At 31.6% G+C, this 60,715-nt stretch overlaps 5 protein-coding genes across 6 annotated transcripts; 3 read left to right on the forward strand and 2 right to left on the reverse strand.

Moving 5' to 3' along the window:
* The first annotated feature begins 17,309 nt into the window (after nucleotides 1–17,309).
* LOC108481984 (uncharacterized) lies at nucleotides 17,310–21,088 on the forward strand. 2 transcript variants are annotated; one of them, XM_017785091.2, is made up of 9 exons: nucleotides 17,310–17,474; nucleotides 17,609–17,670; nucleotides 17,784–17,844; nucleotides 18,732–18,771; nucleotides 19,328–19,518; nucleotides 19,620–19,683; nucleotides 19,870–19,958; nucleotides 20,048–20,284; nucleotides 20,804–21,088. In XM_017785091.2, the coding sequence occupies exons 1-9, from the start codon at nucleotides 17,439–17,441 to the stop codon at nucleotides 20,930–20,932; spliced, it is 909 nt and encodes a 302-aa protein (XP_017640580.1). In that variant the 5' UTR covers nucleotides 17,310–17,438; the 3' UTR covers nucleotides 20,933–21,088. The 2 variants fall into 2 exon arrangements, with proteins under 2 accessions (XP_017640580.1, XP_017640588.1); XM_017785099.2 differs by having other exon boundaries at nucleotides 20,051–20,284.
* Nucleotides 21,089–22,340: 1,252 nt separating this feature from the next.
* Nucleotides 22,341–24,549, forward strand: LOC108480024 (60S ribosomal protein L15-1-like). The gene is made up of 4 exons (XM_017782938.2): nucleotides 22,341–22,488; nucleotides 22,844–23,010; nucleotides 23,605–23,802; nucleotides 24,067–24,549. The coding sequence occupies exons 1-4, from the start codon at nucleotides 22,485–22,487 to the stop codon at nucleotides 24,310–24,312; spliced, it is 615 nt and encodes a 204-aa protein (XP_017638427.1). The 5' UTR covers nucleotides 22,341–22,484; the 3' UTR covers nucleotides 24,313–24,549.
* A 19,978-nt stretch (nucleotides 24,550–44,527) lies between these two features.
* On the forward strand, nucleotides 44,528–48,867 carry LOC108472180 (leucine-rich repeat receptor-like protein kinase TDR). The gene is made up of 2 exons (XM_017773689.2): nucleotides 44,528–47,457; nucleotides 48,203–48,867. Exons 1-2 carry the CDS (start codon nucleotides 44,766–44,768, stop codon nucleotides 48,628–48,630), a joined length of 3,120 nt encoding a protein of 1,039 aa, XP_017629178.1. The 5' UTR covers nucleotides 44,528–44,765; the 3' UTR covers nucleotides 48,631–48,867.
* A 1,800-nt stretch (nucleotides 48,868–50,667) lies between these two features.
* Nucleotides 50,668–52,683, reverse strand: LOC108476211 (QWRF motif-containing protein 7). The gene is made up of 4 exons (XM_053031042.1): nucleotides 52,096–52,683; nucleotides 51,465–51,701; nucleotides 50,800–50,893; nucleotides 50,668–50,699 (listed from the first exon to the last, which is right to left on the reverse strand). The coding sequence occupies exons 1-4, from the start codon at nucleotides 52,681–52,683 to the stop codon at nucleotides 50,668–50,670; spliced, it is 951 nt and encodes a 316-aa protein (XP_052887002.1).
* Nucleotides 52,684–58,398: 5,715 nt separating this feature from the next.
* LOC108476203 (zinc finger protein ZAT9-like) lies at nucleotides 58,399–59,370 on the reverse strand. The gene has a single exon (XM_017778343.2). The coding sequence runs from the start codon at nucleotides 59,239–59,241 to the stop codon at nucleotides 58,399–58,401; it is 843 nt and encodes a 280-aa protein (XP_017633832.1). The 5' UTR covers nucleotides 59,242–59,370.
* Between the last annotated feature and the right edge of the window lie 1,345 nt (nucleotides 59,371–60,715).

Raw genomic sequence — 60,715 nt, forward strand, 5'->3', positions numbered from 1 at the left:
TATAAAATAAATATTAAAAATTAAAATTATCATTATACCTTCAACTTGCTAGAAGTGTACAGTACATATATACAAATATATGCATTTGTCACCATCAAATTTGAAGGACCATAAAAGTCTAAAACAAATGCATGCAAACCTGCAATAATTTAATGCTTGCTTGGGCCAAATAATACACTGACTACCCTACCCTTAATTGTTTTTTGTTTTCATTTTAAGGGGATGTAGCTGAGGTCAGTCATGCCTCATGCACATGTTAATGCAATTTAGTATACTCTTCACAAATTAAGATTTTAATCTACATATTTTTATTTTTAAAAATTTAATTTTTTATTTTTATATTTTAAAATTTTAATCCAGTTATTGATATTGTTAATTTTTTTTTAAATTTATTAATGTGAAATTTTGAAATAATTAAAAAAATTATTATGTAGTTATGTAATTAAAAATAACGTTGTAATAAATTATAATTTAATAAAATAGTTTTTAATAATTAGAATTGAATTTTAAAATTTAAAAAGTAAAAAATAAATTTTAAAAATAAAAATATAAAGACTAAAATCTAAATTTATGAAAAATATGGGGATTTATGAGATATTTTAAGCAAAAACTAAAGTCGGCAGTATTATGAAGCCATGAGATGAGGCAACCAATGTCGCATGCTGACGTATATATGTAATATTAACTTTATTGTACTTTGATTTTGGTTCATTCGTGCATGCATGGCCCCGAATCGTTATCCTTTTTCAGCTCAATTTGGCAGATCAATGAAGGCTCGAGTTAGAGCTACCCGATGAAGAACCAGTACGTGATGCAAAAAAGTGGATTGAACCCAAAAATTCATGCAAAAGAGCATAAGGCGAACTCAAAACCTTTAAGATGTAGAAGTTACATGAGTAAGTTAATTGAATCGAGTTATTCAATTAAATAATTCGAGTTTTAAATTTAAATTGAGTTGAACTTTATAATTATTTGAATAATAACTGATTGGTGTAGGTACACCTTTGGTGCTTGCTCAATTTTGAAAATAAGTAAATTTGTCTCTCTCAAAAAAAAAAATTCCAAAACAAAAAAATAAAAAAAAGTTCAAAATAATTTTTAAAAATCAAATATTTATAAAATTCCAAATTTTATATATTTTTAAAAATAAAAATCTAAAAATATACAAAAAAAGTTTAAAAACTTTTAAAATAATAATTTCGAGTATCTAAATAAGTAAATTAACGATTTAATTCATTATACTAAACTATCTTCTTTTTTAATCTTATTTTACTTTGAAAGAGTTTTTAAATGTATATGCTTTAAAATAGAATTAGTTATATGATAACAAGATGCTAATTTAACATGTTTATTTTTTTTAATTTAACTCGAATAATTTTACTCGATTTAACTTGACTTGAACTTCTTTTCACTTGACCTGATTTAAAAATTTTCAAATCGAGCTAGAATGATAAAATAAAACTCCTCAACTCAATTAACTCAAAATGTTTTCACTCGATTCAATTGAATGCTCATCCTTAGTCCATGTTGTATCTTGGTTGCCCAAAATACCTCTATCAAGATACCATAGACCTTTTACGTTCAATTTGATCGAACTTTCACTCTCCACACGCTTTTACTCTCAAACAACCATGAACCTTTTACTCGCTTTCGCTCTTCAACAACTTTAAAAGATGCTTCTAAACTCTCTTCAAAACTGAAAAGACAAATCCTTCAAAAATATAAAACTTACATACCATCACTATATACATTTTCGTATCATAGGCCTAAGGCACAAAACTTAGCATTATAAAGTATATACACAACCAAAACTAAAATGGCCTATGTGGCCTCGAATACATCTAAACATGTAGTAATGTATGCATTAACATAATTGATGATATACATGACACAACTATGAACCAAAATTAAAATATGCACATTAAAATTGTAGATGTTTTCTTGATTTGACGCAACTCGAAGTACAACTCTTTCTTTTTGTCGAGATCAATTACCTACGTACAAAAACATCAAATTTTGTGTGTTGAACTTTCCTCAAAACTCATACAAACTCTAACATAGGCATATAATATACTTTATAACTATTAAAAGCAAATTTAAATAGTATCTTATGCATTTGATCATTGTGATGTTCTAGGTAGGCTCCTATGTATGCCAACACGTACTCTATTCTAATATTAATACGTGTTCTTTAGACGTGGGTTCGCTTGCATGATAATACGAACACCCCACGTGCCAACTCATACGGAGATGCAAACCCTCTACGCACAGGCCTACACAAGCGAACTATACAGGTTATCACTGTTAGAGTAAAGAGGATCGAGTCGATCTCAGTCGGGTAGTTGAGTAACGAGTCGGTAATAGCGAACACCATAACAATGTATCTTTCCAATCTTTTAATTTTTGTTATTAAGCTTTAATCCTTGTATCTCTTGAAATACTATATGTCACCTTTATGAGTCTACTAGAAAAATTTAACAATCTTTTCTCTTTTTATGCTCAAAGTATACCATTAAAGACTTTGACTATACTATTGGCTATCATAACTATCTTTATACTCTCTTATTAGCTTTTAGTACTTTGTAAACTTCTTGCCATTTTATAGTATTTATTTTCATAACAATTTTTATACACTTATCTTTTAGCTTTGAGAACTCTGTTTGTACTTTATAAAGCTTTAGAGAATTTTCCTTGGTCTTGGATCTTTATCTATGTATGTTCTTACCAAAATTTTGGTAAACCTTACTATGCTATGATCTTTCCCTAAGTAATACTATAATGCACTATATTTTCATCTATCATATACACAACAATATACATATATATATATATATATATATATATAAATAACATTTAAACAACAATAGTATCATAGAGACTCATGTATTAGGAAGTAGATTACATCTTACTCCCTCTACTCAAAAAATGAACAAATTAACCTCCCAACATATATCAAATAGTAAACTGATCCTTTATGTTAAAATTTTTATCTATTTGTACTGTTAAAAACTAGTGTGGCTATTAAAATCATAAGATAGTAACACGTGGCGTGTCACATGTACCTCATGCTGATCAAATTTTAATAGTAGAAATAGATGGAATTTTTAATAGAAAAATTAATTTGTTCTTCGATCTAACGTACAAGAACTATTTTTCCTATATTTTGAGTAAGAGGGAAAAAATGCAATCTAAATTTTAATGTGAGCAACATTTGGCCTTAGGAGGAATTTTAACAAACAACCATATGGGATTACATCGATTTTACCACACGGGTATTTGGTTCACGAGGCTGGCCTATGTTTTACAATTTTGCTGCTCCTTCTACAAGGTCATTGGCTGCAAATCTTTACTGTCCATAAGCCTATTCGGCTGGTGAGCAATCCAATATTTAATCGATTTTCTATTGGCATGCAAATTATAACCAAAACTAATTCCTACTAGTTTACCAAGTTTCTTCTAGTGTTAAATAATATTTTTAGATTTTATATATTTTAAATTTTAAAATAATAATATAAAATTTTAATATTTTATTAAAAAATTAAAAAAATACTAAAATACTAAAAAAAATATGCCTAGAATGAACCGCACAAATGGACCTGAATATAGGTTTATTCCCTATGTACAAATTTTATATATTTTAAAAGTTTTTTTTTTATCATATCTCAAAATGTGAGGTTTTCGCATGTTGCTATTGATATTGGTCATTAGTGTCACATCAAATATTTTCAAATATTTAAAAAAAATTCGATTGGCTTATAGTTTTCAAGTTCAAATACCAATTATGTCAAATAAAAATGTTTAGGTACCAAATATGTACAAATTACCAAATTTAGGTACCTCAACCCAAAGTTGCTTTAGCTAGTGAAATAGATTTTTTTTAAGAAAGACCTCCTTCGATTAGACATTTGTAACACCCCTAACCCTTATCCGTCGTCGAAATAGGATTACGGAGCATTACCAAACTTTACAGACTAATTACGATTATTTCATTACCTTTATTATACAAATCAAGAATCAATCATAAAACATTCATATTGTCCCTTAGAAGGGCCCTCGAGGTCCAATATAAACTTTTCAAGTGAATTGGGACTAAACCGAACACTAAAGAAAATTTTCCCAAAATTTCAAAATTCATCTTAGGAGCAGGGGACACACGCCCATCAATTGAGATATTTTTTCTCAATTAACACTTTACTGAAGTATTATAGGCTATTTCACAGCATTTGGCATTCATAATTTCATGCCAAACCCTAAGATTTAATCTTTTTCACAATTAGGTCTTAAAATCAATTTCTATCAAAATTACTTAATAAAATCATCATATAACAAGATAAAAGCTTCAAATCCATGTTAATTCATCATAAACTTCCAACACTCAATAATGGTAACTTTCAAAATTACTCATGAAATAAAAAAACTAATGAATTAAATAGTTGAACCTAATTGTAAAAGTCACAAAAACATAAAAATTACAAAGAAAAAGCAAGAATTGAACTCACTTAAAGTAAAAATATGAAAAACCAGCTTCAATGTTCTGCTATGGCCTTTTTTGGACTGAAATTTGATGAATAATTCTCTAGATTTCAATTTGGTCACTTGTTTTATTTTTAATTTCACTAATTTACCATTTTACCCTTAGTTCACACAAATTTTGCTATTTCTTTTACCCTTATGCTGTCCCAGCCAAATCACTTAGGCTAAATTACTCTTTAAGTCCTCCCTTATTTACTTTTCAAGTTATTAATCACTTTAACAAATTTTGCACTTTTTTCAATTTAGTCTTTTTTAATTAATTAACTATCAAAACGTTAAAATTTTCTAACGAAACTTTAATACTAACGAAACTAACACTCTGTAAATATTTATAAAAATATTTATGGTTCGATTTATAAAATAGAGGTTCGGTACTTCGTTTTCGACCCAATTTACCTAATAAATTCTTTTAAATCACAAATTTTACTAATTCAAAAATATATCTAAAATAACAGTTGACTCATAAATATTAATTTATTAAATTTTTGAACTTACTTGTTGGATTTAGTGATCTTGAATCACTGTTTCCGAGACAACTAAAAATTGGGTTGTTACAACATTAACTTTGATATGATTTTATAAGCAAAATTATAACAACCAATGGGTCAAAATTGATTGATGGCATTAGGGCATCTACTAATTTTTTGTGTATCAAAACATTACAGAAGAAATTTAGAGATAAAAGAGGAGAAGCAAGGGAAAGAAAGAAATAAGAACACAAGATAGAAGGGAAAGTGATGTCCACAAAACCAACTAAAAACTTGACTAAGGTAAGCGCACCTACCAATTAATAGTATAGTTACGGTGAGTAAAGATATCATTCCCAAGAAGACTAAAAGTACTAGTAATTATCGTCTTTCTATTATTTAATCGATAAATTTGAGTGATTGATTAAAACTAAAATTAACTAAATTAATTAACTACGAACGAGATAAAGATCAAATAAGGAAAATAATTGAGTAAACAACCAAGAAGCGAAACAATACTTATAACAGCTTAATTTTCAGTGGTATCGGGAATAGAGATTTGAGATCACTAAATCCGACGGGTGAGTTGAAAATTTAATAAATTAATACCTATGAGTCAAATGTGAATATAAAAGCATTTTTGAATTAGTGAATTTGGTGATTTAAAAGAATTAATTAGGTAAATTGGGTCGAGAAGGAGGTATCGAGACCTCGACTTCATAAATCGAGCCATAAATATTTTTAGAAATATTTATGGAGTGTTGGTGAGGTAGTAATAAAATTTAGTCAGAAAATTTTGACGTTTGGGTGGTTAATTAAATAAAAAGGACTAAATTGAAAAGGGTGTAAAAGTTGCCAAAAGGATTAAATAGCTCAATTATCAAATGAGGAAGGACCTAAAGTGAAAATAAGCCCAAAGGAGATATTTTGGGCGGCAATAGCTGAGAAAAATCAGGAAATGGTTGAAATAAGGGCAAAATTGGAAAATTGACAAAATTGGCTAAATAAAAATGGGACTAAATTGGAATATCTAGAATTCTCTTCATTTCTCTTCATATTCATCAGCTGAAAAATAGCCATGGAGGAGGGTTCAAGCTGGTTTTCATACACTAGCTTCATGTAAGTTTAATTCTTTCTTTCTCCTTGAAATTTTTATGTTTTTGGACTTTTACAATAGGGTCCAACTTACTATTTCATTAGTTTTTGATTCCATATCTAATTTTTGAAGATTGTTATGGATGAGTGCTGGAACTATATGATGATTTGGCATGGAATTAGAGCTTTAAATTGTTTATATTCTGATTTTATTGAAAGAATTGAATAGAAAGTGAATGTTTGGGACCTAATTGTAAAAGAGTTTGAAGTTAGAGTTTTATGTGGAAATTCTAAATTTCAATAGTTATGAAATAACTTATAATGTCTACAAAATATTATTAATTGAGAAAATTATCTTAATTGAGGGGTTAATTGAGCAAGGACTGAATTGTATGAATTGTAAAATTTGGGGTAAAATGGAAATCAACATTTTGCACTAAAACTGTTTTGGGCAGCAGCAGTAGTTTAACTTTGAAAAATCACCAAAAATTTTAGAAATCGAATTAGAGGATGAATAAAATATTAAATTAAAGCTTATTGAGTCTAGTTTCTTATAAAAGAAATTATGTAAGCAATGGAATTTTAAATCATAAGATACAATAACTTTTGTGAGACAAGATCAGAATGATTTCGGGTTCCTCTGTTATGAATTTGGAAAATCATAAAAAATTGGATAAAAATAATTAGAGGCTTAAATTTATATGTTTAGAATCCTGAATGAGTCTATTTTCAAGAAAAACAAACGAGGACATCATTAGAATCTTGTACGAGAAGATAATTAATTTTTAGTGAAGAAGGGTTGGAACTGTCAGACAGCAGAACAGGGGAGACTTCAATGAATAAATTTTATTAATTTGCTAAACCAAAAATTATGAAATTTTTATGGTAATAATACATGTGAGTCTAGTTTCTGGGAAATTTTATGGATCTCAATTTGGAGTTCTGTAGCTCAAGATAAAAATAATTTAGTGACTATAACACAGATGGACAGCTTGAATATTCACATAAGTAGATAGTGAAAATTATGGATAATGTTACCTACAAGTGTGTTGTTTATACTAAGGATGTGGATGGAGAGGAGGAGGAGGAAAATATACAAAAATATATGAATGACTCGTGTATAAATTGATCACATGCCCGATTGTAATCGATAAGTGTTGGATTAGAAATGATATAATGTTTTATTTGGTATATTTATTATGAAATTATGATTATCGTTATAATACAAAAATTGAACTTGTGAGTTTATATGGCTAAATTTTAGTGATTATTTGTTAATTTTATGAATTTCATGATGTGTTATTTCATATGTATTGATGATAAAATCGTGAATAATGTAAAAGCATGAAATTTGAATAAATGATCAAATTGAGCATTTCAGTTCAGTGACAAGATGAATTGAAGGAAAAGACCATGGTTGGACCATGGCAACAAGTGATAAGCAATAGCTTTGGCTACACTTATCTGATCAATGACAAATGACAAGTGAAAAGTGGTAGCTTCAGCTACCTGATCAGTGAAAAGTGGTAACTTCTGCTACCTGATCAGTGAAAAGTGGTAGTTTCGGCTACTTGATCAGTGAAAAGTGGTAGCTTCGGCTACCTGATCAGTGAAAAATAGTAGCTCCGGCTACCTGATCAGTGAATAGTGGTAGCTTCGACTACAAGTGACAAGTGACAAGTGATTTCTGTATAAGACCATGTCTGGGATATGGCATCGATGTGATATATGCTACTGTATAAGACCATATCTGGGATATGGCATCAGTGAGATATGTGATTCGTGTAAGACCATAGCTGGGCTATGGCATCGATATATGAATATGTGTAAGACCATAGCTGGGCTATGGCATCATTATGTGAAGATGTGTAAGACCATAGTTGAACTATGGCATCGAGAAAACGAAGTACTCAATTCCGTAAGACGTTCACTAATTTGACAAAGTTTGGTAAGTATTACATGGAATTATGTGATACAAGGAAGTACGAGTTGATAAGATACGAGTATAGAACTTGGTTGATAAATGAATTCATTTGTGATTATATAATTGTTCATCTTTAATGTATTGTCCATATGTATTGATAATTCAAATGTTTTAATGAATAAAATTTCGATATGGAATAAATTGAACACGAGACAAATAATTATGAAATTGAACTCGGAATTCATGAAAATGACGGTTATTGATATATGGAGACATGAGACATTGATATATGAATATGGAAAATGTTTGATAAATGTGTTTATTCATAATTATAGAATTATATACCTCATGTGTACTATTTGCATAAAGATGATATTTCAAATACTTTGGTTATTTAAGCTTAAATATGAAATAGTCTGAAATCAAGATAAGTTGTTATGAAAATATATTTAGATTACAGAGATATGGCTGATATATGTTGTATGATTACATAACGTGAAATTTTGTATATATATGAGAAATTGAATGAGAATTAAGCCCATACATGTTTCTTGTTATTTATATGAAGTGTACGACTGACAAGGGTGATGAAGTTATAAACAGAGAGTTACACGGGTTGAAAACACGAGCGTGTGACTCTCCAAAGTGTGAAAATTTTCTAAGTGTTGCAAAAGCTTCATATGTTTACGGTTTGGTCCCGAACCACCCTGAATGTATGTTTTGTTTTGGGCCCCATAGGCCCATATAAGGGACGTTAAACATATGTATGAAAGTTTTTAATTTAGAAAAAATTTTATGGCTGATTTTTTTACATGATTGATCATTTTAAGTTTGGTAATGCCTCGTACCCTATTTTAGGCTCGAAATACGGGTAGGGGGTGTTACAATACCGAGGAAAGAATTCACTTAGATTTCATTTGTCACTATTCATCTAAATTACCCAATTTCTTCACTTAGTATCTTAATCTGTAAAAATCCCTAAATTATACTAATATCTCTGTTCAAGAATAAAAGCAACTGACTGTAAGTTGATTAATTGAAATTTCTTTCTAATTAAAACTCCTATTATCGCATTAACTCGATCTATGGATTCCCCTATTAGATTTGACTTTAATCCGTTAGATTTATGTCGTCCTATTTTTAGGATTGCATGCAACTCCACTCAATCACACAAGATCTGCCCTTAAACAGGGTCTATTCCTCCTCTGATTTAAGCATATCAAACATAGATTAATAGTCTAGAAATATTACACAAAGAATTAAGCACACATAATTGAAAACAATATCTAAGTATTTATTGTGTAAAATAGAAATCAAATAACAAAATCCATTATAGGGTTCATCTCCCTAGTTATTTATAAAATTAGTTCATGCTAGCAAATAAAAATATCCAAAATAGAATATAACCACAAGAAACAAAGAAATTGATAATAATCTTCAAAGAAATCAAAAGGGAATCTTTAAGCTTAATGGAAATCTACTTTAGAATCGGCTTCAATGGTGTTTTTCGAGTTGTTTTCTTGAGTATTTTATGACGGCTCTATAATAGCCTAAATTTTAGTGGTGTTGGGAATAGTGATTCGAGATCACTAAATCCGACGAGTAAGTTTGAAAATTGAGTAGATTGATATTAATGAGTCAAGTGTGAATTTAGAAATATTTTTGAATTAGAGATTTGTGTGAATTTAAAAGAATTTATTAGGTCAAATGGGTCCAACACGAGGTATCGAGACCTTCAATTTATAAAACGAGCCATAAATATTTTTAGAAATATTTATGGAGTTTTATTGAGTTAGTATTAAAGTTTCGTCAAAAAAATTTAACGTTTTGATAGTTAATTAATTAAAAAAGACTAAATTGTAAAAGGTGAAAAACTTGCAAAAGTGATTAAATAGCTTAAGTGTCTAATGAGGAAGGATTTAAAAGGTAATTAGATCCAAATCATTTGGGCTGGACGGTATGGGTATAGAAATGGACAAGAAAACAATGTGAACTAAGGATAAAATGGTAATTTGGTTAAAATTAAATATAAAATAAGTGACTAAATTGAAAAATCTAGAAATCTCTTCATAATTCATCAGCCAAAATGCCATAGGAGGATTTAAAAAGCTGGTTTTTCATATTTTTGCATCATTTGAGTTCAATTCTTTCTTTTTCTTTGAAATTTTTTTGTTTTTGGGACTTTTACAATTAGGTCCAATTATTGAATTCATTAGTTTTTGATTTTATGAGTGAAATTGAAAGTTGACATGGATAAGTTCTGTATATTTATGATGAATTATCATGGATTTGAAGCTTTAAATTCATTATATGATGAATTTATTAAGAGATTTTAGTAGGAATTGAATTTTAGGACCTAATTATGAAAAAGTTTATAATTAGGGTTTGATGTTGAGATTATGATTACCAAATAATATATAGTAGTTTAGAATGATGGAATAAATGTTAATTTATAAAAATTAGCTCAATAGGTGGGTTAATTGAGTAGGGACTAAATTGTAAAAACTATAAAATTTAGGATAAAAGTGTAATTTTGAAAATTGAAGGGCATAAATTGTAAAGTGAATTAAAATTAAAATGAATGCTAATAAATGGAAAAATTTTATATTATAGATCAAGAATCCAAAGATGAACGTGAAAAGGAGAAAATCGTTGATTAGTCCCTGAATTGCTATAACTTCAACGATATTAGCCAGGTAAGTTCATATGGTTGAACTCTTATGATTAATTGTTAATGTATAAATGATATAATGTCTTATTTATATAAATTTGCTATTGGATTATGAAAATTGTGATAATGTGAAAGTCGAAGTGGAAATTCGAATTAAGGGAAACGCAGAATTGAGTACGTTCAATCAGAGTGATCAGTGACAAATTGACGGATAAGACCATGATGTTAAATCATGGCAAAGTGTGACATGTAAGACCAAAATGGAGCTATGGCATAGTGAGAAAGACCATAACTGAGTTATGGCACAGTGAAAGTGAATGTAAAACCATGATTAAATCATGGCAATTATATAAGTGTCTGCAAGTGTAAGATCATAGCTAAGCTATGGCAAAGTGATAAAGTGTGCAATCATGGCGATACCATGATAGAAAGTGTACAAGATCAAAGTAAAATGAAGCATTAAGTGAACAATGTACTTAATTCCGTAAGACGTTTCCTAAATTTGATAAGAAATGGTAAGTGATAAATGAATTAAAATGATAGAAATTAATTAGTTCTAATATTGAGCTCAATCAAGTGAATTAATCATTTGAGACTGTGATTGGCAAGAAATATTAATGAATGTTCTATTATTTCTTTGAAAATGTATCATGTTTGGTAAGATTTACTTTAAACCTATGAACTTACTAAGCTTCTACAAGCTTACCTGTGTGTGTTAATGTCTTTTGTAGATTGAAGTGAATTTGGAAGATCGGATCATCACAACGAGGCACACTATCCAGATCATCACCAATAGATCTTCTTATGTATTTAGAGGTTTATATGGTATGTATAGGAATTAAAAGAGTTAAATTTTGAAACAAGGTTATGAATTATACATAAGTATATGTTTTATGTATATAAGAACTAGTAGTTTATAATAATTAATGAATAAAGTTAAAATAGTGAATTTATGCAAATTGAATTTTATGATTGCTTATGATAGATATAAAACTTGATTTTGGCTTGAATTGGTTGTTTGGTTGAGATATATTATTGTATGAATGTGTTTAGTACAGGTTGGTTGTGTAAGGGTGAGAAAAGTGGCCTTAAAATGGCCTATTTTCGTCCACACAGGTTGACACATAGGCATGTGTCTAACACACGGCCTGTCCTATGGGCATGTGTTTTGGCTGTGTGTCCCTTGTGTAACACCCCTAACCCGTATCCGCTGCCAGAACAAGGTTTCGGAGCATTACTACCATTTGCAGATCACTTAAAAAAAATTAAAATTCTTACCAATTCAATGCATCATATAAAATAAATATATTACCATTCAATCAACAGTTTGACACTTGTATAAGCATCAAACAGCAACATTGTTATATACTTGCACATATCTCATATAAATTCAACATTGATATATCTATTTTCTCGACATGTCGCACTTGAGTTTAATAATAGTCTCAATTACATAATTTCCTTGTATCAACATATCAAAGATAATCATATATGTACATGTCATGAAACATATCATGCTCTTACCGTTTCTTCACAAGCATATATCGTTCATTTCATTATATCAATATTTTATGCTCAATCATTTCCATATATTTTATGTATATTTATTCTGGTAATAGCTTATATCAAACTTAACATAAATTATATTCCATGTACTTATACTTATTTTGTTTATCCATTTTCATAATTATTTCATACAACGCTTTTGTACATATATTTCCATATGACCAGTTCTTGTAAACATTTCACACAACCATTTCATATAACCATTCGTCATCTGATACATTTTACCTGAATATCAATTGTTCAACAGATGTTATAGCGTCTCCCATCCACGGTCTTATTTATCTTTGACGTGATGCCATAGTGTCTTTCAACTATAGTCTTACTCATTTTCTGTCATGTTGCCATGGTATCTTTCAACCATGGTCTTATTCTTTTCATGTCACGTTGCCATGGTATCTTTCAACCATGGTCTTACACATCTCATATTAGGTTGCCATGGTATCTTTCAACCATGGTCTTACACATTTCATATCAGGTTGCCATGGTATCTTTCAACCATGGTCTTACACACAGGTTGCCATGGTATCTTTCAACCATGGTCTTACACATTTCATATCGAGAGCACACTCATGAACCTCATCTTTACAATGGATTACCAGTCCAAAGCTAAATCCTCAGTAATATAAACTCATAGAGTATTGTCGGGATTACTAGTCCAAAGCTAAATCCTCGCGACAATTACTCTAATGAGCTTGGATCTGAATTATCATCCGAGCTAAATTCAGACCCTAATTAGGATTACCCGTCCGGCTAAATCCGTTTTACACATATTCTTCGGGAGGGCTATATTAGGATAGGATCACCCGTCCGGCTAGATCCTTTTACCGTCAATTCCTTTTCGAGATCCATCGAATTTTCCTTTCATTCAACCGGGATTTCTTCTCCTTTTATCAAATTTATCAATGCTTCATAAATTTTCATACAATGAACATTCAAATCATATTCACATAAATAACATACAATCTCAAGCATTTAAGAATATAATTCAAGTTACACGAACTTACCTCATTGCTTGTTTGTGTTTATAATTTCATTAATCTGATATCTTTTCTTTTCCACGATCAAGTCTCATATTTGAGTCGTCCGGATCTTTATAAATAAATTTTGATAATCATTTTCATTCATTTCATATTTAATGCATTTAATTAATGCTCTAGACAAAATTACCATTTGCCCCTAAACTTTTAATTAATGACGATTTCATCCTTAGGGTCAGGAAAATAAAATTCTTGCAATTTAATCCTTATTTCCAGCTATTATTCTCATATATATTGATAACAATCCATGAATTCTATAAAATATCGAATTTTTCATAATTTCAACACTTTTCAATTTAATCCCTAAAACATTTTTCCCCCGATCTTGAACTAAATTAATAATTTCATTCAATTTTGTAATTTAAATAATAAAATAATCCAATTCATGCAATTTGGTCATTTCTGACATGTTTACAAAATTGCCCATAAAGTTTTACTTTTATTCAATTTAGTCCCTGAGCCTAAAATATGCAAATTAGCCATGCTAGATGAATATTCATACATATTTTCCTCCTCCTCCTCTCCATTCCACATCCTTAATGTAGATAACACACTTGTAAGTAACATTATCCATAATTTTTATTATTTACTTTTATGAATATTCAAGTCGTCTATCGCATCATAGTCACTAAATTATTTATATCTTGATCTATAGAACTCAAAATTAATATCTGATAATTTTACCTAAATCTAGACTCATATATATTCTTACCATAAAATTTTAGAATTTTTGGTTTAGCCAATAAGTACAGTTTATTCTTTAAAGTTACCCCATTCTCTTTGTTTGACAGTTCGACCCTTCTTCACCAAAATTAATTATCTCCTCATAAAGGATTAAAATTATGTTCTTGTTTGTTTATATTAAAAATATACTCATTCAGGATTTTATAAATATAAATTTAAGCCCCTAATTATTTTTCTTCAATTTTTTATGATTTTTCAAAGTCAGAATAGGGGAACCCGAATTCATTTTGACCTTATCTCACGAAATTCATTATATCTCAAAATTTAAAAATCCATTGCTTACAATATTTCTTCTATGAGAAACTATACTCAATAATATTTGATTCCATATTTTTTTCATCTTCTAATTCGATTTTTACAATTTATGGTGATTTTTCAAAGTTAGTCTACTGCTGCTGTCCAAACTGTTTTTGTGCAAGCTATTAATTACCATGTTATAACACCCTTATTTTCTTTTTCTACACCATTTCTCATCACTTTCTCTTATTTTCTCTTCACTAACATATCAAAAACATAGGACCTTATGTAAGAAAACTCTACTATAACATTATTTCCATGCTTTGTCAATAATAACAAACTTAAAAACATATTGAAACCTTGATATACTTACCTTGTTCTATTGATACTAATCTTTAACTTGATTTTCTCTCTCCTCCAACTTCTATTTCTTGAATCCAACTTGATATTCTAACTCCCCATGCTCTCCTTAACATTTTTGTCTCTTGGTAGCTATGGAAATTCATTTGATTTTTGGGTGAAAATGGTAAATTTTTGGTAAAAGGACCAAATTGTAAAGAAAGCAAAACTTTCTTTCTTCCTCTCTTTCTCTCACATTAGTGCATGGGAAAATATGGATGAGAATTTCTCATCTTTCTTTCTTTATATACTAATAAAATAATAATAAAATATCTTATTAAAGTATTAATAAAATAATATTTATCTAATTAAATAATTATAAAATATCAAAATATCTCTAGCATGATTATTACTTTCTAGATTTCTCTCTCTTCCAATTGACCATTTTGCCCTTTATTATCTTTTAAAATTCCATCCTTGAGTCATCATTAGTTTGGGAAAATTGCAATTTAGTCCCTCATAGTTCTTCATCTATTCAATTTGGTCCTAATTCATCCATTTTCCTTAGTTTCTAGATCATTCCACTCTTAAATTATTTACACTATTGGTCCTTCAACTTTTTCATCTCTACACTTTAACCCCTCACATTATGAATATTTACTCTTGTGCAACAAAACTTTTCTCACTTTTACAATTTAGTCCTTTCTTGAATTAATATATCATAATATACTTCTCAATATTGACATAACTCAAAATTTCCATTTTTGTCACTTTATTTCCTTATTTTACTATATCAAGGATAATATCTTACTGTAAAAATTTTCAGGGTATTACACCTTGTACCTTAAAAATGAGAAACAGGATGCTCAGAATTTAGCACATGAGCAGAGACATGGGCGTGTGTCTCAGCCGTGTGGATGAAACGGCCTCAAACACGGGCATGTGCCTTGGCTGTGTGAAAACTGCACTTAATTTATGAAAATCAAATTTTCCACACGGCCTAGCACACGGGCGTGTAACTTGCCCGTGTGATTTTTATTTGTTCACGGGTTGCAAGTCAGAGAGTTACACGAGGTTGGGACACGGGCGTGTGAAATCACACGGCCTGCCCACACAGGCGTGTTCCAAATCCACACGGGCATGTGGACCCTGTATAGTGGAGAATTTTACTAAATTTTCTAAAAGTTTCTAAAGTTCTCAGTTTAGTCCCGAATTACTTCCGGTGTATGTTTTTGGGCCTTATAAGCTCATGTTAAGGACATTATAATTGAGCGTGAATTATTTTAATTCGAATGGAAACTTATGACTCGAAATGTAGAATTATTTGTGTTATATGTCTGGTAATGCCTCAAACCTTGTTCCAGCGTTGAATATGGGTGAAGGGTGTTACAGACTCACTCATATCTTCTTATTTTTGACATATATAGGTCTTAGAATGGCTAAAAAACCTAAAAATTGCATTTTTCCAGTGTTCGGAGTGCAATTCGTGAAACCAACACAGTCGTGTGGAATGGTCCAAACCATGTGGCTCCTGTAACTCGCTCTGATTTTCAATTTTTACTCCTTTTACTCTCAAATGCTCTCTTAAGTATAAAAACATGAATTTAAAGGATTAAGAGCATAAAATTCACCATTTACATTGAATAGTCATCCAAAAACACATTAAGAACGAGGATAAAATATGTTACTTTTAACACTTACCAAAAAGAGAGAAATAAAGAGTTAAGAAGAAGACATTTCTATTTCATGAATGACTACCTCTTTATAACTAGCTTACCTATGGTGTTATTCTTAATATTACCCATTAGTGACTTATACAATTACTATTTAACCTATACAAATATTAATGCTGTAGCACTATTTGGTATCAAGACAGTATTGGTAGGAAGTTCATCTGTGTTTGAAGAAATCTTTTACCATGAAAATGACATCTTCCTTGATTTTATCCTAGAAAGTATGGTAAAAAAGATTGGAAAAGCCACCCAATCCTAGGGATTGCACTACATTAAGATTGAAAATTATGGCTTTGATTTCCTCTCCTAAGATTTCTTGCTTCAATTTCTCATTAATTTTTCTGGATATAACATGATCAATCACGTGTTGCTTAGATAAAAGATTCCGAAAATGTGCTATGAGAAAACCTTTTATCTCATATTCACCACTAATGCACTTTTTAATGTAGGTCTTGATCCTATTCATTTTGTTGTTCATTATAGTACCATAAAAATCACTAATATTTAGTATTACTCTAATAATATCCTTTTTAACATTCTTAAAAAAATTAAATTTGAAATTAAATAGTTTGAGTTAATCGAGTTATTCGGATCAACTCGAATAAAAAATTAATTCTTTCGGTTTAACTAAAATCTGAATTATACAATTTGAGTCATCTGAAAATCTGAATAAGAAAAGACAAAACTCTATACTTCGTCTACTAGTTAAATAATCAGTTTATGTAAAAGCAACATTGAGCATAAATAATAAGATTCATTAACTTGACTTGAATTTTTTTTGACTCGATTCAATTTGAAAAAATTTCAATTTAAGTTTGGTTGCTAGAATAGGATTTGTCAACTTGACTAACTCCAAGTTTTTGGACTTGATCGAATGCTCACCCGTAAATAAATTAATATACAATTAATGTACAAAAATTAGAATAGATAAAATAAAAGTACAGAGGTGACATAAAGTTTGTTAGATCCTAGTGGTAAAGTCATTATTTCTTCGTCGAGGTCTGGGGTTCGAAACTTTCCTTTTCACGTTTTTGATAAATTTTTTTGTCTTCCCTGCTTCGTCTTCTTTCTACCGGAAACTCTGAAACCGCCATGGATGTTGACGGGCCTTCTTCTGGCCGGCGAAAGGTAAAAAAACATCATAATAATTTTCTCAGTTTTCTTCCACGATTTTTTTATTCCGTCGATTATCGAGATCTCGAGATGTAACGGTTTGATCTAGTTAAGTTTGTCGTGGTTTAACCTTGCTGTTCTTTTTCCAGGTCCGATTCGCTCCTAAAGCTCCTCAATCTTCAAGAAAGCCCAAACTTGCTGTTGCCAAATCGTATAATTCCTATTTCCCCCCTTTTTCTTTTCTCAGTTTTCTTTTTTGGTCTCTCTAATTCTGTATTCATATTTCAAAAAACGCGTAAATTTTATTCATCGGTCAAAATGCAGTGAAACGAGTGATGAAGATGAAGAAGCTGCTCAGGCGCAATATCTTCTTGGACGTTTCAACGTACGTAATTTTGCTTCTTTTTTTTTTGCTAATATTGTATCTTGATTTTCTGTTCACTTTAAATTCAGGTCCTTAGTTCATTTTGGCCGTAATATTTTCCATGCTAGGGAGTTGAATTTATTTGGCTGTATAAATAATCTGTTTACCTTGTTTTTATTGTATTATTATTTGTTAGTCACTACCACTACTAGTAGGGGGTGTTTGTACAATTGATGCATACTTGTTTATTCAATATATATTGCAGAATTTATGATTTTTTTTCAAAATAATAATAATACTGGATGTGGCATTAGCTTAATAGTAAGGTTCACATCGTGACAAACTTGAGTCTTATTTTGTATAAATTATGTGTAGGATTTATTTGGATTTTGTTCTAATTTAAGTTCGGACATATTTCTGTTATCAATTTTTTTAGTAATTGATTGATTTTGACTTCAGATGTGTATTACTTGTATTTGTAATATCATTTATGATAGTTTTTACACATTATTTTTGCTAAATAAAATAAATTAATTATATATTTTTTGGCATCAAAATTTGATTAGCATTTGTGTGAAAACAAATTTTCTTTTTCAAAATATACTAAAAGTAACGTAGTATACATGTGGACCATAGAAGGTTTAGTGATGCCCGGAATTTTTCTGAATTTTGAAATTGCAAAAACATCTGTTTCATTTATGTTTGTGCCTGCATTGTCAAACGGTGGCGAGCAGCATATAATATCCCTAGGTTGAACAAATACCCTTTGTTCATTTTCACAACAAAAAGTTAATACATGAATTGAATGGCTTTTATTCTATGAGTAAGATAAGTTTTTGTGCCATTTGCATCCAAGTTGTTTACATTCTTTGGCCAAAAACTCATATGTTTGCTGTTGCATTTTGCAGGAGAATCTAACGCGACAAAAGCCGAAAGTTGAGAAGAAATGTAATCCCTTATTAGCTTACCTTTCATTTCTGTGTACTAGTTTTTGTACAGGAATCATAGAATAGGTTGATGATAGCAGGCTTATATAGCAATGAATACCCTTCATATGATATCTTCTTGTATGCATATAAAGTGTTCTATAATTTCTCTAGGTATTTTCTGCTAGGTAGTCAAGGTAAAGCCTAATTGGTGGCTAGCTTTGTCCTGCAAAAAGCTGGTCCCTGAGTTTAATCCTTCTTTCCCGACTCGAAGTTGACATGAAATTTGTGAAGATAGATAATGAAATTCAGTAGCATACTAACTAGCTTTTCGTAAAAGACGAGCAAAAAAAAAAAAAAAACCATTGTGAGGTTAGAAGAAAGCATTTAGAGAAGATCCATGATAAACTAACTTAAAAGAATGCAGTATAGGTATGGTTGAAATGCATGACTTATTGTTGTGGTTTAGATAAGTTTACATGGTGATGGATTATAAGAGCTCCACCTTTATATTCTATTAGCTATTTCGAGTTTGCACGGAATTTTCTGCTGGTAATTTTCAAATTTTGGGTCTGCAGCTTCAGTGCAAATTGCATTTGGTCCTGGAGCCCCATCATCCACTTCATTGAGGTCATATGGCAATAAAAGAGCTGGTAGAATCCTAGATGATTCGTCTTCGACTTCCAAAGAAGATTGCACTGATATATGTTCTTCAGATGCTATTGAAGCACCAGCCCCAAGAGTCAAGAGTGAATACAGAGAACCATGGGTAAAATTTTGCCTTCTGTTCATGTGTCCGTGAATGAGAGCAACCTCCTGCCTGCATTCGTCTCTTACGAACTGGCACTGTTTGGTTCCATGACATTGCAGGATTACAACCGCACTTACTATCCTACTACCCTTCCTCTGAGGAGACCTTACTCGGGTGACCCTGGTAGGTTTTCTGCGTCGAAAATGAGTCAAATGAACTTCAAAAGTGTCTTCTTACCTTCCCTGGAGGCAATTTGAGATAATATTACTCTTTTCATTTGAATGAAACCTGTGCTTGCAAGTACTAGTCATACGCTTTTGCTTGTCTGAACTAATATGTATTGAGCATGTTTTCGTGTCTTGCTTGTAGAACTTCTAGATGAAGCAGAATTTGTAGAGACTGCTAAAAAGGAATATGATGAGGCAACTATTAATCCTGCATCAGATCTTGGGCTACTGGTTGGTGATTATATTAATAATAATGTTCCAACCCCTTTAAATTCTACATTTGTGAGAGAAGTATCTAAAATAATGATAATTGGTGACAGCAGGAAGGTGACAAACAAAAGATGCTCTTCTTTCAGTTCCCCGGAAATCTTCCTAGAATTAAGCAACCAGTTAGCAAGAAGGGGAAAGAGAAAGCTGAGCACTCGGTATCATCTGATAGGTTTGGAGCTTTAAAGAAAGGATGCCGGTTGGAAGAGCTGCCGGAGGGATATGTGGGGAAAATGCTGGTTTACAAGAGCGGAGCAGTCAAGTTGAAGATAGGAGAAACACTATTTGATGTAAGTCTTAAATATACCTTGCTTGATACTTACCGAAGCATAACCTATATATGCATTTTCCGAAATCAGAAATTACTACAACTCAAAATAATTTGAACTCAAAATGACCCCAGAACTACTCATAATTTAAAATGATCTAAACATGAAAATGCTCCAACAAGTAACCCGAAATGACACAGACACAAGTGTCAAACCCATTGAACAAACCCGAAATGACCCGACTAGCAGGCCCAAATAGCTTGAATACAAGAGTGACCCAAACTCAAACATGAAACGATATGAAAATTTAAAATCCAAAATTGACCTCACTCTAAACCAATCCGATCCGCCCTATTGACAGGTTTACTAACATTCCTAATCTGTATCATCTTTTTGTGCATTTCTCCATGGATTGCAGTGACAGTTTGATCTATGGATGTGGCTTCCAAGTTTAATTTATTGGTGATTATGCATATTGTAAAGAATTTTAGTAATAAATATTTTTTGATGGAAGCTTATAGGTTAAGAAATTAAATGCAGGTATCGCCTGGTGAAGCTTGTGTGTTCGCACAGGATGTTGCTGCCTTCAATACCGCAAGCAAACAGTGTTGTGTCATTGGTGAGGTTGGTCAACGGGTTGTTGTCACTCCGGACTTTAGTTTTCTTTAGGAATGTAATAATTGTAAGAAGGAGAAGAAGAAGAAGAAGAAGAAGATATCCTGTGTTATCCAATCTGATTTAATATTTTGAATTGAATATTTAAACTCTCAAATATGGTATATGTGAATTCGATGTTAGTAAATTAACAAATTTTAGATCTTAAAATAGTTTATTAAATTATATATGTTATACATGTCTCGTTGAAGTAGGTCTTGCCAATCATGTCTAAGACAACCTTGTCTATAGACGACTTCTCAATAAGATTGATCTTCGTCAATACCTACATGGTCGAAACATAAAATGCCTTTAATCTATCTCGCCAAGAAAAGTGTTGAGCCCCTTCCTCACATGAACCATACATGAAACTCCATTAGATCCATATTAATTTAATCACAGTCTGGATTACTAAATCCGTCAATCTCATCACTGTTTAGTTAAGAAGGTTATGATGCCCGTAAGGAGCCAATCAATGCAAGGCCAGCATACACATGTGTCTAGGCCTCAGGATAAGAGGACAATCAACATCGTTATTAAATATCCTTCTTTGGCTATAAGGAGTCTTGCTTTTTGAACCTTTTCTCTTTGTTATGTGCTTATCTTGTTCAACCTCCATTTCAAGCAGCTCTTAACACACTTTTATTGTGTGAACCGTCATTTTCCTTCGTTTTATGTTTAACAATTGGTGTAGCGGCTCTTAACATACCACTATATGAACTATCATTTTTCTCTTCTTTTTTTTACCCACAATAGTTTGGTGCAATGAGTGTGGATGACATGAATCATCTGAAGAGAACCCTTGAACCTTTTCTTCTTGTTATGTACTTAGATTGTTCAACCTCCATCTCAGCACACTTCCACTATGTGAATTGTTATCTTTCTTCTTCCTCATTTCACCCTCAACAATTTGATACAATGCGCATGGACAAAATGATTAATCCCGACGAGAACATCTCCAAGAATTCCACTGCTACAACCAATCCCACCACACAAACTTTCAGATTGGCCAAGCGGCTATCAGCGCACTTCCATGATGGGCATGAATTACGTACTTCCTTCTATTTTTTTTCCCCTCATTTCCCTTTCAGCAATTTGATATGATGACTCTCAACATACCTCCACAGTGTGAACCATCAGCTTACTCTTTTCACACTCAACAATATTTCACTAAATATTTTGACTTAGAAAATTTGAAAATTTCAGACAAGAAAATTCAACAAAATTTGTCCCTACTAGTTTAGTGTTATCAAACTATTTACAAATACGAATTTAAATATTTGATGAGATAAAAGGGAAAAACATGGTTGGCCCAAAAAATTTCAAACTTAATAAAATAAACAGGTCGCGGCCCCATTTTAAACATGGTCTGAAAGATAGGATCGATCCAACAGCCAACTTGAACAGAATCAAGCAATGGGGGTAAATTTGTCAATTCAAATAGCCTTTGTCATGCCTTCTAAAACCCTAATGCGAGATTCCGACTTCTTAAGTATATAATATTATTTCAAATTGGGCAGCAGCTCCTTCTAAACCCAAATCAGACACCGCAGGAGTTCAATCTGCCATGGGTACGCTATTTTTCTTTACCATTTCGCATCTATTAATCATTATTTTAACAACTGTTTTAATTTCTCATTTGCTTTCTCGTTTGATGTTGATATGATAATTTGAAATCTGGGGTTTGTTTATTTGTTTATGTAAATTAATCAGTTTTTTCCTCAGCTTGATTTAATGTCCTTTAATTAGAATCTAGAAGCTTGCTAAAGCTTTGGTTTTTACTGATTAGGTTCTCAGCTTTCGTTTTTAGATTCAAAGACTAGTTTATGAAAAATGATTTTTTTTTATTATTTAGATGTTTGTTTTGGTATTTTGGGTTATGATTTGTGGCGATTTTAATTTTTGTTGTGATTTTTGTGAAATTAGGGGCTTACAAGTACGTGTCAGAGCTATGGAGGAAGAAGCAATCCGATGTGATGAGGTTCTTGCAGAGGGTGAGGTGCTGGGAGTACCGTCAGCACCCTTCCATCGTGCGAGTTAACCACCCAACTCGCCCCGACAAGGCTCGTCGATTGGGGTACAAAGCCAAGCAGGTAAATTGATATATCATTTTTTCTTTAAATATTGTTTTATGCTACTGCAACCTTATAAGGTCTGATTTTTTTATATTGTATTTTTTAATTTATTATATACGTGTTGTCGTAGTTGTAACACATTCTAGTTATAAGATTATCCTATGTTTTCAAAACTGCATAGTTGAAATGTTCATCGAATTAAAAGCCACAAGAGAAAGAATTCCAAAGGAAACTGAAGCTTCGGGTAGGGAAAGGTTTTTTTATCCTGAGATTTGAAAACCAGAAGTGCATGGTGACTGGAGTTCTAAATTATTCTTAGTGTTAAATAGATTCACTAAGTGCCTAGTTCAACTTCTATGCATGCAAGGACAATTTTTTCCTTGTTTTATTTGTTTGCACTTAACTGGGAATTTCTGCTTCTGGATAAAGCTGGGGTGGTAATGTTTCTACCTGATTACTGTTTGATGCCATGTTAGTCTTTTAATATTCTTTAAACTCCTACATATTTACAGTGGTAACTTGATTTCATTTTTGCATTAAGGATATTCAATGTGTTGTTAATACTTTCTCTGCGTGTATGTTGTATTTGGTGGCTAATCTTCTTTTTAACAGGGTTATGTCGTCTATCGTGTCCGTGTAAGGCGTGGTGGGAGGAAGAGACCAGTTCCTAAGGGTATTGTATATGGAAAGCCCACAAACCAGGGTGTTACCCAGCTGAAATTCCAACGTAGCAAACGATCAGTTGCAGAGGAACGAGCTGGCCGGAAGCTTGGTGGTCTTAGGGTCGTGAACTCTTATTGGATCAATGAGGTGAGTTTTAAGCCAAGCCCAATTTATTAACATTAGTTATTCATCTAAAGAACAATGACTGATAAATTCCATTGGCAACATTTTATTCTCATAGCATAATGAATAGCACTAAACAAAGTTATATCTTTCATCTTTATAGATTTTATATCTATTTTGTGTGGGAATCAATGCACACCAATCAATTGTATCGATTTTAAAATGGAGTTTGATGCTCAACTCTTTGTGGGCGCTTAATGTTCCAATTTGTTTTCTTTTTCTTTGTAGGATTCAACTTACAAATACTTTGAAGTCATCTTAGTCGATCCTGCCCACAACGCTATCCGCAATGACCCAAGAATCAACTGGATCTGCAATCCGGTTCACAAGCACAGGGAACTCCGAGGACTGACCTCTGCTGGCAAGAAATACAGGGGTCTTCGTGGCAAGGGGCACTTGCACCACAAGGCTCGACCTTCAAGGAGGGCAACCTGGAAGAGAAACAACACACTCTCCCTTCGCCGCTACCGTTGATCCCCTGGACCGTACTTGGTGATTTTGTTCCTGCTATCTTGGCTTCATTACTATTGTAGGGTTTATAAGAATTTTGAGACAGTTATATTGTGTGTGGGACATCTTGAAAATCTTCTATGTTAGAGGCTATTGAGATTTATGTGCTCACTGAAAATGTCCAATGCTATTGTCGTATTGGGGTTGTGTTGTTTGAGTATTTTTTATTAAATACTAGAAATGGGATTTTAGATTTTACCATTTTTATTGCTTTTATAGCAACAAAATACGTAAATATATCATGGCTGGGCCTGGCAGTGGCATGAATCGACAGGATTGTCTCTTTTCTTAATATTTCTATTATTTTATTGCTCTGTGTGTGCGCGCATTGAGCTGTGATGCAATGTCACCCTTTTTAACTCATTAGCACTTTGTAAGTAGTAATTAGATGGTTTTGTTTTGAAAGAAAGTTAGAAAATAACACTCATCACTACGATTTTATAGTAGTTGTATCCAATTCAATTTCGACTAACAAAATCAGCATAATAATAAGATCTAGTTATGTCTGGTTTCATAATTCCATATTCTAAAACAAAACCATGCTTCATCAAATTTTACTATCATGAATGGTTTAATTTTTCACCATGCCTCTGAGATATTACCCCTTTTTTCTTTTCTAATTTTCAGCTACCTTTAATTCATTAAACCCCTTACAAGGAACACATTTCTCACATTTATCTCCTCGAGATTACAACCTCTAGGTACAAACTGAACTAGTTCTTAATCCACACAAATACTACTTAAATTAAAACAAATTAGGTACATTATTATATGTTATTGGTATAAAGCTGGGATAGTGGTGGTAGGTGACAGTTCATATAATGGTGGTCGGGATTTGAGTTTTATTGAGAGATTGAAGTTTGAGAGTAGGAAGAGAGATACCTGAGAGTATGATAAAAGAGAGAGCCCTCTATATATTTGTGAGCCTTAAAAGGGGAGCTTTTAGGTATCCTCCTAGACATCACATGTCATCCTCGTATTAGTTTCGTACTCCCTGAAACCTAATTGACCTATTGTTATATTGTTTTCGTAAGTATAGACTATCATGTCAGGACAATGGATATATATGAACAAAATATTTTGTCCAAGTCAATGGTATTGTCCCCATGGTGTCAGTTTGCAAAGTCTTGGGTTTATAAAGTTACAAGCTCACAGAATTTTGAAGTCATGAGGTTTTGGCCTGGTAAGTGTTCTTAGTTTACAAGAAAATTATAATTCGTGACATTAACCAATAAAATTGATAAGAAATTAAATAAACTCACTAAATATAAATATAAGATGTACATAAACCTTGTACAAATATATATATATAGTTCCTTAACAAAAATATTTACTATGACATCAGCTAAATTAATATGAAAATTCAAGAGTAAATCTTGGTTGAATCCCCCCCCCCTTCCAAAAAAGAAAGGACAATTATCGTCCCATAGCCATATCTTGGACTTGGTGAGACAAATATTGAGATGCCCTTTGTCTAGATAGGTGCTAAAATCTAGTTAATAAAATAATCTACCTCAAACACCCAATTTGACTGATTATCATCATTTGGTTCTTATTCTAATTTGGTATTAACACTTTCTATTGTTAATATCTTTAATTATTCAAAATGGAAAAAGAAAGTGAAAATTCTCTAATTAGTCAAATGAGTCTATGAAGCAACAAACAACTTCACCTATAATAATATATTTTTTATCTTTTATATAAAAAAAAACAAAATTCTAAACCTAAAATAAATTTTTAATAAATTTAAAAATTCGATAAATGGTGGGATTTGAACCTATAACACCAAAATACTTGAAGATTCAATTTTACATTCAAATCAAAATCTTATTAGATTTTTACATAATTTTTATAAATATAATTTTTACTTTTTTTTTCATCCATATCGTGAATGTGTTATAATTTAATATGGTCTTAAGAGTCAAAATCATGTTACTTATTCTTAAGAAAAAAGATAATTTTTTTTAAATATGGTATGAAAATTTAGAAAATTTAAGATATTAAATCAAATTTTTTTCTAAATTTTTAACAAGAAATTTACTAGAACAATTTGCTATTAAAGCTAAAATGTTATATATATTTATATGGTTAAAATATGCCATTAGTTCTTTTATTTTGGTAATTTTAGATTTAATAATTATATTGAGAAACTAAAATTAATCATTTTACTTTTTTAATTTTAAAACTTTATTCCAATAATTAACATTGTACTATCCTAAAATTTTGGTTTCTAAAAACAACAAGTATTTTAAAGGAGAGTTAAATATTTGGAGAAAAGTATGAATAATGAAAGTTAGTAAGGATTAAATTGCAAATTTTAAAAGTTGAAGGATTAAAAGTGTAAATTTATCTTTTTAGAAAAAAGGCAAAAGTTTTAGAATTTTTTTCAAGAATGTGACACGGAGATATATTGATATGTGGAAATTGGAAATTGAGATAATGACTAAATTGAATAAAATGGAAAAGTATAGGGACTAAAGTGTGATTTCCCATTTTTATGAAGGAGGGATCTAAATGTAAAATTTCTATATTTAATTGATATTTAGAGAAAAAAGGATGGGATTAAAATCCCATATCTGATGACGCGGAAAGTTTGTAAAATTTATGGAAATTAAGGTTGAAAAGTGTTCAAATTTTATTGGATGATGAAATAAGTAGACTAAAACGAAATCAAAAGGAAAAGTGTAGAACTTTCTACACAATTGAAAGGCTGAAAGATAGCAGCGAGGGGCAGCAAAAATAAAAGGGAAAGAAAAAAAGGAAGGATTAAGAGTGCAATTATACCAAGAAAATGTCACGAATCAAGAATATAATGGTAGAGAAAGTCAAGGCAAAATAATTATTTTTAAATAAGATAATTATGAAAAAAAAAGATCATGGTTTTTGAAAAATATTATCCATTGGATGTGATTGAAAAATAAGATGAAATCTTAACTATTTGATTAAAATGACTAAAGTTAGATTTTTATATATTAAACAATAAAATTTTATTATTAAATTAGTTGAGATATTTTAATGAAGAAATGAAGAAACTTCTTTATCTTTTATATAAGTGGTTCACGCCACTTTCAAGAAAAAAAAATGGGAGAGAAACTTCAATTTTTATACAATTTGGTCTTTTGTCACAAAATTTCAGTATTTCACCTCAAAACCTTGAAAATTTTCATAGCCACCAAAGAGGTAAGATGAAGTACAGGTCTGGAAGAGTTTGTATAACATCTTAGAGGCAAGAGGTAAGAAATTAGAAGTAAAGAAAGTTGGAAGGAAAGTGAAAGATTGCGAAGAGAATGAGAAAGGAAGAGAACAAAAGCAAAGAAAGTGAGGTTTTTGCTAAAAGAGAGGTAAGTATTTAATTGAATTCAAGTTGGTTTGTTTTAATTTGAATATTTGAGTAAAGTGCTATATGAAATTGAATTAAAATCTAAAGTGTAAAGTATTGTAAATAAGAGATATGTTTGTGTTCATGTGAAATAATGAATGAAATGAGGAAGTAGCGCATGTGGTGATGAAATTCAAAGTGAATAAGTAATGTGATACAAAGTGATATATGTGATATGTCAAGTACGTTACATGAAAGTGAATATGTGAATGTGTCAAATGAAAATATTATGTATATGTTTATGTGATTTAAAATGAACGAATAAAGTGTTATGTGAATAGATGCCTTAATAATCTAAGAGGATATATGATATGTGATGGTGAAATGATTTTGAAGTTGAGAGGGGTTGGGGGTTCGGATGGGAATCGGGCTGGTGTTGCGGAGGTTTGGAGGGGATTAGGAGAGGAGAAATGGGATAGGTAATGTGTTTAATGGAGTTTTGTATGTTTTCTAGAATTCTGTTACCAGAGTTCCATTAAAGGCCAAGAGTTCTATTTTGGCCTAGTGCTATGCAATGTAACAAAATTATTGAAACTCGATTGAGACTCACTAAGGACTGCAAAAGTGATATGTGTAATTGTGAAAAATAAAATAGAATAAAATAAATAAAAATAAAGAACACATAAATTTTACGTGGAAACCCTTTCGGGAAAAAAACCACTAGCGAGAGGAGAAGAAAATTCACTATGTCGAAAATTTTTTACTCAAATACAAGAGGAGTAGACTATGTCTATTTATAGGCTTGCAAAGCCATATTCTAGTAGGATTGAAACACCTTATCCTAATCAATATAAAATAGATGGAGTTTAATAAGGTTTAAAACCTTATTCTAAAATAAAATAAAAGAAGTCTAGTTCTATATGGATTTTACTTTTATTTTATTTTCCATCGTATTTTATTTAAATAAGAATTTGGGTCACTTAATTCTAACAATCTCCACCTTGACACAAATTTTCAATGAACAAGTTCTTCATCGCGAACTTTCAATAAACAAGTTCTTCACCTCTTCCAAAAACCCCTTAAGGGTTTAACTTCAACAATGAACACCAACCAAGTCTAAGCAATGCTCAAACTTGGTTATAGGAAGTGACTTAGTCATCATATCTGCAGGATTTTCATGAGTGCTAATTTTGCTCACAACAATATCACCACGAGCAATAATATCACGAACAAAATGATACCGAATATCAATGTGTTTTGTTCTCTCATGAAACATTTGATCTTTTGTAAGAAAGATGGCACTGATTGTCACAAAATCATCGTGCTGATTTGAAGGTCTTCATTGAGTTCACTAAATAGTCCCTTCAACCAAATAGCTTCTTTACAAGCCTCAAGAATCGCCATGTACTCAAACGTTGGTAGACAAAGCGATCGTAGTTTGCAAAGTGGCTTTCCAACTAATTGCACAACCTCCGATTGTAAAGACGTAACTCGTGAGAGATCTTCTTCTATCAAGGTCTCCAAAGAAAATCAGCATCAACATACCCTATAACTCCATCTTTAGTTCTTCCAAACTGTAAGCAAACATTAGTAGTGCCTCGTAAGTATCTTAAAATCCATCGAATCGCTTTCCGTTGTTCTTTACCAGATTCGCCATGTATCGCGCTAATCGCACCGATCGCATATGATAAATCGGACGTGAACAAACCATAGCATACATGAGAGATCCTCTCGCACTAGAGTATGGAACATGTGACATGTACTCAATCTCATTATCGATTGAGGAGATAAGGCCGATGAAAGTCTGAAATGGTCGCTAAAGGAGTACTAACGCTTAGCACTCGCATATTGAACTCGCAAAGAACTTTCTCAATGTACCCCTTCCGACTTAGGTACAATTTACTTGCTTTTCTATCTCGAGAATCTCCATACCAAGTATCTTCTTTGCTGGTCCTAAATCTTTCATCTCAAATTCTTCACTTAGTTGGGCTTTAACCTTTCTTATCTCTCTTTTATCTTTTGTCGCTATCAACATGTCATCAACATAAAGAAGTAGATACATAAAAGAACCATCACTGTTTTTTCTTAAAGTAGACACAACTGTCAAAACTACTTCTTTTGAAATCATGAGAAGTCATAAAGGAATCAAACCTCTTGTACCATTGTCTTGGTGATCTGTTTCAAACCGTAAAGGGACTTTTTCAAAGAAGCAAACATAGTCCTCTTTTTCGAGACTATAAAACCCTCCGGTTGTTGCATGTAAATATCTTCCTCAAGTTCTCCATGCAAAATGCGCTTTTACATCTAACCGCTCAAGCTCCAAATCATGCATGGCAACAATACCAAGCAAAGCTCGAATCGAACTATGCTTAACAACCGGAGAGAACACATCTGTGGAGTCCACTCGAATTTGATCAGAACCCTTTGCAACAAGCCTTGCTTTATATCCGGGTTCTTCAACTCCCGAGTCCCTTCTTTCTTTTTAAACACCCATTTACAACGAATGCCTTTTTACCTTTAGGAAGTTTTACAAGATCCCATGTTCTGCTTTTTGTGGAGTGATTCCATCTCCTCTTGCATAGCAAACATCTACTTTTCTCGAGTCTTCACACTAATCGCCTCGAATAATTAAATGGCTCTTGATTCGCATCTATATCTTCACCACATTTAAAGCATAAGCAACTAGATCAACCTCGGCATACTTCTTTGGAGGTTTAATTTCTCTTCTTGTCCTGTTTTTGGCGATAGAGTATTGCGGTGAAGAAGCAACTCTATTCTCAATTTTTGTACTGGCTTGAGGAGTTGATTCGTATTAACTCGATGCTCCACCGCTTTTGGTTTTCTTTATTGGAAGAGTCTTTAAGAGATAAGTTAGGTAGCATAGCAGTTTCATCAAAAACAACATCTCTGCTAATCACAACTTTTCTATTTTCAGGACACCATAACTTATAGCCTTTTACACCAGCTTTATAACCAAGAAAACGCATTTAATGGATCTCGGTTCCAATTTTCCATTATCAACATGAGCATACGCAGGACACCCAAAAATCTTTAAATCGAATAATTAGCGGGATTACGGACCATACCTCTTGTGGAGTCTTTTTCTCAATGGCAACGGATGGAGATCGGTTGATCAAAAACATGCAGAGAGGTCGCTTCGCCCAAAATGACTTGGTAAGTTGGCATTTGACAACATACATCGAACCTTCTCCATGATCGTTCGTTCATTCGCTCGCAACGCCGCTTTTTTGTGGAGTATGACGAATCAAGTGTCTCATGATCCCTCCGACTTGCACAATCTATTAAACTCATCGAATGAACTCTAAGCCATTGTGCATGACGGAGGTATTTTATCTGCTTTTCCGTCTGCTTTTTCAATCATAATTTTCCAAGACTTAAATGTGGAAAACACATCGCTTTTCGCTTCGGAAGAACGCCCAAACTTTTCTCGGAAAAATCATCAATAAAGGTTAGCATATAATTAGCTCCACCTCTCGAAGGCACTCGGGCGGCCCCCACAGATCGTAATGGATATACTCCAACGTTTCCTTCGTGTTATGGATTCCTCTAGTGAATCGAACTCTTTTGCTTCCCAAAAACACAAGGTGCTCACAGAAATTCAGTTTGCAAATTCCTTGCCCATTAAGAAGTCCTCTTTGCTTAATTACGCCATGCCATTCTCACTCATATGCCCTAGGCGATATGCCAAAGTTTAGTAATATCATCATCCGACAAGGAAGAGGAAGCGACAATCGCATCACCAAGAATAAGAGAACCTCAGAAAACATATAACTTGGCAATCTTTCTTTGCCCTTTCATCACAACAAGGGACCCTTTGAAATCTTTAAAACCCCACTTTCACCGTGTATCTGCACTTTTGAATCAAGAGTACTCAACGAAATTAAATTTCTTTTCAATTCGGAACATGCCGCACGTCACTAAGTGTTCGACAACTCCATCAAACATCTTAACTTTAATTGTTCCAACACCGCGATTTTACATGAAGCATTATTTCCCATCAAAACAACACCTTCAGATCATCGTTTCATAAGTTGTAAACCAATCCCGATTGGGACTCATGTGGAAGGTGCAACTGAATCAAGTATCCACTCCTCGCTTACTTTAGAATCATTGACAGAAGCAACTAGAAGTTCACCATCGCTGTAGTCTTCTACAACATCAGCTTCACCGGAATTTTTTTTTTTGTTTTCCCTTTTGATTCGCAGCCTCCCTTTTAATCTTATTTTGTAGCTTATAGCACTCAGATTTAATGTGCCCTTTCTTCTTGCAGAAGTTGCAAGTTTTACCTCTGTTTGAAGATTTCGATCTACCCTTAGATTTACCACGAGGATTCCGTTCCTGTGTTCTACCACGATCATCATCAACATTCCGGTCTTGTCTCCCACGAACAATGAGACCCTCTCCCTGAGAGTTGGGTTTAACCACAAGATGCTTCATCTTATCATACGAGGTTAAAGAATCATAAACCTCATCAACTGTGAGAGACTCGCGGCTATATAAAATCGTGTCTCTAAAGGTTGAATAAGACGGGGGCAACGAACAAAGTAGAATCAACCCTAGATCTTCCTTATCATACTGAACCTCCATGGCCTCCAAGTTTGAGAGAATTTCTTTAAACACTGTTAAGTGTTCGTGTACAGACGCACCTTCCTCCAAACGATGAGCATAAAGACGCTGCTTCATATGCAACTTGCTTGTTAGAGTTTTCGACATACATATTTGTTCTAGCCTCTTCCATAATGCAATGGCGTTTTCTCTTTCATCACATCCTCGCAAAATTTCGTTGGACAAATGCGATGTAATTGTGTTAATGCCTTTCGATCCTTACGCTTCTTCTCTTCATCTGTTAATGTCGAAGGCATCTTATCTATCCTAGCAGGGCATCCTCTAGATCCATCTGCAAGAACGCTTGCATCTTAATTTGCCACAACGCAAATCGGTGTTGCGATCCAACAATGAATTTCATACTTCAAAGACGCCATTACCGTGATCGAGATGAATAACCCTAAGCTCGATACCAATTTGTGAAAAATAAAATAGAATAAAATAAATAAAAATAAAGAACACATAAATTTTACGTGAAACCCTTTCGGAAAAAAACCACGGCGAGGAGAAGAAAATTCACTATGTCGAAAAATTTTTACTCAAATACAAGAGGAATAGACTATGTCTATTTATAGGCTTGCAAAGCCATATTCTAGTAGGATTGAAACACCTTATCTAATCAATATAAAATAGATGGAGTTTAATAAGGTTTAAAACCTTATTCTAAAATAAAATAAAAGAAGTCTAGTTCTATATGGATTTTACTTTTATTTTATTTTCCATCGTATTTTATTTAAATAAGAATTTGGGTCACTTAATTCTAACAAGAATAATATGTGAAAATAAAGATAAAAGTGAACATGTGAATTAAGTGTTAAAAGATATATGTAAATTAAGTGTTTATGTTATATTTGTGAAATGAGAGAAAGATTTTGATATGTGAATGCAAAAGTTAATTAGTGATAATATTTGTTGAAGTTAAGACTATAAGTTATAAAGTTAATTTAAATGATTCTATGTTTTGGAATTTTTTTTAAAGTTTAAGTATATTAGTGAAAGAAACAATGTGAATAAACGTTATAAAAAACGTATTTAAATTGTGTATATGTATATATATGGTAAAATTGAATTCAGTTGAGTACTTATTAAGTTATTCATGTAGTTTAACGCATTTGTTTTAAACGCATAGGTGATAGATAACTTTCGAAAAGAATCGAGGATTGTTGCTTCAGTTCGGATCACATCACTCCTCAAGCTTTAAGTTCAAGTCTTTTAGACTTTAGTTTGACATGTACTTAGGTTTATTGGTAAACAAAAAATGTGAATTATGTATGAATAATAATGTTTTGTGCTATAAGTTACCTCAATTATAATGAAACAAGAATATATTTAAGTGGTGAGTTTAGTGTTTAAATATAGCATCTCTTACTTGGATCAGGTGAGAAGTGTTACAAGCATCATTAGTATTTCCTTCAAAATTTGCCAATTTGGCATGTTGATCCGATTGTATTCATATGAGACAATATATGATTGATAAAAAATAAACATATCAAGTTGACAGATTTTGACAAAAATTTCCAATGGTATTAATGATTAGACTAAAACTTTTAAATTGAAAAACAATTTTTTTAGCTTTTTAAATATAAAACTAAATCTTAAATTTTGATTATATATATATATATATATATATCGCATATGATTTTTGAAGAGAGATATATATTTTGGACTGAAATATGTAGTAATTGAAGGGTTAAGTTTTCCAAAATTTCAATTTCTTTTGCTAATGTTAACCTTATACAACTTTTTTTTTGTTATTCTTTTAGAAGGTCTAAATCATAGGCATGCTTGTTCTCAAAATAAGTGGTGTTATAATTATAAATATAATTTTTAGATAATTTGTGAATATGAATGTTAGTAGGGTTTTAATATCAAATTAGTTATTCTTATAAAAAAAGTTAGAATTAATTTTAAAATATGAAAGAATTTAGATGTTGAAATTTAAGATATTAAATCAACTTTTTAAAATTGTTAAAAAGAAATGTACTGGAATAATTTTCTATTAGGGCTAAAATATTATATATATATATATTTATATTTATATGGTTAAAATGTGTAGCTTGTATTTTGGTAAAATTAGAAATCTATTATTATAATTGAGAACTTAATTAAAAATTAAGTTATTTTACTTCTTTAATTTTAAAATTTTAGTCCAATCATAAACATCATTAGTATTTCTATTAGAATTTGTCAATTGGACATGTTAATCAGGTTGTATTCATATAAGATGATATATGATTGATGAAAATTTTGACAAAAATTATTAATAGCGTTGATGATTAAACTACAATTTTTAAATATAAAACTAAATTTGAAATTTTGAACATTTAGAAATCTCACATATGACTTCTTTTGTTTCTTTATATATATATATATATATATATATATATGTTGAACTGAAAATAATGTAGTAAGTGGAGGGTTAAGTTTCCCAAAATTCCAATATCTCTTTAGTTAATAGTTAACCTTTTTTGTTATTCCTTTAGAAGGTCAAAATCATAAGGTTATTGTTGTCAAAAGAAGTGGTGTTTACATTGTAAGTCCCTCACATTATCTTCATATTAAAGCATCTTTTGAAACAAAAACCAAATGGGAGAACATGGCATCTAATCATAATATATTGGGCCCCTCTTCCTTTTGAAATCCTCTTTGGTCTCTTCAAACACATCCCACAATCACTGCCCACTATTATCATTAAAGCTTTCAAATGTGTAATTATTAAAAAATATTTTTGGGGATCTCAATTACCTTCTTTAATTAACTTTCTAATGAATCCCCCCACCCCCCTAAAAGCTTGGTTAATTTTGTGTGTTTTCAAGATAAACAACAAAAATTTGTGGCCCATTTGCCACACTACTTACCATTTGACCTACAAATGATCTGCAGAATGTATGCATGCATGCATACATACATAGCATCTACACGGTTGAATAGTTGTATAACAGTCTTAATGGAAAGGATTGAGTTAGAGAGAGGGAGAGAGGGGTATGTCACATGCTAAGTTCACTCAACCTTGAAACCCTCATCATTTTGTTCTCCACTTGGGGAAATGAGAAATAATATAATGTTAGGATTAAGGACCTATAAATCTATGTAAGCAAGAACTACTGTGTTTAAATTTCATTGCAGAAAAAAAAGAGAAATAGTGGGTCCATTTTTATTTTTTATTTTTTATAATTTGGTCAGCCAATGATGTTATTTTTGTGGAGAGTATGTTCAAATTCTTCCATCATTCTCTTGTGGAACCCTCCTCTCCTTTTTCTTTGTCTTTTCATTACAGCGTTTTGGATCTCTGTACTTAGTCTTTGTCCTAATTGCCTTAAGCCCTTGATTAGTTCACAATTTGATTAATTCGCTTCACAACTATGACCTTTATCACTGATATATATACATATGTATATTACTTTGACAATATTTCAGTGCTAGTCTTCATTGGGGATGAGGATGGGACAGCATAAATTAAATCTTAGGTCAAGCATGTGAGGATGTATGCAATTCTTTCTCTCGTGTGTAAAATATTTTTTTTATGGAAATTTAATTATAAACAAACCGTCAAAGTTGATTTTAACATATGAAAAGTAGAGGGGCTAAATTCCTAGTAAAATTATAGGGAATAAATTCTAAAATTGCAAAGAGTATAAGGACTTATAATATATCTTTAAAAAAGTAATAGGAGAGCATATCCTCCATTTAAGGGTCCGATTTAACTTAATTCTTTTTTTTTTCTTGGTATCCTCTATTTTCATTTTACCATTTATATTTGAAGTTTAGGGTTATTTTTTTAACAATGACGTCTCCAAAATTTAAACTTGTATTATCTGCTTAAGAATATACAATTTTTTTTTAAGTGAAGAGTAAACCCTAAACTTCCAAAATGTTAAATAATTTCAAGTATAACATAAAGCTTAGATGTTAAACAAAATCAATGTTAATTGTGGCATTTTAGGAGAATTATTGAAAAACAAGAAGTTATAAATTGATGCAAAAGCAATCCCACCATCATTGTAACTTGGTAGGCCTATATATGAATTTAAACTTGTGTTTGATTTTTGGTTACTTCAATAAAAATTAGCCTCACCTACACCAACACCTTCATTAAGTCTTCAATCATATTCTCAACAATTAATAGTTTACCCACTCAGAATCATTTTGCTAATTATATCATTGCCCTTGTGCGTGACTTCAAAGCAAAACACCCAGCAACCACTATAAACCTAAAGGCAAAAAAAAAATAAAAAAAAATCATAAAATAAATTTTTTTAAACAATTTCTTTATAGGTTTTGATAGTATCTACTCGTTTTGACACAATGTTTAAAATTACACATAGTTCATCTCCAACTTATAAATAGAAGGATAATGCGATTCAATACATTCGAATCCACGTCCTACTACATTGACAATAATATCCATATTAATCAAATTAAAATTCAATCAAATGATAGAATAAAGAGTTTGTATTTAATATAATATAATTATAAATTTTACACTAACAATCAATCAATAATGATATCTCATTAAAAGCACTGCATTTTTTATAAATAAGTATATAAATTTTAATTAAATTCAAGATGAAAATTTTAAAATTTAATTACCATAATTTTATTTTTAAAAATGTGTAACAGTCCGGTTTTGGGCCTAGTCGGAACAGTGGTTTTGGGACCACAAATCCGACATTGTAAAAATTTATTTTTATTATATTTTTATGGTTCTATGGAATTATTTTGTGAAAATTTCGTTTGGAAATTTTGACATTCGGGCACTCAATTTAGTCAAAAGTTCTATATGCTAGAGGTGTCCAATTGTTATGAAATTTTAAATTGGATGAAATTTTATGGCCTGATTTTATATGATTGGTTATATTTAAGTCTGGTAATGCTTCGTATCCCGTCCCAATGACGGACACGGATAAAGAGTGTTACAAAATGTGACACATGTCATGAAATTAATAAATGTTCCAGAATATATTAAATTAATTGAATGATGGCAAGGTTGCTATATGCTTGGAAGATTGATGGATTAGTACTTTAATGGGTACCAAATGTTTGATGTAATGTATCAATCTCCAATCCCATGGAATAAGAGTATTTTGATGATCAAATTGAAGACCCTCACTTCACTCGCTTGTGGGTCAGTTTATTTACTTTTTAACTCAATGTTATGGGACAACGATGTTCACTATCTATTACACCAATCTATTAAAACCCATACTTTATATTAAATAATGTTAGACAAAGTTTTGATATCACCTTCAAGATTTAAGTCTATTTCAAATCCAAGTTATTTTTTAAATAAATGAATACTCAATTAATAATAGGCTATAATTTGAGATTCGATCTTATTTGGTCATAAAAAATAAAAAATTTGAATTAGTTCAAACTGAGTTAAAATGACTTAATCTCTAAATGACCAAAATAAATAACTCAAAACCACTTGAACCTAAAGTGATTAAGACCTGAAATAATTTGGACTAATAATGAGTTGACTTAAAAAACTTGAATCTCAAACTTGAATCACTTGATCTTAAACCTAAATCTGAACCTAAATTTATCCAAACTCGAAATTAATTCAAATTGAAAATTTTTAAAACCCAAATTTACATCATCAAGATGAACCAACCAAAACGAATATGATCCACCCTATTTGAACGTCTAAGCAAAGTGTTTAATTACACTTCTACAGAACATGATTTGTCCATGGATATTTCATTGGAATAAGTAAATCCAAAATACTTGAAACTCTAGGTGGAAAAAATTCGAAATGATTTAAACTCATAATGACTTTACTTGAAAACTTAAGTTTAAAACCCTAATGAATTGAATATGAAAAGCCTAAACTTAAAATTAATTCAAATCTAAAATATTTAATCTCGAAACTGACCCGAACCAAGTAACTTAGAAAATTTTTAAACTAAAATTGACCTAATCTAATGGATCCAACCCAACTCAAAACCAAATGAAACTCATCCATGTAGAGTTCTAAGCAAAGTGTTCAATTAGACTGCTAGGGAACCTGAATCTCCACTATTATTTCATCTAAACTTAAGACATGCATAAGGAATCTCCACTATTATTTCATCTAAACTTAAGACATGCATAAGGTTTTAGTGATAGAACTTGTCTTATAAACAAAGATGAATTGCATATCAAAATAAAACCCTTATCTTTTTAAAGAAAACATACTTTGATTAACTTGTAGCATATGAAAATAATGCAAATCTTTGCAAGATTTGACATTGCTGCGTTCTTATCTAATAAGCAACCGATGGATATTTGGCAATAAATACATAGAATTCCACTCCTTTTGTTTTTGCCCAAAACATATTCTATTCAAGGATCAGCACAACTTTGCTGAAATGGAAGCCAATATATTGAAAGGGACGAAGGGAGGGAAAAAAAGAAGAGAGGAAAGATAAGGCTGAACCAAAGGTCGAATAATTGCATAAATTGAACTATTACATATCATTTTCAGTGTAAAGCAAAAGAAAATGAAGATAATAAAACAGGATAATCAAGTGCATTATTCAAGTTTTAATGGGAGAATGTGACCCCATGCAACGTTTACACACGCACTAGCGGTTCATAGAATCACACACAAAAGCATGAAATTACTTGACTTGGATGACAAGAGAATGCAATTTCATTGTCAAAACTTTAGATGAAAATGGACATAACCACTAAATTTTATCATCCAAAGCTGGAAAATATTGAAGTAAAAATAAAGGGGAAATTTCTAGGAGAACTTTCAAAGATTTTCATGTGCCAATTAGTTTGAATGTGATTTTCCCCACTTTATGATCAAAGTAGCATATAGTGGAAAATAGAGAGTAATGCTGAATTATCCATAATTATTCAAACATTGATATGATTAGATGAGGATTCTTCTTCTTGTTTTGCTTAACAAATTGATTGAAAATAACAATGAGTTTTGATTAATCAAGCTTTTGATATAACTGATATTTAAGATTAAAATGAAATATCTTATGAAATATTTTCAAATGTTATAAATACTCATAAAGGTGTTTCCAAAATGATTTAGCTTGTATAAAATGGTTTTTTAGTTAATCCAAAATCTTTTTTGAAATATTTACAAGTATTTTTCTAGCATTTAAGAAGCTAGAGGGAGGATCAATCCTATGCAAGTCAGTAGCCAACGGCTTATTAAATCCCGTTGACCAGTACTTGGAGGGATCAACCCCCATCGTGTAGGTACTCAGTATTTTATCAATTTCTATCAATTCCCCTTGTGCAGAGTTGTCAGATTTTACATGTTAAATGCTTCTAATCACTATTTTCACCCCAAATGGCCACAATTATTCATGCTAATTATCTTGGTATTTTGATGGAAAAATGGATTGTAATTGATCTTTAACACTTATATATAAAAGGATTGTAGAAGTAAAAAAAAAAATAGTATTTATTTTGTTATTTAGAACTTATTTTTTAGAGTGCATTTTGTAAGTAATCAAGTGAGTCATTGATTTAGTGACTAGATTTTAGCTGTAAAAGTGAATTTACTAATTTAGTGAGTGTTAATGCTTCTAATCATTAATTGTATGAGGTATTAAGATAGTTTATTATCTCTCTTGGCATGGCCTCGAAGATATAAAGAAAACTGAACTGCATAAATATATTGAGTGTTTATTATTTTTTTACTCTATTCTTCACCAAAATTTAAAGTAATTGGCACTGCTTCTAGCACTAAATTTCTAATTGCAATTATCAATTTTGAACCTAACATAAGGTTTCAAAGTAGAAAAGAGAATAGATTTAAAGTTAAAATAAGCTCAAATCAAAGATTTTATTCTTCATTCTTGTATTTATTATCTCCCATTATAAAATTTTTACTTCACCATATTATTTTAGCCTTCAAAAGCCTTCAAAAAAATTAAAAAAGATAGTAAATGAAAATACTTAGCTAGCGGTGTTAAGATAGTAGAGGTAGATAAGTGAGATCCAATCACGATAAAAAAAAATTTTCGTTTAGCTTGTGCGACACCCTGCAAATCTTCAAACGGAGTGCAGCAGCTATTTTAGTTTGGTATATTTGTTATATAGGTCCTTAAATTTAAATTTTATTTTAATTCTAACCTTAATTTGCAATTTTAATAGTTTTGAATTTAGTTTGTATTTATCTGGTTTTTTTAAAATTACTAATTCCTTTGTATGTATATGGTGAAGACTCAATTTGTTGTATAATAATTTTAGTTGTGTCTATTTAATAAAAAGACATTAGTAATTGAATCTATATTAAAAGACATGTAAATAGACACAACTAAAATTATTATACAACAAAGTGAATCTTCACCATATACATATAAAGGCATTAGTAATTTAAAAACCAGATAAATACAAACTAAATTCAAAACTATTAAAAGCAATGACTAAATAAAATAAATAAAATTGCCAATTAAAGTTAGGATTAAAACAAAATTTAAAATTGAGGGACTTATATAGGAAATATCCCCAAATATAATAGCTGCTGCACTCCCATTTGAAGACTTGCAGGGTGTCGCACAACCTAATAATTATTTCAAAGTTGTACCATTTTCGAAATCATATTATTTTGATAAAAATCCCTAAATCACCCTATTCTCATATATGCTACGAAGTTGGCTAATAGTTTTAAGTGTTTTCATATATTTAATATAGGGTAAACTATAACCATGGTCAATTTTATTTATCTTACTTTATATTTTAGTCATTTATATTTAAAATATTACGTTTTAGTCATTTACGTTATTGTGTTGTAAGATTTTAGTCACTGAACCATTAATTACAGTTAATGATGTAACGGTAAGCTGGCATGACATGTTAAATCATCATTTTAAACACAAATTTTATGTTAAATTATACAATTTGTCCCCATATTTTTTCCTTTTCAGCAATTTAATTTTTTTTTCTTTTATGTTCTTTTAAATTTTTTTTTGTTTCCATTCTCTTTTTCTCCTCCCTCTATTTTCCTCCCTTCTCCATTTCTTTTAAGATATCAGGGAGTCGAAATAGCATTGAATAAAAAAGCAGGAAGTCGAAAGCCATTATTGTCTATAACCAAAACTCATAAACCCATACCATTTGCTAACTATCAAAACCCTCCACCACTACCTGTCATCTTCGTTTCATCCACTAACACATTCACTACTACCATGACTTCCTTTCGAAAAGATATAAAAAAATCCCCAACTTTTGGACTACCCAAGATCAAATCTCCATCATTGGCCATTAAATCAACTTAATTTTTTGATATGTGTTCCTCCTCACGAATATCTCCTTCCTGACAGTTAGGGTCAACAAGAAAGTTGTCAGAGTACCTCAAACCATTGACATGAATCTAACCCCCCCTCTCTCTCTCTCTCGATTGATTTGAACGTGGCTTTGTTTGGTGAGGGGATGATATTGTTGGGTTTGTCATGAACGAGCTCATGGTAGTTAAAATAAATGGAGAAGGTAGGAAAAAGTAGAAGAGAATGGAAACAAAAAAAGGAAAGTCAAAAAATCATAAAAGGAAAAAATTAAATTATTTAAAACAAAAAAATATGAGAACCAATTGTATAATTTAACCTAAAATTATTGTTTAAAATGATGATTTTATTGTTTAAAATGATGATTTAACGTGCCAACTTACTGTTAATGATAATTAACGGCTCAATGATTAAAACATAACATTTCAAACATAAGTAAAATAAAATGTAACTTAAGATAAACAAAAATAATCATGAGTGTAGTTTACCCTTTAAGATATTATATCTATAGAAAATTTTAAAAATAAATAAAAATTTTGAAGTCTATAGCAGTAGAAAAGAAGTCAATGTGCAAGTTAATCAGAAAGCAAGCAGTGCTTGGAAAAGGTAGCTGCATTATTCCACTAACCTTCTTCATGCGTGCCCGATGCTCTTCTTCAATATTAGTACATGAAGAAAAAGAAAAAAAGGATTAAAAAAAAAAGGCCACTCGAGACTATGATCTTGTTTTTTTTGAGTAATGATAAATTTATTTATTTTATCACGATAGTTATCAACTTTTAAATTTTAGTTAAATTATTTTGCTTTTAATGGAAAAGTTGTATATACTATTAAATATTTAGTAATTTTGGTGTTGTAGTCTACGTAACAATTTATTTTATGAACTTTTTTATTAATTTTATGAAATACATGCTAATTGACGCATAAGCTTCTACATCATTGTTATTAAAATTTGAACATTTCAATCTCTTTTCAATCAAAGAAAAGCAAATTAATTAAATTTTGAAGGTTGAAGGAGAAAGTAATTCAAAAATGAATTAGTTGAGATTAAATTGACAGTAAAAAAATATTAAGAACTAAATTTATTATAATATTTTTTTAATATACTTGAATATTCGATAATTATATTACTTTTGATTAAATTTAAAAGTGATTATTAAATTTTGATTAAATTTAAAATTGAGCACAACCAAATCAAAATTTTAAAAGGTAACGAGATCTCGATTCAACCCTTATTATAATAGAAAAGAAAGGGAGAAAACCTTGAGAAAAAGGCCTATAGGTGAAGTATTTTGAGGAGCTACAGTTAGGGCGGAAATTGAGACGACAAGTATAACGCGTTGGCTTCGCAATGGAAAGCAACTGGCCAATCATGATGATGATGATGATGCATGTTGATGATGGCAGTGCCACAAATATGATGCATCCTTTGCTTTGCTCTGGTGGTAGGGTCATGCATGCATGCATGCTGCCATGCCATGACTATCACGCCAAACACACACCCCGGTCCCGATTCTCTGCACATGACAGGCACGTGAGCCCTGTATAATCCTGCCATTCCCATCCCTCCATAGCCTTCCTTTTTGCAAGCGATGGGTATAAGGGGGACAAACTAAGTGGTGAAACCAATTTGGACCCACCCCCATTATGCATTCCCTACCCCTTTCTACTATTTGGTTCGATTTTAATTTATTTATCAATTGAATCTCAATTTAGAGGCCTTAGAGGTGTACTGTGGGCATCCCCACCTGCAATTATATATGAGCATAATGTTTTATGTAGCTTTTTAAAATTTTAGTGTAGTTTTGTTGTTTCTTGTTGCTTCTTTTTTGGTGATAAAAATAAAAAAAATAATTAAAATTATTAAAATCACATAAGTTATTAGCTCTTTCTAAGAGTTTTAGCAAATATCCGCACATCAATTTTTCTGTCAGATATTATTTTAGTTAAACGGTCTATAACTAGATTTTTTTCTTCGGGATATGTCTTATATGCTATAAGGCTTGAATAATCCTCTTGATCAAAGTGAAATTCAATTCTGTAAAAGAATTAGTCCATCCTAGATATCCTAAAGATTAACAACAAATACTGAACAGATTCTTAGAAAACGATTATAACCAAGGATCCAAGTCACTCTCTGATCACGTAGAACCCCTACAGAAACAATCACTATTGCTTTTTTTATTTTCTCAAATGTTGAAATGTTTTTACCCACTTCATTCTTTTTTACTAAATGAATTAATTATGTCTTGTAAGAGCAAATAAAGGTATATATATTACCAATAATTAGCATTTCATTAGCTGTTCTGTGACATTACACAAGTGAAATTAACAAGGTTTAAAATTAGATTCTTCAAAGCAAAATAATAACAATAATAACAATAAAGTGATAGAAGGCGTGGAGCTTAAAAGGCGAAGCAATTAGAAGGCATGCATGCCGAACATTATTCGCCTTTTTGCTTGTATTTCTCAAAAAAGAAAAAAAAAACCAAAAAGATAATAAAAACACAACATACTTAAACAAGATTTATAGTTTCACATTTGTACATCTAAATATAAATAAATAAAATTATAATACAGCATGTGTATAAATTACCAGTTTAATATTAATTTTAGTCGGTGATTTGAGTTTTAACTCGATTAGTATATACATTGTTATTAATGTAAGAGGACGTAAATTCAAACGTGTTTAAATGTATTATTTTTCTATTTATAAGTTAAAAAGGTTTTGAGTGATTTTAAGTATATAATATAAAAAAAAGGGAGAGTATAATTCATAATTGTGTTACTAATCACTTTTTACCGGCATTAATGATACAAAGTAAATGGGCATCATAGATAAAGCTAGCCTTAAAAAAAAGTCAAACTCCATTGCAAACAAACAAAAATTGAAAAACAAAATAGTACTACTACTATTTACTGTTTAGCATTTTGGTATGAAGTTTCACATTCATGAAGAGAATAGTATTTAAAGGTTATAAGTATAATAATTATAGTTAATATATTTGACTAATTATAACAAAATTCAGAGATTGAAATCGAAATGTTTTTTTTAAAAAAAAATTAAAATCAAGAAAAATGGAAGAAAAAACACAAACATGGTGAAGCTCTCAAAAAGCATCCACCTTTGTCTCCTAATTAAAACATATGTTTCCCTTGCCTTGAATTTACCTCTATAAACTAAAGATGAAGCTTCATACATCCACCTCAAAACGCCCCACATCCCGGCCATAACCATGATCCTTCATTTTCTTCTTCTCTTCCTCACATTCTTCTTTTATCTACTAATTCCATCTTCTCCTTTTGTCCTCTCTGCTTCTGCACCACCTCCTCTGCCTCTCCCTCTCCCTCTCCTCTCCCTTCTCTCCTTGAAATCCTCCCTTAATGACCCTTTCTCCACTTTCAAAGATTGGGACCCTTCCCCTGCCTTTTCCAACTCTGGTTCCCATGATCAACCGGTTTGGTGTTCATGGTCAGGTGTCAAATGCAACCCCATTACTGCTCAAGTCACGTCTCTTGATCTCTCTTTTCGCAACCTCTCTGGGATTATCCCACCCGAGATCAGGTTTTTGACTAGCCTGGTCGACCTCAATTTGAGCAGAAATTATTTCGATGGGCCGCTACAACCTGCCGTTTTTGAGCTCACTCAACTGAGGACTCTTGACATAAGCCACAACTCCTTCAATGCAACATTTCCACCTGGGGTTTCCAAGCTTAAGTTTTTGAAATTTTTTAATGGATACAGCAACGATTTCATTGGCCCATTGCCGCTCGAGTTCATACACTTACAGTTCTTGGAACAGCTCAATCTTGGGGGAAGCTACTTTGAAGGGGTGATACCAGTTGGCTATGGAAACTTTAAAAGATTAAAGTTCCTTGACTTGGCAGGAAATGCATTGGAAGGTACTTTACCACCACAACTAGGATTCTTGACCCAGCTTGAACACATCGAGATTGGCTACAATGGGTTTACAGGCAAAATACCAGTGGAACTTGCACTGCTATCAAATCTCAAGTACTTGGACATCTCGAATTGTTCACTTTCAGGTCTACTTCCTGAAGAACTTGGCAATTTAACCAAGTTAGAAGTTTTATATTTTTTCAAAAACAACTTTGTAGGTGAAATTCCAATGAGTTACACAAAGTTGAAAGCTTTGAAGGTTCTTGATTTATCTAATAACTTACTCAGTGGTACAATCCCAGAAGAGTTAGCTTCTTTAACTGAGCTAACATGGTTGAGCTTAATTGGCAACAATTTTTCTGGTACTATTCCGCAAAGCATCGGTGAGTTGCCAAATCTCAACACTTTACTTCTATGGGACAACAATTTCAGCGGCATTCTCCCACAGAAACTGGGTTCAAATGGGAAGCTACTGACTCTCGATGTATCATCAAATTCTCTAACTGGGCCACTCCCTCCAAATCTTTGCCATGGAAATAAGCTTTTCAAACTCATCCTTTTCAACAACATGTTCACAAATGAGCTGCCAAGAAGCCTAGTGAGCTGCACATCGCTTTCTAGATTCCGAATCCAAAACAATCTCCTCAATGGTACCATCCCATACGGCTTCGGGCTCTTAAGGAACTTAACATTTGTGGATGCGAGTAAGAACAAGTTTACAGGTGAGATTCCTGGGGATCTTGGCTATGCACCAATGTTGCAGTACCTTAACATCTCGGAGAACGATTTCAACAACGAACTGCCAAGCAACATATGGAGTGCACCGCGCTTGCAAATTTTTTCAGCAAGTTCATCTAAGCTCACAGGCAAAATACCAGATTTTGTTGACTGTAATAACGTGTACAAGATCGAACTCCAAGGTAATTTTCTAAACGGAAGCATCCCTGGGGATATTGATCGTTGTCAAAAGCTCTTGTCTTTGAATTTAAGCAGCAATTTGCTTACGGGTATAATCCCAAGGGAACTATCGATGCTTCCTTCGATAAATGCGGTTGATCTTTCACATAATTTGCTCACCGGAACTATCCCTTCAAGCTTCGAAAACTGTAGCACTTTGGAAAATTTCGACGTTTCTTACAATTTGCTATCTGGTCCAATCCCATCGTCCGGTCCAACATTTCCCAATTTACACCCTTCCTCATTTTTCGGTAACGACGGACTTTGCGGCAGAATTGTAGCTAAACCGTGCCCGGAGGCGTTGGCTACAGGTGATATGGAAGCTGGTAATAACAACCAACAACATCCGCCTAAGAAAGCAGCGGGAGCTATAGTTTGGATTGTGGCAGCTGCTTTTGGTGTCGGCTTGTTCGTTCTCGTGGCTGGGACCCGTTGTTTCCACGCCAGTTACGGCCGTAGATTCAATGATGATCGTGAGATCGGACCGTGGAAACTAACCGCCTTCCATCGGCTGAATTTCACGTCGGACGATGTGCTGGAGTGCTTGTCGATGACCGATAAGATCATAGGGATGGGGTCTACGGGAACGGTATACAAAGCCGAGATGCCGAGTGGCGAGACCATAGCGGTGAAGAAGCTGTGGGGTAAGAATAAAGAGACGGCGAGACGACGGAGAGGGGTATTGGCTGAGGTGGAGGTGTTGGGAAACGTCCGGCACCGTAACATAGTGAGATTATTAGGGTGTTGCAGCAACAGGGAGTGCACCATGTTGCTGTACGAGTACATGCCCAACGGGAACCTCGATGACCTATTGCATGGCAAAAACAAAGGGGACAATTTGGTGGCTGATTGGGTGACTAGGTACAAAATCGCTCTCGGGGTGGCTCAAGGCATTTGCTATCTCCACCACGACTGCGATCCGGTGATCGTCCACCGTGATCTGAAGCCGAGTAATATTTTATTGGACGGTGAGATGGAGGCTAGAGTGGCGGATTTTGGGGTGGCTAAGTTGATCCAAAGTGACGAGTCCATGTCGGTCATTGCTGGCTCCTATGGCTACATTGCGCCAGGTGCGTTTACCAATCTTTCCGTTCATTTTAGTTTGAGATTATGGAATCTTGCTAACCTACGCTTAATCCTTGTTCATGGTCGGTCCGTACATATGAATTTTGTTTGCTAGTTTTGGTAAAGTTTGTGCATTAAAAAAAATCATAGGATAAGATTTTATTTGCTCAATTTTATTCAAATTCTCGAATTTAATATAAATAATAATAATTTAAATTTAAAATTTAAGTATAAAATTATTCTAAATTAAAATAATTTTTTATTTGAATTAATCCTATTTTAGATAAACTCGAGTCAATTGATAGGACAAAGGCACTTTTCAGCTAGTGAATCTATTACATTCTTCCCCTTTTTGTTGATTTACAACAAAAATGGGTCCATCCCATCACACTTATTAAGGTAACAAACAAATAAAATTTAATTCCATTTAAACCATATATAATAAGAGGTTTTAATTTAGTCCAACTTTAATTTGCTTTAGACTCGTGGTGGTGCGCATTGCGCACAACAACTAAAAAGCCTATTTTGGCACCGCCCTGTTTTTTGTAACTGTTGCATGGGCGTGAAGACTTATGCTTTATTTGTTGAAGTCGTTTATATTGCTTTGCTTGTAAATCCTTGTAAGATTATATTACAATGGTGGGCCCATCCCAAGGAGACTTTTGTCAATGCCTTTTGATTCATTACATCATGTTTTGTCTGTTTTGTAATGTTGTAGTAATCATTAACGTTCTTGTATCATTGTTGCAGAATATGCTTATACTCTACAAGTTGACGAAAAGAGTGATATATATAGCTTTGGGGTAGTGTTGATGGAGATTATAAGTGGGAAAAGATCGGTGGAGTCGGAATTTGGTGATGGGCACAGCATCGTGGATTGGGTTAGGTCTAAAATCAAGAATAAAGACAGGATTGTTGACGTTTTGGATAAAAATGTTGGGGCAACATGTGCATCCGTGAGGGAAGAAATGATGCAAATGCTTAGAATTGCGTTGTTATGCACCAATTGTAACCCGGTGGAGCGGCCGTCGATGAGGGACGTCGTGTTGATGCTACAAGGAGCTAAGCCCAAGCGGAAACTACCTGCGGATGGTGGCGGTGGTGGTGTCAATGGGAGCAATGTGGTTGTTGTTGGCATTGATGATTCTATAGCACAAAAGGCTAAACTAGAATGTTAATATATATAATATCATTACTTTTACGTTTCCTTTTCTTGTATGGTTTATATTTAGAATGGTGGGGAATTGGTATAGAAGTGGTTTTCATTTTTTTTCTTCTCTTTTTTCCTTTCAATGGAATTTTCAAGTGCTTTTATTAACTTCATACATACATATTTTTGGAATTAGACTTGTACTTTTATTAAGTTCGGATTAAATTTAAAATTGAATTAAATTAGACTTTTAAATAAAAGCAAAGCTACTTTTAAGTTTTTTTTTTTTCATTTCAAACTTTTGACCAATAAATATAGGGGAAGATATTTTATTTGATGGCCAAAATTGAGTGAGTAGCTATTTGTGCGAGTTGTCGGCTTGTTAGTTTTTTTTATTATAATTTAAACTCTTATATGGTTTGGGCACACGGTCGTGTGACTCTTACTTTGTAAAAATGTTCTTATCTTTTAAAAATATTACAATTTGGTCCATATTCATTTTCGGATTTATCTCAGAACTCACATAAATTCGCATAAAATGCTAAAAGGTTAAAATAATATTGAATGCTTGATATGATTGAAGTTAATATAATTTTAATTGTTAACTATTTGTAATTATTTTAATTAAATTTAAATTATTTGAGCATAAAAATAACAACACCAACACTAATGAATTAATCCAAACTTAATCAAAACAAGTAATTTGAAACAATTTAATCTTAAAATTTATATCTATAATGATATATGATTAAAACCTAAAATCACACAAATTCATAAAAAAACTAAACTCAAAATTAATATTAAACGAATTGAAATGGCTCAAATATTTTAAAGCCCAAATTCATACAAAGATGAAGTAAATGACTTTTCCCATGTAACTTAAACTATAATGGATATTTATTTAAATAGAAAACTATACTAATTTTATTTGAATCGATTTAACTAAAAATTAATTTTACTCATTCAACTAACAGATACAATTAAAATAGATTAGAGGGTTGATTAACATCGAGATTGGAGCATAACCAAAATAATCCATGTAACCTATTTTTGTTTGGCCTGGTGTCTTAAAAAGTTTAAGAAATATGTGCAAGTATAATATCGAGATTAAACTAGTGATCAGATCTGTTTTTTTTTTTTTTTACGTAATGTTTAAAATTATTCATAATTCTCTCTTTAACCTATAAATAAAAAAATAATGTGTTTTAACGAACTCGAATCAACGTTCTCTTATATTAGCAACAATACTCATATCAATCAAGTTAAGACTCAATCAACTGCTACTCTTTGCTCTTACATATGCCTTTGCTTTTCTTCTTTTACAAAAATTTATGAGATGAATTTTTCAGTGAGGAGTTTGACCTTTCCTTGACTCCTTAGCTGCTTGGATAAGATGCACACGTAGGCTCTGCTCAGACACCTGCTTAGGAAACATTTGTAATTACACAAATTAAAACCTTAAGAGGAGTGGCTAATTATTCAATGCTTTTGGTCTCAAATCAGTCTACATGAAAAATTTATTGACAAACGTACTCGAATAATCTCAACATAAAATGTTTCAAGGAACGTGAAATAATTTCAATTCAACATTAACTTTAAACTCAAAAATTTTGGAATTAAATTAAATCAATGTATGATAATTAGTGTATATGTTCTTTTTTTATACTTTAATTGTAATCACGATAATATAATTTGTTATAATGCTAACGATTATTAACTCATTAACCAGTTAGTCTGTTGAGTCTTTATGGGTTTATATATGCGAAATATGGGTTCGCCTACACATAGTGTTAATTTTGTGTATACTAATTTACTTTAAATATGTGTTAACCTTAAAATAGGATAAGTATCATCATGCATGAAAATCTACTTAATATGTCACATCTATGAACGATAACCGTATCATATAAATACACAAAAACGTTCAACATAATTATAATATGAGCAAATAATCAAAGGGTAAATTATTAAAGAGCGCACCAATATATTTTTTGGAGGAACCAAGGTGATAACTTTCTCAATTTCTTCCAAGCACTGTTTTTCTTGTTCCACCATGCTTATAAGCTCAGTAACCATATACAGCATTTTCTCCACCGGCTGCTTCCACTCACATAAAATTACAATTAGATATATAGAAATGAAATTTATACAAGTGCCAATTACTTTATTACCCACAATTTAATTATATATGTAAAACCAACCTGTGAGAAGATGTTTATAATAGTGGCTTCTATGCCATCCATGGCTGCAATGGCTGCACTTATAGCTTCATTGAGAGACTCCACATCTACCTGCATGCACTCTACTGGTTCAACATTTTTTCTTCTTATAATCAACCTTGCACTCCGATTTCTCCATAATTAATTAACCAATGCTAGCTAATTAGTAAGATATATGGATATATGGATATATATATATATAAATATATAAAAGTCTAATTTTGCTTCTAGTCCCTATACTCTTTGAACATATACAATTTAGTTCTTTCACTTTTAACCTCGAAATTTAATCTCTTCACTTTTTTAATCAATCACATGACTAATTTAAAGCGGCATGGAAACCATGTTTAAAAAAAAAATCAATTTTCACTATAAGGAAGAACCTTATAATCCCATGTTCAGAATTTGAAACATTACAATTTCAAACTCAACATTTTTATTTCCATATGTAGCTTTCCACAGGTGTGATATTAGCTATATGTGACCTTTTAATATTATTTTAAGAATACCGTATAATCCAATTCAACGAAATTTCTTTCATCAATTATAATATCAAAAAATAAATAAATAACTAAAATTTAAATATGCAATGAATATAGAACCTGAAAGTATAATTAGACTGGAATCATAATACAATATATACCTTGGCATCTTGTTTAAGAGGGACTCTAACTAGGACTGCTGAGAGTTTACGAATCACCCGGCTAACAGCTTCGTAATTTTTGGCCTCCAATTTCGCCCACTCATTTAGTAGACATAACTGTGGACCTACAATTTGATGTAGTTTGATCTCATGTATCAGCTTCTCAAGTTGAATTCTCTTTTCTAAAGTAGAGTTTCTTATCTTTAGGATTCTTAGCCACACACCAAACAATTTATCCTGAAAAATCAAATATTAGAAACAACATAATCAATTACTCAGGTTAGTTTTGAATCAAATTAATTTGTAATATGTAAGTTTTGAGTATTAATATATTCGAATTATTTCAAGTCGGAGATATTTTTAGTTTGAAACATTTTGTGTTTAGATTAGTTGAATTCGTCGATAGAGTTTTTTAAATTTGGGAGAATTGAGTAGGTTTTGGATTGGTTTAATCTAAATCTAGTCATTTTGAATTTTAAGCTTGGATCATTTTGACTTCGCACTCATTGAATTTTTTAGTTGGGTTTTTAAGGCCGGTTCATATTTAGCTCATTTAGGATTAGTTTGTTTAAAATTTACCAAAAACAACATATAAAATTTAAAGATATATATTATATATATGTATACGTACCTGTGCATCTGTATTCACAGCGTTCATGGCAACTTCAGCTCTAGCATTCACAAACCTCCACTGCAACATCCTATTATAAAAAACTCGAAACTGATGATACTCTTCTTCTCGAATAGGCGACACCTTCTTTTGCCTGAAATACTTTAAAAACCCACTTACTCCTTTGGAGTACTTAGCCTTTACCTCAGTCGTCGACCCACAAGATCCTTGTGGCTCCATTCCTACCATCAACGGCGAAGACCTACCCGGAGACAATGCCCATGCTGATGGAGAACTCGTCACTGATTTTGATCCCTTAATTGCAACGCCACTGCCACGCTGCTGCATGAACCTAACCACCCCATCTCTACCCTCTTGATGGTTAGGCTTCTTTTGCATGTTGGTGGTGGTAGGGTTAATGTTCTCTCCATTTCTTAGGGTTCTTGATGACCTTGTCGTTGACTTTGACCTGTGAGCCGAGCTTTGGATCGAGTTCATCACCGGCGGTGCCCTGTTTAGGGCTGAGGTTCCACTTCGACTCCGCAGTAGGTGTGGAGATACGGACCTTGCCTCCGACTGATGGCGGCGCGTCGTCAATGACGTTTCCATGTTACAAATTTTATGTTCAGATGAGATGTGTTTGCTTAGGGATTAAGTGAATAGAGAAAGTGCAAATCCATGGTTTAAATTGCATTGCAGCAGTTTAAAATACATTATGGAACTAAGTATAAGTTGATGGCACGTTGATGAGGAATATATATATATATATATGTATGTATGTGAAATGCATGACAATAGTGCAGTAAGGAAGGTAGGTGAAGAGAAGACTATTTTCCCTCACGTAAAGGCTTCCACGAACAAGGAATATTATTTAAGACCTCGGAAAATTTAATTATTTCTTATCTATCTTATTCATTAATCTACAATACATACTATTTTATAATTAATAATATATCTACAATACATACTATATTATAATTATTAATAATATTGAAGTGGATTAAATAATATCTACTACCTACTTGGCTGTCTGAATTCGACTTTATTTCCATTACATAATCAATTCAATTATTTATTATTGATTGAAGATCGGAAAATTGTTTTTAACTTCTAAAACTTCAACACAAACATCAACATGTTCATTTTTTAATATAGATGCTTTAATTTGAATAAGTATTCTTAGATTTTTTTTTGTCCTTTTCGGCATCTAAAGGCAAAATTACAAGGAAAAAAGGCTACAAATTAAAAAATAGAAAAAAAAAAAAGACTACGTGAGGCATGAAACCAAACATGATCTCAGTATTTTCCAATTCTTAGAGTTGAATATATATGTGTCAATGACCATGAAGTTAGTGGCTATACTCAGAGCCATGACCAGTAAAATTTGCTTGGTGTGTTGGCAGTGACGCATCATCTATGTAGCGATCTTTTCTTACCCTTGAAGATTGTTGGGGTTAGGAAAGATCATCCATTTCAACATTCTCCTCATTAACATCACCATCTACTTGTTCCTTTGCAATTAGTTCCTGTGACACGGTTTCGTCAGGAGCAGTAGCAACTGCTTTTATATCTACTTGTGTCAAATCTTCATCTTCAAGTGTCAGTCTGGTGGTTCCTTTTTTCACAACAACGTTAATAGACTCCACTATTTGAGCTTGCTTGTTATAGACTCTATAAGCCTTGTTGTTGGAATAGCCCAAAAAATCCCTTTATCATTTTTTACATTGACCTTTCCTTGATACGGTCGATCTCTCAAGATATAACATGTGCTTTCAAAAACATCGAAGTATTTGACAGTAGGCCTCATTCCTCTCCACATTTTGTATAGAGTCACCGTTGTTTTTTTATCTCAATAAGGCTTTATTGATTACATGAATTGTAGTGTCCGCTGTTTCAACTCAAAATGTATGAGATACATTTTTGCAACCCTTTGTAATGCACATGTCCCAACTTCTCATACCACATTTCAAGCTCAGAGGTACCTGTTTTGTTACACTTCGTTTGTCTGGTCAGCTTGTAGCAATTATCAAAAGTCTTGGTCCCTTCCAACACTAGTTCATCTGTCTTCCTGGCTATCAGGCATTTATTCTTTATGGATTTAACAAGCATTTGTTGGTTACATAGTTGACTGATATCGATGACATTGGCTTTTGATCCTTCTACCAAGAAGACATTCTAAAGCTTTTTAAATGCCTTCAATATTTAGGACTCCTTTTCCAAGGATTTGTTCCTTTTTTTTACCAGCTCCAAATGCCACTGTTCCTTCATGATTCTCATGAAAATTAGATAGGCACAATCTATTACCAGTCATGAGGCACGAATATCACTGCCGAAATACCACACATGATTAATTGATAACTTGATTTAGCGGTTCTTTCTGAAAGGCACGAATACAAATAAAAAATATATCTTAGATAAATTTCACAACCCAGCGGTTTTCGTGATGGAAGAGACATCAAAGTAGCTCCTATATAAGGAGCAAGGTACTATAATGTAGCTAGGAAATCCACTGTTTCGACTACCACAATGGTGTACTCCATCGCTCCCCTTTCTTGGAAAGTGGTCATTACCTGAGTCATAGAAGAAGATGTTCTTTAATCAATAGCTACGTAAACACATATTACATATTGCCATTGTTGATTGAGAATCATATTCGTGGCTACTATTGTTCTACAGGTCTGTTTATCCCCAATAATTAATTCTCGCTGGCCACGTCCTATAGGGATCATCGAATCAATAACAATAAGTCATGTTTGAAGAGGCTCATAAACGAAAATTCAATTAACCGAGATTTAGAAGTTGAAATTTCACCCCGACCGTCAATAGGCTTAGTCAGGACATTTATAACACGATCTAGATAAAGTAACCTTCAAGATTGAACAATGATCAAACACCTCTAATCCTTTTTTTTGTTAAATATAGTGCCCTAAGTTTAATATTTTCATCTACATATACTTCTATTTTTGAACAATTATATTTAATAAAAGTTTTGGCTAGAAACTCCAATAGTGAAATTTTCCTTTCTAATGTGATAGATTAGACAATGCTACAACCACAGAGCATATTAAGAAAATTAACACTTCTTCATCAAGGCTCTGATATCAATTTTTGAGGACACCAGGTAATATCTCGTATGAATATAGCTTCACAACTAATTAAACACTAAAAGCAAATTGAAACTACCCAAGTACAACGGATTAACCCAACAAATTACTATTAAATATCGAAATGTGACAGATAAACTGATAAGTACACATAAAATAATAAAAGAACAAAACATCAAATTTACAAAATTCAACATATTGTCTATGTCCTTAGACACAACGATAATTTCATTAATACGAAAAAATTTCTAAACTAATGAAACTCTTAATTAAAAGGATTTCCAAAACATATGCTTTAAGTTGTATTCAGTGACATGAAAAGTACTTTAAAAGTAAAATGAATATTAAACAACTTTTGAAGAAACTTTTTGGCTTTTCAAAAATACTTTTTTTCAAATGAAAAATTAAAATTTTTAACTTTTCTCTCTTAAAACCATTGTTAACAACTTAATTATGTTTTCATTCCTCTAACACTCCTTTAACACAATATACTTTCCCTCTTCTGGTTAATTACTTAAGTACTTTTTAAACTAACCCTTAAAAGCATTGGAAAGGGTGCAGAAGAGGTAATTGTCTTAAAAGAGAGGCTAAAAGCCGTTATTTATACAATGGTTGAGGCCGCATAACTTTTCCCACTTTCAGTGTGGGATTTAAGCAGCCAACCCCAACATTTACCTTATTATTGAAAAAGAATCCCAAAAGAGACCTACCCTTTAATTTTCAAGATCATAAAAATATTAAGAGTTGACTTCGTAAGGTTAAAACATATAATATTAGAGACGGGTTTAATTTTAAGAAAATAACTATCAACTTAAAAACACTATTTTACATTACTACTTAAAAATAGTTAAATCATAAAAATATACACCATGGTTTTTGTTTGCAATTTTGATAATTTGGGTTATGTTCAATTCATTAATTATGATGAGAAAAGCTGCTTTTTCAGAAAAACTTGGCAAGAAATCCTATAGTCATTAATGTCAGATTTCACAAATAAATAACATCATCCCCACCGACCAATTTTTTGTTACTTAGGCTTAGTTTGGATCGGTAATTGGGTGCGGTGCGTGCATTTAGCTTACTTTTTATCTCACGCTACAGTATCGTTACAGTATCTAATCTCATCGCCACCGCTGTTTTTACACTAACCGCAGGTAAACGCACTGCCCATCCAAACTCACCCTTAATAGGCAATTGTAGGCTAAAAACTTTTGATTTTTTGTCAAATTTAGTAAATTGCTTTGTTTTTTTTTTTGAATTCAATATTTTTTTATCAAATGGTGGGCAATAACTATTGGCCAGGTAACCAAACGAACCTATATGGCAAGGACTTAATCATAAAAATTATTATGGTTTATTAAGGTAGTCAGTTAGAGGTTTTTTATTTATAAAAAATAACTTTAAATTTAAGAGAAAAAAAAACCCATTTTTGGCTAAAGTGGCACGTAATAAATATTATATTTTTTTATAACATATGCTACCTCATTTTAAATCATCAAAAGTTGGATACAAGTAATACTGAGGATAAATTATATTAATAGTTACTTAATTATTAATATTTTTTCACTTAATTATAAAAGTTTATAAAATGGTCATTCGGTTTTTTTATCACTAACCGTGAAATTATTAAAGGAAAGATACAATGACAATTTTTAAAATTGACTTAGTAATAACTTTAACCCTTAATAATTATACATTGAGTCAATTTAATATTTATTCTAAAAAATTAACCATCAACATATTACACATAGTGTCATTTGGTCCATCTTTTTTTTACAATTTTACTTACCTTTGTGACATGAATATTAATTTTAAAAGAGGGTTAGTAGAGTTTTTTAACTCCAGAATCAAGGTTTAGTTCATGACATTTATATATTTTAATTTTTTTAATATTCCCTCAGAGCATATGACAACATTTCATTCGTGCTTGTGGAATTTTTTTAACTCCACCGGTAGTGTATCAAATAATTTCTCTTCAAAAGAATGAAAAAAAATTGAGAATTATTATCTTCACTTTTATAGTGCGAAAGTAACTCACATCCTTAATCAATCATGATATTATAATTTTCTATTTAAAACTATGATAATTTCTATGTTTGATTTATAGTTTATAATTGTTCCTTTTAATAATGTCATTTTTAATATTTAAATCTGAATTATTTAATATAATATACGCTATCATTTTTAATAATGTCGCTTTTTATTATAGCTTTAAACTTCTTCCTAACTTCTTTGGAGCAAAATTATATAATATGTTTAGAAAATACTAAAATTTGAATCTTAAAACATTTTAAAAATAATTGTTTGATAAAGAAAATAGATTAAATTTAAATTCAAAATAAAGCAGGTAAAATATCATTTCTTTTCCTCCTCAAAAGAAAAGAAATTGAGAAATTTCTTGTAGGAAATGATATTTTATTAAATCAATGAATCAATGTGATTGATTCGATTATTAATCTAATAATAATTAATTAATTTTTTCTAATTCAATTTTTATTGATTTCAAACGATTAATTTAAATATTAATTTATTTTCTTTATTTATATTGGTATACCGATCAATTTTCGGTTCAATCGATCTATTAAATTGGAGAAAATATGAGTAACATAGATAGGGAAACTTATGTAGGTATTACCCAACTCAAAATAGACAGTCACCGTAGAGATTAATTATAGGGCCTGGAATGGAGGCATATGATTGTCATTTCATTCTGATACTAAGAAGATCATCATCATGAATCATAAACCTAGTACCTACTCTACCTAATCCCCTCCATGGATTTCTACTTCTTTCCATGGTACTCCATAAAATGCCACATTATAGGCTAGCCCTAGAGAGCACATAAATTTATCCCAACATACATACATACATGGATATATATTTGACTTCATTATCATCAGTACAAAACAAAAGTAATCTTTTGAGTATCCAAACAAAAAACAAGAAGAAAGAAAGGTTTCTAGTCATTTCATCATTAATATTGTATTATAACTTAGCATCACCATAGAGACAAAGAAAATCATATGAAATTTTCCTTGAATCAAACCCTGTATTAAAACAACAAATTCATTACCAGTACAGTAAAAGATAAAAGCGCATTTGCTAAAAGAGACCTGAAATAAACTAACCACTGTGTCTTAACTGAGTAAAAAGAAAGAGCCCACTGTTTGAATGTAAAATGAAGTTATAGTTTATACGCAAACAAAACTCCATTTACCATTCATATAGCTTTGTCATAGATGGAGGGCTGACGCACTGTATTCTGAGCTAGGCTAACTTCATCGTCATCTTGTTCTGAAGGTGGTAAATTAAGATCGAATGGTTGAACGGTAGGCTTAAACTTAATGGAAATCCTATTATGAGTAACCGATGGTGAGTAACCAAAATGAATTTTCTTATGGCCACCCAGTGCTTGACCCGATTGAAACACCCTATCACAGAACTCGCATTCAAAGATTCTTTGTTGATGGATCTTATGATCAGTAGCGTCACCACCATTTTCAGCTTCTTCTTGGGCAATCTTCTTGTTTTTGAAATTGTGACTAGCTATATGCCCACCCAAAGCCTGGTGAGATCTGAAAGTTCTATTGCATGTCTCACACTTGTAGCACTTTGGGTGAGCCTTGGCCTCAGTAAAGAACTCACCGTCTTCTTCATCCTTCTCGTAATCAAAACCCACACCATGATCAGATATTTCGTAACCTTGGGTCAGTTTTGGATTGTCAGTCCGGTCATTCCTTGAAAGCATTAGAAGACACAGGGCAGCATCTTCCATAGAGAAAGGTGAGCTCACCGAGTCAGATGGTGAGTCGTTCATCGCCATGTCGGAGGAGAACTTGGGAAGATGTTTAGATCTTTTCCCAGATGGGTTCTCAGAAGACTCGGTGGAGTCAGTAGAAAGTTCATGTTTGGTGGAAGTCAATGAAGAGAGAGGAGGGTTGGAAGAAGAGGAAGAAGGTGGTAAGGAGAAATTAGGAAAGTGAAATCTCATGTGAGCACCCAAGGCTTTGCCATTGGAGAATCTTCGGTCACAGGTCCTACATACTTTGGGATATTGGTCCATGGCCGTAATCCAGATGAAGAACACGAAAACAAAGGAGTGTGGGTTAAGAGAACGAAGGGTGATTAGGTATTGTTATTTATTTATATAATTTGTTAAGCCTTTCTTTGCCAAATCAGAACATCAGCACACACAGCCACTCTCACCTTGCCTAATTTATTTTATTTATCTCTATTTTTTATTTTATTTATTTATTTATAAAAATAAATTATAACTTTTTTTTTTTTTGTAAATTATAACTTAAAACAACCTTGAAAATAAGTTTCTATTTTTTAAAAGAAAAATATTATATTTGAAAATATTCACTTATTTTTCTAAAATTTAATACGAAGAATATATTCAAGCAACTATAATCGGAAACTATTATAAAGCAGAATTAAGTTGATAGTTAGAATAAATCTAGACTTACAATAGAATGAATCTATACAAACTCCCCATACGTAAACAAAAATAAATATGAATTGACCTCAAACACAGTTTAGATAGAGCAATACTTGAACTTGGGCTTTTAAGCTTATGTTTAAAACTTTCTAAAATAATGATAATTACTTACTTTTACATAAAATGATGTAACGGAGTAATTGAATAAAAGTGTAATCATCAAGATAGTAATTATTAATTACATTCTTTTGTCTTGTAATTCCTTAGACGTGTTCTCGCTAACATAATGTAATTACATGTCATGTTTGTAGTACAAGTTGTAATTACATAATTACATAATTTATATTTTTAAAATATTAATTACTATAAAAAAATTATTAGTATGATAGAAATAATTTCTAAAGATGAAGCTAAATATATTTAATTTTATGTAATTAAAAATAACAAGGGTATAATTGTGATTTTAATGAAAAGGGTTTATGAAATGAGAATAAATATGATGAGTAAGCATGTTTATCCAAATATTATAGTAAATTGAAATATATAAGGTAGCTTTTATTTGAAGCAGTGGCAAAGCATGTGTTGAGAGTTAAAATGGAAGGTAAATTATTGATAGATTTTTAGGCTTAGCTGTGTTTCATACCAATTAAGAGTTAAAAAGAAGGGTAATTAATGAGTTTGACTGCTCTATTTGGTATGCAATTTTATTTCTTTTTCTCATGATTTGATTAATATGAATTTCAGATTTATTTTCTTTTTAAAGAAAAAATAAATCTAAATGATGACATATTAACCTAAGTAGAATACGTTCAAGACAAGAAGGCCAACTCATATGGAACGGATATATCTATCCAAATATGACGTCAGCATTTTATAATTTTTTTTTTGGGTAAATTCTAAAACTGTCACTTAAAATACATTTTAATTTTTTATAATTTTTTTAAATTTTTAGAAAAACTAAATCAAAATTGTATCATTTTTAAAAAGATTAAAGTGCAATTCTATCGTACACTAATTTAAAATTTCATAACTTTTAAAAAGTTACAAATGATATTTCCTATTTTAAAGGAACCGAAGCCCTGCCAATCGCCTGACG

This window comes from Gossypium arboreum, chromosome 7, assembly GCF_025698485.1.
Source record: "Gossypium arboreum isolate Shixiya-1 chromosome 7, ASM2569848v2, whole genome shotgun sequence".
NCBI classification, from domain to species: Eukaryota; Viridiplantae; Streptophyta; class Magnoliopsida; order Malvales; family Malvaceae; genus Gossypium; species Gossypium arboreum.

What these genes read in the sequence shown, in the direction of transcription:
- LOC108481984 (XM_017785091.2), top strand. Translation starts at nt 17,439, where the DNA reads ATGGATGTTGACGGGCCTTCTTCTGGCCGGCGAAAG. An exon ending in CATCAGATCTTGGGCTACTG is followed by an intron (nt 19,959 to 20,047) that starts GTTGGTGATTAT and finishes AATTGGTGACAG; the next exon opens with CAGGAAGGTGACAAACAAAA. An exon ending in TAGGAGAAACACTATTTGAT is followed by an intron (nt 20,285 to 20,803) that starts GTAAGTCTTAAA and finishes AATTAAATGCAG; the next exon opens with GTATCGCCTGGTGAAGCTTG.
- LOC108472180 (XM_017773689.2), top strand. Translation starts at nt 44,766, where the DNA reads ATGATCCTTCATTTTCTTCTTCTCTTCCTCACATTCTTCTTTTATCTA. An exon ending in CTATGGCTACATTGCGCCAG is followed by an intron (nt 47,458 to 48,202) that starts GTGCGTTTACCA and finishes TCATTGTTGCAG; the next exon opens with AATATGCTTATACTCTACAA.
- LOC108476211 (XM_053031042.1), bottom strand. Translation starts at nt 52,683, where the DNA reads ATGGAAACGTCATTGACGACGCGCCGCCATCAGTCGGAGGCAAGGTCC. An exon ending in CTGTGAATACAGATGCACAG is followed by an intron (nt 51,702 to 52,095) that starts GTACGTATACAT and finishes TTGATTTTTCAG; the next exon opens with GATAAATTGTTTGGTGTGTG. An exon ending in CTCTTAAACAAGATGCCAAG is followed by an intron (nt 50,894 to 51,464) that starts GTATATATTGTA and finishes GAGTGCATGCAG; the next exon opens with GTAGATGTGGAGTCTCTCAA.
- LOC108476203 (XM_017778343.2), bottom strand. Translation starts at nt 59,241, where the DNA reads ATGGACCAATATCCCAAAGTATGTAGGACCTGTGACCGAAGATTCTCC.
- LOC108480024 (XM_017782938.2), top strand. An exon ending in TGGGGTACAAAGCCAAGCAG is followed by an intron (nt 23,011 to 23,604) that starts GTAAATTGATAT and finishes TCTTTTTAACAG; the next exon opens with GGTTATGTCGTCTATCGTGT. An exon ending in ACTCTTATTGGATCAATGAG is followed by an intron (nt 23,803 to 24,066) that starts GTGAGTTTTAAG and finishes TTTTCTTTGTAG; the next exon opens with GATTCAACTTACAAATACTT.